This window comes from Nelumbo lutea, chromosome 3, assembly GCF_056320005.1.
Source record: "Nelumbo lutea isolate HS-2025 chromosome 3, American lotus-T2T, whole genome shotgun sequence".
In the NCBI taxonomy this organism is placed as follows: Eukaryota; Viridiplantae; Streptophyta; class Magnoliopsida; order Proteales; family Nelumbonaceae; genus Nelumbo; species Nelumbo lutea.
In genome coordinates, this window is record NC_142686.1 from 40,090,977 (window position 1) to 40,158,529 (window position 67,553).

The 67,553-nt window shown below is 36.4% G+C and overlaps 3 protein-coding genes and 1 long non-coding RNA gene across 19 annotated transcripts in view; 2 read left to right on the top strand and 2 right to left on the bottom strand.

The window, feature by feature from the left end:
• The window catches only part of LOC148864409 (uncharacterized), a 9,321-nt gene extending 5,744 nt beyond the window's left edge, over positions 1–3,577 (top strand). Inside the window, exons 7-11 of the mRNA XM_088978827.1 lie at positions 1,228–1,376; positions 1,464–1,581; positions 2,631–2,718; positions 2,819–3,024; positions 3,142–3,577. Coding sequence (XP_088834953.1) covers positions 1,228–1,376; positions 1,464–1,581; positions 2,631–2,718; positions 2,819–3,021 — 558 coding nt within the window. The 3' untranslated portion in view covers positions 3,022–3,024; positions 3,142–3,577. The remainder of the gene's footprint in view (positions 1–1,227; positions 1,377–1,463; positions 1,582–2,630; positions 2,719–2,818; positions 3,025–3,141) is intronic.
• Positions 2,060–6,126, bottom strand: LOC148864410 (uncharacterized). Its single transcript, XR_016110066.1, has 2 exons — positions 5,981–6,126; positions 2,060–2,585 (listed from the first exon to the last, which is right to left on the bottom strand). It is a non-coding gene; the product is annotated as an uncharacterized LOC148864410 (long non-coding RNA).
• A 27,518-nt stretch (positions 6,127–33,644) lies between these two features.
• Positions 33,645–45,904, top strand: LOC148864411 (uncharacterized). 14 transcript variants are annotated; one of them, XR_016108979.1, is made up of 7 exons: positions 33,645–33,788; positions 34,521–34,679; positions 36,575–36,642; positions 36,762–36,848; positions 40,413–40,485; positions 40,651–40,706; positions 45,564–45,904. XR_016108979.1 is itself a non-coding variant. In XM_088974466.1 (5 exons), the coding sequence occupies exons 1-5, from the start codon at positions 33,661–33,663 to the stop codon at positions 45,676–45,678; spliced, it is 420 nt and encodes a 139-aa protein (XP_088830592.1). In that variant the 5' UTR covers positions 33,646–33,660; the 3' UTR covers positions 45,679–45,904. The 14 variants fall into 14 exon arrangements, 2 of the variants coding, with proteins under 2 accessions (XP_088830592.1, XP_088830593.1); XR_016108977.1 differs by having other exon boundaries at positions 36,575–36,848; XR_016108975.1 differs by lacking the exon at positions 33,645–33,788 and having other exon boundaries at positions 33,795–35,788.
• A 5,525-nt stretch (positions 45,905–51,429) lies between these two features.
• On the bottom strand, positions 51,430–57,487 carry ABIL3 (ABL interactor-like protein 3). 3 transcript variants are annotated; one of them, XM_088978315.1, is made up of 14 exons: positions 57,166–57,487; positions 56,980–57,041; positions 56,447–56,819; positions 55,546–55,726; positions 55,277–55,453; positions 54,903–55,162; positions 54,031–54,113; positions 53,751–53,901; positions 52,773–52,872; positions 52,572–52,664; positions 52,430–52,472; positions 52,250–52,314; positions 51,946–52,073; positions 51,430–51,850 (listed from the first exon to the last, which is right to left on the bottom strand). In XM_088978315.1, the coding sequence occupies exons 6-14, from the start codon at positions 55,011–55,013 to the stop codon at positions 51,680–51,682; spliced, it is 945 nt and encodes a 314-aa protein (XP_088834441.1). In that variant the 5' UTR covers positions 55,014–55,162; positions 55,277–55,453; positions 55,546–55,726; positions 56,447–56,819; positions 56,980–57,041; positions 57,166–57,487; the 3' UTR covers positions 51,430–51,679. The 3 variants fall into 3 exon arrangements, with proteins under 3 accessions (XP_088834441.1, XP_088834442.1, XP_088834443.1); XM_088978316.1 differs by having other exon boundaries at positions 56,447–56,909; positions 57,166–57,318; XM_088978317.1 differs by lacking the exons at positions 56,447–56,819; positions 56,980–57,041; positions 57,166–57,487 and having other exon boundaries at positions 52,250–52,311; positions 55,546–55,962.
• Between the last annotated feature and the right edge of the window lie 10,066 nt (positions 57,488–67,553).

Consider the following 67,553-nt stretch of genomic DNA (forward strand, 5'->3'; position numbering starts at 1 on the left):
AAGGATCAGTGCACTTCAAAGTTGACATTTTGCATTATAACTTGAAGATTCAACATAACATTTACTTCTTTATTAAGGCCCCGAATTTGTATTTCAACAACCATATGTTAATCAAGCTTACTAGTTTTTCTTGGGCTGCTCTTGGTGCATTCTATACTTTTTCTGTTCCTGTTGTCTTGTTGGAAATGCATAATAATGATAAAGAACTTGATAATAAGAAGGAGAAGAAAAGTTTCTCAGTAGGCATTACAAACAAAGCACTAGCAGAAATCAGTGTTACATCTTACATGGATGCAAACATGGGAATCAAAATGTGATGTTTGTTCAGGAGTCTGACTTGGAAAGACAAAAAAGGGACTCGTGGACATGTTGATATAAGCATATGACATTATAAATCCGTAGGAATAGGTCCAAAAGATCATTTTTATTACTTAATAACATTACATAGGAAAAATGTCGGTTGATCTCTATTGGTCAATAGTGTCCAATTAAAATTTGTAGGTTTGTCATCTACAAGGTTCATGTATGTGAAATAGATCATGAAAGCCAACAAGCTACTACTTGAGGGGGGAAATTAGTCAAATGAGTTATACTGCACTTGAATTTCCAGGTCTCAACATCCTAGTTCCTACCTGTTTACTACATTGCCTCAATTCTACTGCAATAGTTCTGTACAGTGTAAGCCTAGTTTCATCTTGGTTATTTACTACTCAAATTTCATGTAAAATTTAATGCATTGATCCATATATCAGAATTTTAGGTTATTTGACCTTGAATAAAATCCAGTATGAATTGCCTATTGATTATTCATGAGATTTTTACTGTGTAAATTTGGCAAAAAGTATTTTTTAGAAGGTAGATAAAAGTTGCCTCAGTTCCGACAATTGTTTGTTCATGAGATTTTACAGTGTCTAAATTTGGCAAAAGAGTTTTATTGGAAGATAAACAAGAATTTCTTTACCTCTGATTCAAGAATCATACATCGAATATTTCAACTCGCATATGTGTGAAGATCACTTTAGCATTACGGGTGTACCACCTATACAACTTTTCTAATTTATACTAGTGCTTATACATGAAAGGCAGTGGTGCCATGCATAAATTAGAAGCAAATCCTATCTTGTGCTTCCATTGTAGTCGTACTTTAATTTTGATATGGAGTTTTCTTTTCAAGAATTCCACATTATGTGTTTGCACTGACTCAAGATAAAACTCCATATTTTGCAGGAATATGTTAGAGGGATCTCATCAACTGGGATGCAATCTAACTATGGTTTTGAGGGTCAAGTTAATGCATGCTGGACCCACAAAATGACATCAAAAGAACTTGAGGTGATCCGAACTGCTGGATTCCTTATTTCTGTCATTCATGGCAGGTTGATGCTTGAACTTCAAAAATTTGGTAGCCTGTCCTCTCCCTGAGAATTATTCCATCTAATATGTATGTTTTCCCATTTTAATAGGCATGACATCATTGCTCAAATATACTATGCAAGGAAACTTGCAGAGATGCTGCAACCTATGGCTAGAATGGTAGATCTCCATGGGGGACATCTAGTAAGCCATGAAAGGCCCGAAGAGGTATTTATTCTATTTGCAATGGAACTAGGATATAGATACTTAGTCATTTCATATACATGGAAAACAATTCTCTTATTATTCAGGGGTGGAGACAGGTACAGGACTCTGTTTTCCTTTTGCCATTTTGCATGTTGATTTTCTGATGTAGACCTAAACTCAGATTAAGAACCTGATGTCAGGGTCCTTTTTTTTCAAGTTTTTTTTGTTTCCTTTCCTTGATCTGGGACTTTCACGATGGCATATGTATATGAGTTTCAACTTTAAAATGTCAGACCTATTATTTACACCTTTTATTGTTTGAATTCAGTTAAATGTTCAAAATACCTTAGGTTTGCATTGCAGTACAAGTAGAAAGTAGAAACGAAAGAAAAACTACATAACTTGCAATATAAATTGGTGCGGCAAAGGCAGAACTGGATCACGATAATTTAGGAGCAATACAAGTTCAAGGAACAGGAATGAAATTTAAAGCTTGAGATACTGAGAAGAATTACCCTGTATTTAAAGTTAGGGATAAGATTTTCCCTAATTGAGAATCCCCCCACCACTTACACACACACAAAAAAAATAAAAAGAAGAAAAAAGGAAAAAAAAAAAAGACGAAGAAAGTGAGAGGCTTAAAGTAAGAGATTCAAGAAACTGGACCCAGATGTGGAAGTGGACAATACAGCCAGACATACTGCATGATAACTTACATGCCATGTTGATTGGCACATTTGGAGAGAGAAATCTGTGTAACAAATACAATTATGTTTCAGAGAAAAATATGGTTAAACGTAACACCAGACTACTCAATTGTGATTATTTAAGACTCCATTAATTTTGTTATGTTCAAACAAATCCCTCAAATTCTTGCTTCGTGAACTGTTTTCAGTGTTGATTTCCTCTATTTTCACTTCTTTGCGCAATTAAGGCTAATGCGATATTTTGATTTAGAATGGCAGGAGCCTCGTGCACTGGGATGCCCTTTTAATGGTTTTGCATATTGTATAATAAATCTGTTCCTGGAAATGAAACCCAAACTCTGATTAAAAAAATAATCTTTTCAGGTCAATCAAGCTCTTATAGAATTGATCAAGGCATCAGAATCAAAGTTGAGTCCGCATGATTGGACAAACTTACCCAAGAAAGAAACTGGTACTTTTTTGACAGACTGAAGCAGATATCAGATCAGCAATAATAACAGCCAATGAAAATAACGAATAATCTCTTTGCTAATTTAACTGTTCTCTCTCAGGGTGGCGTGAGATGGAGACTCAGGTATCATTAAGAAGAAGAAATACTGAAGACAGAAGGTGTTTACACTTCACGCATGACATTCTAACAAAGTTTCATCTTAGCCTTTTGTATTTCTTTGGTCTCTTTGTGATGGCATTTGAATATGGAAAGAAAGCTTTCAGAAGTTTAAAGCCAGTTCGAGTTGGGGCCTCCCTCTCATAGAAGGTATTTGATTAAAGCCTCCTCTCTAGTAGTGGTTGACCAAATATCTTGGGGTATCCAGGATAGGGTTCTCTTTATAATAATGAAAGAGCTAAAACAAAGTTTCTTCTGTTGTTTCAGGCTGGGATTAATCCATCATGTCAACATTGTGGCACTTCCAATAAGTAATCAGCTTAAGTATATAACCGCCAAAGTACCAAATGTATAGCAAAGAGATACATACACAAGACTGCAACTAACTTCCTTAATCAAGACAATAATCGTGTGCGTGTGCTTTGTGGAGCTGATCAGACAGGATTGCAGTAGCATGATCAGATGTAAAGATCAAAGAGGCTTTAAACGTTAAAACTAGGTTATGGTATTTGGTCCTACTAGTTTTTAAACTCACACTGAAGGGGGATATGATCAGGGAGTTGAATGCTTCTCCTGGCTAATCCCAGTAGGTCTTGTTAAACTAGATATTGAAACTTGAAGTTGTGTATCAACAGTGAAAAGTTTGTACTGCATACACATTCGGAATAAAAAGGCTAAAAACTTGCCTTTGTTTTATAAATTATGTGGAATTACTTCAGTGTTCTGTGAATCTAATAAACTATCAAAATCTAATATATATATATATATATATATATATTGGAAGGTTTTCAGGCTACAACCCACCATTCAGACATGTGGCTTTTTTAAATTTAGACATATGGTATTTTCTAAGAAGTTGCTGTTAAATCCCACAGCCCATTATCACAATTTACACAAATGGCCTTCTCAATTTCTAGAAAGCTAGACACGTGATGATTTCTAAGAAATTTCTGTTAAAACCCACAACCCACTATCGGGCTATAGCCCCCATCATTCAGACACATGGTCTTCTCATTTTTCTAGAAAACTAGACACGTGGCATTTTCTAAGAAGTTGCTATTAAAGCTCATAATCCACTACCACCATTTTCAATCCATTCCTAAAAAATGCAGAAAATGTAAAAGTGGTTATTCACAACCATTTTTGCCTATATTCTATCAATCTTAGTTAATCATTAACCCTCTACCTATCATAACAAAAAAAAAACTACCCATATTCTAATAATTATTGAAAAGTTATTTTTTGAAATAAATATTTCTTGAAATTTTAATAATTATTTAAAATATTAATAAATATAAATTTAACATTATTGATTCCATAATGTAAATTTAACATTACTAATTCCCCGTACTTAGTACGGGGTCATTCACTAGTATATATATTAAAGGAAGGTCTTCAAGCTACATCCCTCACCATTCAGACCTGTAGCATTCTCATTTTTTTTGAAAATCTAGACACGTGGCATTTTTCGAGAACTTGTTTTTAAAATCCACAACCCACCACCACCATTCAGACAAGTGGCATTCTCGTTTTCTGAAAAGCTAGACATGTGGTAATTTTTGAGAAGTTCTTGCTAAAGCTAACAATCCACTACCAAGTTACAGTCCCCCACCATTTAGACATGTGGCCTTCCCATTTTTCTGGAAAGCTAGACACATAGCATTTTCTGAAAAGCTATTGTTAAATCTCACAGCCCACTACCACTATTCAAACACGTGACCTCATTTTTTTGGATTACCCGCACAACTCCCATCAAAGTTCAACTTCTTCCAGCCATCTGTTGGAGGAGGCCATGCCTCAAAACTGTTGTCTCGTAGACGAGGAGGTAACAATAAGTCCCCAAACCCTAAAATCTTCAACGTTAAAAGCTGAAAACAACTTCAAGCTTTTTAACCAATGTGCCACCCTCAATGTTATTGTTTCGACTAATGCTTCCAGCTTCCTAACATTTTTCTTTTCCTTCAAATATTCTTGCATTTTTTTCCTCCCAAACAGTCCAAAATAGTATTGCTCTAGTACACCTCCATAGAATCCTACCCCTCCTTTTCATGCCACTAATACCATTAGGCTGGAATAAACGTTTCATCTGATAGACTTCACTAGCAGCCCAAGCCTTTCTACACAACCTAGTTCGGCATACCCATCTATATCTCGGGGTTGCAAAATTGATTTTCTTCTCTGCCCCATGTACAGTCTTCCATTCTTGACCCATCTTTGCTTTTTATATGCCAACAAGAGTCTTGCAATGATTCCTGCATCTCTATATCAATTAACTTCACTCATGACCCCCATTCATAGGGCCATAATGATGCCCTCCAACAATCCTAATTGCTAAAGCTTCCGTGACCACTGCAGGAAGAGGATCAAATGACCCATAATAGATAAGAAACTCTCTAATATATGCTATTCGGTCCACTAGACTACTAGATGTTAATGATTCTAATCCACCAATCAACAATTTTGTTATCCTCTTGTCCAGGGCCTGTATTTCAGGAAAACGTGGCCTTCATCCTCCAATTAATGGGGGTACTAAAGCTGTAGTTGCAGTGATGAAGCCTCCAAAAAATTTAGCTAGCTATAGCTTTGGGATGGACTAGAATGATCAATTGGTACACAAAATGAAACGGGCATCATTCACAATTGGCAGTCCAAGATTGCAGGAATATGCAAACTCTGGTTTTGAATTGTAACTTGTAAGAGCAGGGTTTAAAACTCGAACTCGACTAGTAACAATTGATCTGAGATTCTGACATTAAATTATGTCATCGACTCGGGAAGACATAATTAATGGCAAACATTTACAGGGAGCAGACTTCAGGATTTGACCAACCCCTAAAGATTATAACCTAAATAACCTCGGTTATTCTTGTTTTCATGAAAACCCCGTCCATGCGACAAACCTTGAAAGTTGTAACTAAACAAATCCATGTTCTTCCTTCTTTTGTGCCTGCCTGTTTATTAGTTTTTTCCCTTAAAATAAACAAAGTTCAGTATGTAGTAGATGTTTGTAACAGAGTAAATTGATATACGTAAGTGAAACTGCTGTAACACCATAAATATTTTCGAGAAAACTGAACTGATATGAGAGAGAAAGAGAGGCGCTTACCAGTTTGAGAGAGGAATAGACAGAGCGCTGCAGTTGACTGTTTTCCGTTGCATTTATATTCCCCTAGTTCTATTTAGTTCGTGAAGAAGAGTTGTGAGAGAAGGGAAGCAAAGTAAGCTTCGGAGACGAAAGATTCTATGCGGGATTGAAGATTCTCTACCGGTCTAAGTCTATAATATGCCATCGAATATTCACTCTTCTAGGACCTGACGTCACAAATTAGCTTACTTGGAGTTGGGGGTTATTTCTAGACTCCACAAGGTTATTTTCGCCATTTAAAAACAACCGATTTTAATTTGTTGATGGAGCCTCAGCCTTCGCTGACAATTTTAAGAGACGTTCCTAAAAACATATGTTAATTACAATAAATATGAGTTTTATATCATCATAAATAAACTATTTAAACATAAAAATCCATATTTCAATGATTTAAAAAAAGTGTAAAATATTGAGACATAATTGAAAATTATTGAAAAATGATCAAAGAATTAAAATGTTTGTGTATGCATATATACCATAGAATTTAAATAATCAATATAATTTGTATTAATATTTACATTTTTAGAAAATAGGACCGATTGGCCTATTGTACCGATTGGACCATGACTAAATTGGGTTAAAAATTTGCCTAAATTGCCAACCCGACTAATCAAACTCGAAAACTAGTGAATTAGTCTTGGGTTTAGACAAACAACTGATTTTTAAATTGTTTTAGCACATTAATGCAAATTTCTAAAGGCCATAACTTTTTGCTCAAATGTCCTAATGTGATGACATTTGTTTTTATTTTGGGTAACTCTTCAACATTGGTGACTTATAAAAAATTGAAATTAAAATAAACAATATATGTTATAAAAGAATATAATTATATAATTTGAATATATTAGAATCCAATATAATATAATATATATATATATATATAATATTACATTATCACAATTTGACCTCGTTTGAAACTCTAACTTATGAACCTCTCCCTTTTTTGGGTTGATGTCCAGCCCAGTTCTCTAAACATTGATATTTGTTATATATATTTTAATGATGAATTTTAGCTTTTATTGGTAGTCATCCACTAACATACGAATTTAATTAAGAATTAAAATATAAATTTATATGACAAATATTTGTGGTATGGCATAGTGGTGGTAGTCATTATAAGCAAATGACTTGGGTTCAAATCCCTTTGTCCCCCATTTGTGCTTTTTAATAGACAAGCTAGTGGCATGCCAAATTCAAACTCAAATTTTAACATTGCCTTAAATGCACTATTCAATATGCTTTTAATAGCATGCTGTTATTTTGAGTTGTATCAGTCGATACATGTATCGGACTATATCGGGATTGTATCGACCGATACAAACCCGGACGAAACAGATATAGGCCCGTGGGAGTTCGGAACAGATTGATTAGTGGTGTGGCTGGTGACAAAACTCTAGCTTCCCAATGTGGGAGTCCGGATCTCCGGTGTGGGCAGAAGTGCACTTTGAACCGAACATGTTAGAGTTTACATGCAAAGTTAAAAAGTATTTTAAGAAAGGATGTGTCTTGAATACGTATACGTATAGGAGAAAAATTAAGATACATGGATATATACATGGAAATATAAAATATTTTGATAAATTTATACTACTTTAAAAACATGAATTGCCTCAAGAATATTTTTGTAATTTTCTGAGGATAAAATTTATCCCTTCATATTTAATTTTTTTGATAAAAAAATGAGGGCAAATATGGTAATTGGTTATTGATATTAAATGAGTTGAAATGAGGTAATTTTAAATATTTAATGAATTAAATTCTCTCTCAATAAATCCAACATTTAAGTTATTAATTTGAATTCATCTTCATTGAATCATATATTTAATACATTTTTGTTTATTCTCATCATTAAATTCTATTAATTAAATATATACATAATAAATTGATAATTTCAATAACCTAAAAACTTATACTTTTAAAATCTACCTTAAAAATAGTATTTTTCATCTAAGTGGTGGTAAGCACAAATAGCTTCGGAATATTTTTGAAAATTTTTGAAGACAAAATTTATCCCTCCATAGTTCATATTTAATTTTATAGATAAAAAATGAGGGCAAATAGGGTAATTGGTTATTGATATTGAATGAGTTGAAAAGAGGCAATTTTAAGAAATTTAACGCATTCAATTCTCTCTCATGAAATCCAACATATAAGGTATTAACTTGAATTCGTCTTCATTGAATCATATATTTAAGACATTTTTGTTTTTTCTCATCATTAAATTCTATTAATTAAATGCATACATAATAAATTAATAATTCCAATAATATAAAAAACTTATACTTTTAAAATCTACCTAGAAAAAAAATAGTATTTTCATCTAGGTGGTGGTAAGAAATTAAACCATTTTGGGTCAAATGGGTCAATCCATATTGCCACAATTAAATAATAAAGTTCAAAAATAGATAAAATGCAAAAAAAAAGAAAAAAAATGAGAACATTTTTTACACCATATATTCTACATATAGAACAATAATAAGTATGATAAATACCAAATGGTTTTATTAATGATGGAAATGAGTGCAAAATTTAAATCATATATTTAAGATATATTTTTTAACATTAAATTTTACTAATTAAATCCACAACATTAATTTTAATAATATAAAAATAAATATTTTGAAAAGTTATTTGAAAATAAAACCATTTTCTCCCTCTTAGTGGTAAGTAAGCAATTCAATCATTTGGGGTCAAATGGGTTAACATATAATGCCATAATTAAATAATAAAAATTAAATTTAATAAGATATGTAATACAAAAAATAAAAATAATTAGGCATATCTCTAATATTTTATATTCATTATACTAAACAAATATAATTATGAAATGTAAGAAGTATTTTTATTAATGATGAAAATGGAATGCCAAATTTAAAATCTACCTAAAAATGAAATGGTGTCATAGTCAAATAATAAAATTTTAAAAAACAGAAAATACAAAAAATCACAAAAATAAATAAATAAAGAAAAATTATTTGGGCACATATCTAATGCTATATATTTTTAAAAATTAAAAATATATTGATAAAATATATAATTTTATCAATGATGGAAATGGATACATCAAACTATTTTTTCTTTTTGGGTGGTGGGTTAGTGGTTTGAGTCAATTGGATTAATTGATTATATGATCGTTAAATAATAATTTAAAAAAAATAAAAAAGTACAAGTAATCAAAAGAATATATATATATATATATATATATATATATATATAATATTAATTATGTCAAACAAAATTAGGTGTGATAAGTAAAAAGTATTTATATAATATAGATGTTATATATAACTTAAATAATTCAAAAGCTAAGATATTATCTTATCTAGATGGTGAGTCAATGATCAACTTTTCCAAGAAACTCATGATGTAATAATCAAACAATAAATATTTAAAAAGGATAGAACACAAAAGATGAGAAGGTACAAGATTTTGTTGAAATCATTTAGGAACATTTCTAATGTTTTGTATTCATCATATTAAATAAAAATACTTGTCAAAATAAAAATTCATGTCATCACAATTAAATAATAAAATTCAAAAATAGACAAATGCAAAAAATATAGAAATTTAAAAAAAATGGAAACTTTTTTAACGTCATAAATTTGACATGTTAAAGAATAATAAGTATAATAAATAATAAATATTTTATTAATGATGAAAATGGAATGTAAAAGTTGGAATCAATTGGAAATAAAATTATTTTCTTATTCTCTCTCATTAAATCTCATATTTAAGATATATTTTTTATCATTAAATTCTAATAGTTAAATTCATAACATTAATTTTAATAATATAAAATAGATATTTTGAAAAGTAATTTGAAATCAAAACCATTTTTTCCCTCCAGTGGTGGGTAAGCAATTCAACCATTTGGAGTCAAATGGATTATAATAAAAAATTAAAATAATTAAAATATATAATACAAAATAAATAGAAAATAGGGCATATCTCTGATATTGTATATTCATTAAACTAAACAAAAACAAGTATCAAATGTAAGAAGTATTCTTAATAATGATGAAAATGAAATGCCAAATTTAAAATCTACCTATAAATGAAATGATGTTATAGTCAAATAATAATTGTAATTATCATTGTAACTTAAAATTTTCACGTGCAATGCATGTGCACATTTACTACAAGCATTTAAGTTTATTTTTAATCATATTGTTACTTTTATTAATTTTCAAATTCTATCTTAACTATGATATATCTAAAATTTAAGTAATTAATATGAAGAAAAATTTATCACGTGCAACGTACGTGCTTAATTAATAGTCATAAAAATACATTAATAACACTAAATATAAGGCCTTAATGAAGTGTACATACATTAAATTAATATAAACTAATGATTTTGTGAATAAATATATAGTCAATTATAATTTTATTAAAAAAACCCAATGCTTAACTATAATTTATAAATTATAATTATTAAGTTTTAAGGGATGGAAAAACCCAACTATCCTATCCAACCACAAAACATGCATCGACACACACTGTAATGAAAAAATAATTAATAATTATGTCTTATTTAAATAATTATTATTTAATTTTTATTTTTAAAATTATAAAAATAAAAAATAAATAAACTTTGTATAATATATTCAAAAAATAATTATTAAAGAAGAAATTTTCAATTGCTTTATAGATATGATATATTATCTATAGATTTATAATATATTCAATCCTTGTGATTAGATAATAAAAATTAATTAACTGTTATTTATTTTTTAATTCTAAAAATATAAAAAATAAAAAAATATATTGAAGAAGAAATTTCAATTGCTCTATGGATATGATTAGGGGTGCAAGTTGAGTGGGTTGGGTCGGGTTTATGGTCAACCCAAGGCCAACCCTAAAATTTGGGCTTAAGGCCCGAGCCTAGACTGAGCTCGAGGTCAAACCCAATTTTCCCAACCCAAGCCTAGCCTAGACTGTAATTTGATGCACTCGGGTTAGGCTCGGGCCCAGGGTGGGGTCAGGTTGGTCAATGAACTCACTCTAAAATTAATGTATGCATTTATGCAAATATATAATATATATGTAAATATGTATAAAAATGTGTGTGTGTGTGTGTATGTATGTATATATAGTTGGGTTGGGCTCGGGCCGAGTTCTAGGCTTCAAGTTACCTAAGGGCTAGGCCTAGGCCTGGTTCGAAAAAAAAAAAAAGAAAAACTAAAATTTTGACTCTGAGTCCAACCCGAGGATTGAAAATCCAAACCCAACCCGTGTAAAATTTTGGATTGGGCCAGTTCAGGCTTGGGTTGGGATTGCCTAAGTTGCACCCTTGGTATGATATTCATAAATCTAAAACATATATACCAAGTCTTTATATGCAAATAAAAAATACATTTTCATTTTTTTTGTTATTTTATATTTTTCTCAAATCTCTTCATAAAACTTCCATATATATATATATATATTCATAACACAAAAAAAAAATGATTTTGAACATAAGAAATGTAGATCAACATAGATTTAAACATTTTCAAGCATTCGAGCAAAAAAAAAATCACAAGATAATATGAAAATTGAAAAGCTTATCTAATTTTGCAATATTTTTCAAAACTGAAAAAACATCAAAAATATTGATGATTCACACTTGTTTCTTGTTTCTTGTGTTTTTATTTTTTTTTTTTTGTATATATAACACTCTATAAATGAGGTTTGGAGTTTTTTGAGTCATTAAAAGTGAAAAGAAGGCTTATTTCAGTGTTCTTTCCCCTTTCATTTTTTTTTCATTTTTTGTTTGTATCTTTTTTGTAGTATATCAATCAATATGCCTGATATACCCCCCGATACACCCCTGGTATGGCCCGGTACGATCTGATATAGTGGAAAAAAATGATATCATTGATTTTCCACCGTATCTCGTATAAGATACGCCTTGTATCAAGTGTATTGTGTCAAAACTTGAAACCTTGTTTATATGACACCCTGCCTACATGTGCATGGAGGAGACTAAACGGTAAAGCTCCCTTTAGGTTAACTGTTTTTATTTTTGAAACTAAAAAAATGGCAATGGGGCGGGTTTGGGGCACCCCCTCCCCTTCCCCACCCCGAAGTCACAATACTTTGCCCCGTACCCGCCCTCTCCTCAGTGGTGGGGCGGGTTTGGGGGGCATCCATTTTTATCGGGGATAGGGAATTTTCAAATTTTCTTTGTTTTAAAGTAATTACTTAAAAATTATATATTTTATGGATAATTTATACATAGGATATAGGAATTTGGGGGATAAAAATAAAATTATGGAATCTTAGGATTTTAAAAATGTAGTGAAAACTTAGAGATATTTTAAATATCAATGTTAAACCTAGAGATATTTTACTAATTTACTTTCGGGTTTGGAGAATTATATACAAAACTCATCCCCGCCTCATACCCAATTCAAGGAAAATTATTTTCCCGTCCCCACAGGACGGGGAAACCTGCCCCGTTTGGGGCAGGTGGGGTGGGGCCCTGATTTTACGGGGGAAATTGCCATCCCTAGTAGAGGCTGAGGCTCCATCAACGAACTGAATTTTGACCCCCTATTTTCCGTCAACGAACGAGCCCGTTTGGGTGGGGTAAATGGATAATCATCAAAAACCGAAAAATCGAATTGATGGTTAACCGAACCGATAGATTCGGTTTTAGTTAATCAATATAAAAAACCCGATGGTTAATCGATATCTATCTATCTATCTATCTATCTATCTATCTATCTATCTATCTATATATATATTATATTATATATTATCTATATAATGTATTATTTATTATTTATAATATAGTATAATATAGTATATGTATTTCTAGTACTTTTATTATATATTTATATATGGGAAATTGTCTAAAACTCACCGTGACTTTTCAACATTTCTCTTAAACTCGTTATAACTTTTCAAAACGTTCAGGAAGCCCATGTCTGTAAAGTTGATGTTAAATAGACTAATGGATGTTGGTAAATTACTATTTTACCTTTCTTAAATGTAAAATAAAGCAAAACTTTGATTAAAAAACAATAAAAATATATCTCAAAAATTTTGGTCTAAAAAAATATATGCCCATTTTACATATTTAAGTAAAAAAGGGAACTTCAATTAATAATAATTGAGGGGTAGCCTAGCTAGTTGGTGCGCTGAATGAATTGTCCCAATGGTGGTGCGATTTCAAATCCTGCTACTATCATCTTTGTAAGAAATGAGTTGTGGATGTGATATTGCACTCATCACTTAAAAGCATAACGACCCCTAAGGGGTGTTAGGCAATGATTATAATAATAATAATAATAATAATAATAATAATAATAATAATAATAATAATAAAAGAAGAAGAAGAAGAAGAAGAAGAAGAAGAATGATTTTGATTCAAATCAAATTCAATTGTGTATTGAATAAAAATTAGGTTGACATAAAAATATGTTTAATAAGTTGACATGCCATTCAGGGGCAGTTTGGTGACATGGGGCTCCCTGGACACCAATGAACAAAACCATAGTGAATTTTAGACAATTTCCCTTTATATATTTATGTATACTATAAATATCAAAAAACTTAAAAACCGACGAACAAAACCAATTGGAAACTGAATTGATTAACCGATTAACCAATGGGCTTTGGTTCGATTTTGGTTTCTAGTTTTCCAAAAAGCAGTAATACCAATTCAGTTTAGAAAATAGTAGTTAACCAAATTGTTAGCACCCCTACATTTAGGAGTGCTTCATCTAGATCTCTCGCACTCGTTGGGGTGCAACACCATTCACCTTATTACGTGTTAGCCATACACAAAATTCTAGGTTCGCTTGTACGAGCTCAATAAATAGAGTATTTATTGATGTTCAGCCAACCAAACTGTGGAAAGAATTAGAAAGGGAGATGTTAACATGTCAAAGGTTCAACTGGAGTCAAAGAAGAGGTCAAATTGTGATGATGTTGTATATACATATACTAATGGAGACTTGTGTGATGCACGGGCTTTGTTAAAAGAACTTGAGGCAAAAGGAGTTAGGGGTGTAGCTTGAGTAGGCCTAACCAAGCCGACCCAACTCAACTAAAGATTTTACATAGGTTAGGCTTGAATTTTCGAACTTCAAGCTACGCTTAGGGCCTGTTCGTTTGCTCTAAAGTCTGACATCTGAAAGTGCAATAACTACATTATGATGTATATTGGTATTGATGAAATTTTCTTTTCTATGAACTCTGAATGCAAAGAATGTTGTTTTAAATTCTGAAATTGATCAAATATCCATTTTGACCCCATATATGAGAGTTTTTGTTTATCTTTTTTGGGTTATCACTGGAAAACAAAAAGTTGCATGATTACACTTTAAGAGATAAAGATAAGAGGAGACAAACAGGCCGTTAGTCCAAAAAAACATAAGCCTAACCAAAATTCAGGTTGGACTTGGGTAGCCCGAGCCTAATTTGATCAATTTGTGATATACATATCTGCATATTATCATCAATATATTTTACCTAGAAATTGGAGTACAAAGCTCAACAAGTCTAATCCCAAGCCTAACCCAAGGGGTTGGCTTAAAGCATCAGTTAGGGTTAGGTTGATAAGAGAAAAATTACTGATAATTTAGTAATATATAACAAAAATAGAATGACAACAATTGTTGATAATTTATTAACGTAGGCCTGACTTTACCAACTCAGGCCCAATTCGAGCTTAACCAACACCTTGGGTTGGACTTGGGCTTGGGTGTATTGAGCTTTATAACCCAATTTCCAAGTAGAACATATTGATAATATGTAGATATGTATATCATAAAATGTTGGCATGGGCTTAAATTGGGTTTGGTCGATCTCAAACTACCCAAGGCCTCAACCCAAGCCCAACTTGAGTTTAGGTTAGCCTTAAGTTTTTCGGCCTAAACCTAACTTGAAGTTCAAAAACTTAAGCCCAATTTATGCAAAAGCTTGGGTTGAATAGGGTCAAGTTCGAGTTAGGCCCACAACCCAAGGTACACCCCTATCTCCTTTTGCCTCAAATTTTTTTAACAAAGTTGTACATCGCAGGGCCCCCACTAGTAATTAATAGCACTAATTTTAATTTATAGTTATTAGTAGTAATATTAGTAATATTTATGGTATTTTTAATTATTCACAAAAATAGTTAATAATTATTTTTAAATTTTATATAATTAATATTTAAAAATATTATAGTTAATAATTTTTAATTATGAACTAATAAATTTTATAATTCTTAATTTATAAAAAAATATCACTGTTATTAATAATTAATATAATAATTAATTAATTATTAATTATTATTGGTAATTAGTTAATTTGTTGGTAATATATCATTAATTAATTAATCATGAATTATTAATTAATTAATTATATTATATCATTATAATAATTTTCTCCTCATTGTCTACAAAAAACTTTATTGATGTTCTTTGTCCTCCTTTGAAACTCCAAGACATCCTCTTGCACATCACTCACAGCAATGGATCGCAGTTGTTGGCATGTTGATGAAGCTCTTGTCTTCAAGGTTAATTTGTTAGCCCCTACTTCAAACAATTTCACCCTTGGGATTGCTGTCATGCTCCTAATCTGGGTTTCTCTAGCTATGATTGGTCAATTGTTATTTCTAAGATTCATAGTGTGGACTGTGGAGAATCCCAATATATATGTATGGTTAGAGGTGAGAAGGAAGAGGGTGGAATTGTGATTAGGGAGCACGTTCTCAAGCTTTTGTTGATAGTAAATCACTATGCAACAGATAGTGACCAAGCACGAGATGGAATTGAATTCGGTTGTGGTCTTGGTCTCTCTAGTCCTTGAAAATTTGATGAACGATCTATTTGTAAAACGATCGATTTCTTGCAAATCGCTTAATGGCATCCTCCCATTTAGGGTTTGTCAAGCATTCCCTTAGTTTGAGTTTCCTGTTTATTTTGTTAACTAGTGAATGATCCCGTATTAAGTACAGGGAATGGGGGAAGTTAATTATATATATATTGCAATTCAATGCAAAATTCTGATTTAAAACGGATAATTTCAGCAAATAATTTTAATATTATTTGCTGCCAATAGAAATAGTAATTATTAACTTCCCCGTACTAACTAATGTTTAATTATGATTAACTTTGCTTGTATAATTAAGAATTGATTATTATGAATATAAAAGAATTATTATTATTTTTGTTATTTATTATCAATATTTAATTTAATCAGGTTTGACAATAATAGGTAAATATCATTAATTTATTTTTATCTTTTGGAAAACTGAACAAGAGAAAATAAAATGGTTAGTATTGAAAATGAAAAATTATTTCGATTTTTGCAAAGAACATAAAAAACCAATTATTCAAAGATAAGGTCGTTAACCAAAGAGTAATTGAAAATATTGAATAAATAATAATTTTAAGAAATTAAATTTATTAATTAATAATTAGTTTGAATTAAAATGTATAATTTCAGCAAAGATTTTTAAGTAATTAAAATTTGCTATTAAATTATTATTATTATTATTATTATTATTATTATTATTATTATTATTATTATTATTATTATTATTATTATTATCATCATTATTATTAAGTAAATATTTTGTTATAATTAAGATTTTTAGTTAATTTATGAAAAAATAATTACTGTAATAATTCTTTTAGTTTAACAATATTGAAGAATTCACAGTTTTATAACTTAATTACTTAAATTATACCGGGAGGATCCAGTCCAACAACATGTGCTCAACCCAACATAAAGGTCTGTTGATGATGCAAACAAACACAGTGCAAGGAATTTTTCTAAGCAGTCACTTTGCATATGTACTATTAAGCGTTGCTTGTCTAGATCAGCCAATATAATCCAAATATAATCAAATGCAAAGGAACAAAGAATGCCGAATATTAGCATGACAAATGGGCCAAATCATCATAGTCCGAAATCATGGAGGATATACTATAGAAAAAGGGAAAAGAAAACACAAGTTCATCATTCCATTTGACAAACTTTAAATAATTGAAAGCAAAGCTGTGCTTCAGATGTCATCAAAACTATATATTTTTTATTCCATTTCCATTTTCATTCGATTATAGTTGGGTCTTATGTTATAATTCATCAAGCCTGACAATGAAACACCTTAAAAAGGAAACAGTCTGAAATTTTCAAATTTTGCATAAAAATAACATCTAATTGGTTAGGATCCAAAGATTTTTGCGTTCCTTAAAAAAACGATGGGACAATTGAAAAATCTGCCCCATGTGTCCGGTCGAAATTAGGGGAATTTCATCATACGGAATTCTGAAAATTAGGCTAATAGAATGTGTTAAAATTGCCGTCAATATTCAATATTCGTAGTTAAGGAAAAAGGAGGAAGAAAGTACCTCTCATATACTTTCTCCAAATGTACCACCCCAAAGCCGCTTTCTGAACAACCCATCAGCGCACTGGTGCCCTTCCCAAAGCTCGGGGCCACCGGTAATGATCCCAGGAACGAAGACCACCGGGTGCTTCGCCCTCAACCCCTCTTTCTGCAATTTCACGCCAGGTGGATCGGGAAGTGGCCTGGTAATGGCTTCGGTGACATATTGAGGAATCGATGTCGGCATGGCATTACAGAGAAATTGTAGAAACCACCGAATCGAGCAGATACAGCCAATAAACCAACAGCAGCTATGAATGCAAGACCATTTCTTCTTTTTCTTTTTCACCTTCTCTTTCTCCTTCTCCTTCTTTTCATTACCGTCGAATTTGCTTTCGATCTCTTTACGATCATCCAAATTGGAAGTTTGCTCGATTTCGGAGGCTTTTCTACGCCGCAACATCGACATATTCGTCTGTTCCTTCCCTTCTTACGTTGTTAACGTTGCTGCTCCTATTGGTGGGAATTGGGAAACCAGACGAATCTTTCTTGGGTAAATGATTGATAGAGTCTAAGCTGCACTGTCGAATCTTCTTCGCCTGGTTTCTTTCTACATCTATAAACTTCTCAAACCCTAACCTACACTGGTGTTGTAGTCGCCATCGTTCAGAAATATAGACACCGTTTGCTATTGCAGCAGCAACCTGAAGTCACGTATTAGAGTTTTCTTGCTAGGAAAGAGTGGTAGTTTGTCATTGGAGCCGCCGAAGTCCTGGAAGGCTCCGCCTCACAAAGCACATTCGTTGAGAGTTGGGCAGAGACAGTTGAATGTGCAGAAAATTTCAATTACAGTGAATGTGTAGAAAGATTGTAAATTGTTTTGATATTTTTAGGAAGAGATTGAGAGCGGGAACTTCCCATTTCTCACGTATGAAGAGTTATACTATCACACTTATGTGAAAGTTAAGAGAAAATAAAATCAGAGGTGGCCATGTGTCTACATGGTAATTGGCTTAGAGTAGTTGGCTTCGGGCTTTATTAGTCTGCAAGTGAGTGGTCTTTCTTCTTGCAAAGACTGGTGGCTGAATGTAAATAGGCCACATGTCTGAGTGGGGGTGGGGGGGGGGGGAGATTTTGGCCTGATTTGGTTACTTTAATATATATAATTTGGTGGTTTATTCTACAATTTTATTTCCTGATTTTGTTTTTCAAATTCTATAGTTTTTATAATTTGAAAATAATTTTTTATTTTGTGTACAATTTCAATTATATTTGTTTAATTATAAGTAAATTATTTTTAAATGGTAAGTAGTAGTAATTATAATTATAGTAATTTAAAGTGTAATTAACGGTATTTTGATAAGTACAATAATTTATTTTATAATTACAATATTTTAATACATTACTATAAATACATGAAAAATAATGTAGTTATTAATTAACAGTGATGATGCGCAATCCGGTCGATCCTAGCTGTCGGTTACCTCGCCTTTGATGGAATTGGAGGTGCCTGAAACAAGGAAGAACTTGGAGACTTCCGGGGAGGAACCCAGTTGGAACACTCCGAAGCTCAAGTTAGTGCTCTTGAGAAGGCAAGGGAAAACAATGGATTTCAAGACCAGAAAGCACAAAATATCACATACCTCCTTCTTTGAGAGATGGGGGCCTTTTATAATCACCATGTACACTTACTTCCATACCTCTACCAGATTGGGTGTCATAACCTCCACTGTCAGTTGCCAGTCGTCAGTTCGGGTGTCAAAACCTCCACTGCTAGTTGCCAGTTCGGGTGTCATAACCTCCACTATTCCGTGTTAGGTCCGTCTCTGCCACGTCTGAGATGGCGGTGGCAGGTGGCCATTGGAGGGCGGTTGTCATGTGTCGGACCCCTAATTAGTCAGGTGCGCCGCCTCCGTGTACGGGCTTCCTGGGTGTTAGGTATGGTTGTTCAGTCAGGCAACTTGGAGCCGAAGTGGTGTGCGAGGTGGTTGGTTCCTTTTTTGCCTTTTGTGCTCCTTGTAAGGCTTACGACCTCGAAGGGAGAGCTCGGGTTCCTCCTTGGGGAGCTCGGCTTGTGGGTTCCATTTTTGGGGGAGCTCGGGACTCTTTAGCTCGGGGCGAGGGCTATGGGCCCATTGCCATGCCAAGCTGGCGCTTCTGCCAGGTCACTCTCAGTTGCTTCCACGTGTCGCATGGCCAAGGGGTCGGGTCAAATCTCCCTCCATCAATGGCCCCCCATCCCCATGCTCGAGGTCCTGACCCGACGTGGGGAGTTCACGGGATGACGGGTGGATTTGCCTCGGGACACTTTGGCCTTGGTTTCGAACTTCTTCGGTCTGACCTGCTTGTGTTCTTGGCTCAACCAGGGTCAACTTGGTTCGACCAGGGGTCAATCTCAGGCTGCGTGTAGCTCACTTGCGTAAACGATTTCAAATTTTTGAACGTCAAAAATGCGCGCCAAACTGGCTTTTCCTCGGGGGGTGCACAGCCGGTTTCGAGGGGAGCCGTTGGATGGTTTCGATCTTGGCCGTTGATGCGCGAGTACAGTGGCTATAAATAGTGGGGGCCTCTGGTCACTTTCCTTCTCCATCCTTCAACATTCGTTTCTTGAGCTCGCGTCCAAGGCTATTAGCTCGCGTCACTTTTTCGTAGTTCGGTAGCTTTTCCCGGTGAGTCCTCAGCCTTCTCTTTGTTTTGATGTCTAGCTCGAGTAGTTCTGATAGTCCTCTGGGGGGGCAGATGAACCGAGCTGCTGCCCCTGACAGCTTTAGTGAGTCCGAGGCGGGGCCCGAGGTAGAGCTCGAGTTCGAGCCTGTAGGTCAAGTCACTTCGGGTAGCTTGGCATCCACCTTCTGCCGAGGTCGGGTGCCCGATAAGTTCAGGCCTTCCACTATAACGCCTAAGAGGCTTTGGTCCCTTATCGCTCAGTACAAACTGCCCGGGGAATATACTTATATTTTACCCTCGGGCGACTTTTCTTGGGAGCACGATCCAAACGAGATCGTGATATTCCGGGAGCATCTTGTTGTCGGACTGCGCCTTCCCTTCCATCCCCTTATCGTCGAGGTCATGAACCACTTCGGCGTCACTATAGGTCAGCTTCACCCGAATTCCATCCATAACTTTGTCGGAACCATCTCCCTGTGCTGTGAACAGTGCCTTCCCTTTGACCTAGAAGTTTTTTCTGCTATTCTCATGCTTAAGAAACAAGCAGGTCCCCTGCCCGGGCGTAGGAGAGCGTATTACTTGTCACCTCGCCCGAGCTTCAAGCTCTTACACGATCTTCCAAATAAGGTCCCGACATGGAAGCGGGACTACTTCGTGGTTCGAAGTGCTATGGGGTGGCCGTTTCCTACTGAGTGGGGGTTGGCCGCTCCCGAATCCGGTGTTGCTTTAGACGAAGATACAGTGAAGTACCTCTAGGACTGGGCCTAGCTTGGGCTAAAATGCGAAGTCTACCTAACGGACGACAAGCTTATTCAGGCCAGTCTGAGTTTGGGTAGGTTTCTTGCTCTAATAAAGATACTTTTGCTTGTTTTTTTGTTCTCTTCTTTTGACGCCGAGCTCCTTTTAGCAGGTGTTATGGAGGCAGAGAAGACTCGAGGTGCGAGTCTATTCAATGGTATGAAAAGGAGGAAGCAAGCTGCTAAGCGGGTCCGCATCGATCCTTCCTTGGTTGTGGAGCCCGAGGCACTGAGCATGGAGCCTCCTAGGGAGCCCAAGGTGGCCCCTCTAGTTCAGGAAGCGGTAGGGCCCCCCTATGCCGACACTGCTTATACCTGGGCTGTGCCTTCAGGCTCGGGAAGTCACGATGAGGTTGAGAGTGTGCTGACGCTGAGCTACGCTCTCCGAAAAAGCAAGAAGGCCATTTGCCCTGAGGAGGTCGCACAGTGAGCCGATCTTCCTACAAATCTCATAGGCGTTCGGGCTGCCTCTCACGCTATGGTAGTAAGTCGGAGTAGTGTTTTTTTTTTTTTTTTTACCGAGCTGATTTGTCCTTGTTCTGGCAGGTGAACTCCTCTATCCACGCTTTGCCAATCCAGGTGATGTGTGGCTCATTGTAACACTAGCAAGTGCACTAGCCGCTCAAGTAATAGAGTAGTGAGTAGAGTATCGTTCCCACGAGGACTTATGTAGCAACTACTAGTAATAAATCAGTCTACTGTTATCTGATCAACTGAAATGTAAAACTAATGAAAAACTGAAATTAAAACTACAAAGTTATTTCTAACACATTGGACCAAACACCTTGTATGCAAGTGAGGAGACAGGCTAAAGATGCATAGAAAAATAAATTCAGCAGCTAGTTTTCTAAGCAATTCAAGTAGAATAGGATTCAGCCTTGGTTTGGTGAAATCCCAAAGCAATGAACAACCTCTCTCGAGCACATGTTCAATCTATACATGAGTGATGGTTCTTCTATCTCCAGCAAAAATCTAATCCCCATGCATGCATTCAAATCTAGCAATTCTAGGGCTTCATTTTAGCTGGATGATCATCAACTCAGCTAAATGAACACCAATTCGGCTCTTGATTGGCAGATCTGAATTCTTAGAGTCTTTCTCAAGCACTCTAGAAATTCCAAGAAAGATGAACAATTCGGCCAGACTAAATTAAAACTACCAGAATTCTTTCTCAAGTAATTCAGGTATTACAAGTTCATGATCTGAAATCACAGATCTGATTTTAAAGAATAGTAGTTCGGATCTCACTATTTCATGATATGAATTTATAGATATGAGATTGGAAAATAGCAATTCAGACCTTGTAAATTCATGATCTGAAATTTCAGATCTGAGATTTCAGACTAGCAGTTCGGCCAACAATCTACAATTAAAATTCCAAACAAGAAACTTCAAGATTGAATCTACTTTACTGGAATGAACTTAAAAAACAAATTACAGAATTGAATTTATATAAGACAAACTTTGATTACAGCAAGAAAGGAAATTTTGATGGAGAAATTACATGTCTTAACTGAATTCGATTACCAAATGGTGTAGAAATCAAGTGATGATGAAACCCTTGATCTCCAATTGCTTTCTCCCCCTTCGAATTCAGCTTCTTCTTCTCTTGAAGTTGTTTGTTCCTCCTCTCTTCTCCTCTCTTGCGCCTATCTCTCTCTTTTTCTCTCTTAGAACAAAAGCTCAAGGAGAGTTTGAAATCAGATGTTGGACCCCTTTTCCCTTGGCTCTCTTATCCTTTTATAGCCTTCTCCTCAGCCCCTTTCCTCCTCTAGAAAGTTCTCCCATCTAGAAAGTTCTACAGTGCGGTTCTAGATAATTCGAGCTCGATTTTGACCCCCGATTCATTCCGTTTCTATCAAAACTCAAATCATGAAAGTTCTAGAAATTTGCTTTATCTTTCCAACTCATCTTGAATCATCTCAATCGGAGTCCGGATGAGAGAGTTATGCCCAAATTACTATTCGGTGCTGAAATTGTCTGGAATTACCCAATTAGCCTTGTTATTCACTTAACGCCTCCTTTCTCTCTTCTAAAAAGTTTCCCGCCTTTAGGATCCTTGGGCTGTACTTTGGGCTGCTCTTGAGCTGCTCTTGATCTGCAAATGGACCTCCTCATTGCTGGGCCAATAGGCTCCATTGGAGAGCTTCGGTTGTGCTCTCTCTTTGGGCTTTCCCAAAGAGTGCAGCATGGGTTGCATGGGCCGAATGGCCCTCCTTTGACCTCTCGGCTGAGCCTTGCTCCCATATGAGTTGTATCATCTTCTATTTGGCCTCCTTTAACATGATTTTATGATCTTTTTCCTTAGACTTGTCCCCTTTGACAATTTCTTGAAATCAAGCAAAATTGGGGTAAGAATTCATACAAATCAGCATGAAAACCATGCATAAACACCATAATTTATATGTAAATTGTGCACACATCACCAGGCGGAGAGGGGCTTGAAGCAAGCACAAGCTGTCAAAGCGGCTTCCCGTGCTACGTGGGTCGAGCTATCGAGGTCTTGGAGGGACAAAGAGGCCTTAGGAATGGTGGTGAAACATATGGCAGACCTGAAGTTGGACCTGGAGCATCAGGTCGAGTACCTTTAGGATGATATCAGGGAGAAGACTCAGATATTTTCTCAAACTGTCGAGGAGGCAAAGGTGAGAGCCATCGAGGATTACATTGCTTCACCGCGCTTTGACGATATGATGGTGGGCTTGTACAGAAGGGGTTTCAAGTTGAGCCGATGGATGATAAGGAGCACGTACCCCGAGCTCAACATTAGTGCCATAACCACTTTGAGCATCACTTAGGAGATGGCTGACGTAGCTGATGATGACCCAGATTCCGAAGACAAAGCGGGACCTTCGGGATTTATCGAATTCCCTTCTAAAGGCGAGGAAGATGTACCTCCGGGCTTGTGAGCTTGTTTGTTCTTTTGTTTTCTATTTTTTGGATGTGTAAACAAGTTTGTTTTGCAATGAATACTTCCCCTTTTTTGGCAAAGTGTTGTAGTTATTTTCTTTTTTCTCCGAGCTGACCATGTTGCTGAACTGCTAGACTCAGGCCCCAAGATGAGTTAACATAGTAAGGCTATGTGCCTGATCTGTTCTCCGCCCGGGTTAGTTAACATAGGCTGAATTGGGCCATGGGCTATGCACCTCGGGGTCCATACTTGTGCAAACCGCTTTTGTTGATGAGGTGTCGAGGTCCTCTTTAGCTCGGTACTCTGGCCCTTATGGTGCCGATGTCCTCTTTGTTAGCTCGGCATTCTGGCCCTTAGGCTCTGGTAGTGGCTCATGGCCTGCTTAGTTTGATCATTTATAGGTAAAATTGTCTTAAGTTGACGATGTTCCATGCCTGGGGTATCTGTTTACCCTCCAGGGTCTCGAGCTCGTATGCTCCCCCGAGTACTCTCTTTACTCGGTAGGGTCCTTCCTAGTTCGGCCCGAGTTTGCCAACGCCGGGCTCAGGTACCATGACCTTGCGAAGAATCAGATCGCCGACGCGGAAGTTTCATTTTTTTAACTCTGGCGTTGTAGTATCGAGCTACCTTTTGCTAGTACGCCGCGGTCCTGATGTATGCGAGGTCCCTTACCTCGTCAAGTAGGTCGAGGTTGGTACGTAGCTCATCGTTATTAGTATTGTCACTGTATGCTTCCAACCGAAGTGAGGGAATTTTGATTTCGGTTGGGATGGATGCCTCCGTGCCATAGGTGAGGTTGAAGGGAGTCTCTCCGGTGATGGTCTTTTCTGTAGTTCGGTATGCCCATAGGACGCTGGGTAGCTTGTCTGCCCATAACCCCTTAGCTCAGTCTAGCATGGCTTTCAGTCCGTGGAGGATAGCTCTGTTTGTGACTTCTGCGTGACCGTTTGCTTGTGGATGCGCAATCGACGTGAAGTTTTTCCGGATCCCCATGTCTTCGCACCACTCTTGGAATTTGATGTCCTCGATCTACTTGTCATTGTCGAATATCAGCACCCGAGGTAGCCCGAAGCAGCACACTATGTTCTTCCAAAAGAAGTTCTGGACGTTTCGAGATGTGATGGTTACCAGAGTTTCAACTTCAACCCACTTGGTGAAGTAGTCTACTACCACTACTAGGAACTTCCTTCCTCTTGTTGCTGGCGGGAAAGGCCCGAGTAGGTCGGTACCCCATTGTGCGAAGGGCCACGGGCTGGTGAGGTACTTGAGGTCGGCGGTGGGCTTGTGGCAAATATTGGCGTACTTTTGGCACTTCTCGCACTTCCTGACTAGCCCGACGGCATTTGCTTTCATTGTTGGACAATAGTACCCCTGTCGTAGTGCTTTCTGGGCGACGACCCTGCCCCCCATGTGTTTACCACATAGGTCTTCATGAATGTCGCAGATTACGAGCTCAGCTTCGGGAGGTCGCAAGCAGCGCAGGTAGGGGAGCGTGTAGGATCTTCAGTACAGCCGTCCATCTATCATGATGTACTTGGCTGCCTGGTGCTTTACCCTCCTGGCAGTGTTGCATTCTGCAGGGAGGATTCCATGTAGCAGGAAGCTCATGAGTGGATCCATCTGGCTCGGTTCTGCCTGGGCAACAGGAGCGACCTCTTCTGCCCTAGAGAATGCTAGGCCAAGGTAAGTCCTCTATGTACACAGTTCTCATGGTGTTGTCACTGGTGTTGGCTAGCCAGGACAAGGCGTCGGCCTTAGCGTTCTTTGACCTCGGGATTTGCTTGATGAAGTGTGACTGTAAGCTAAGCAGAGCCTCTTTTACCTTTGCCAAGTAGGCGATCATAGTTAGCTCGTGGGCTTCGTATTCCCTTGTAACTTGGTTGACCACGAGCTGGGAATCACTGCAGATAACTATGTGTTTTGCCTTTACCTCTTACGCCCAAGTTAGCCCTGCTATCAACGCCTCGTGTTCTGCCTCATTGTTGGATGCCGCAAACTCGAAGCGTAGCGCGTACTCTAGTTTTGTGCCACTCGCACCGCAAAGAACTACACCGGCTCCGCTGCCCTATTGATTTGAGGAGCCTTGTACGTGAAGGATCCAGGGCTCTTCATCCCAATTTGCGCTCGGCCTAACCAGCAGAGATACCAAACTGGGTGTGACCTCACGGGGCTCGGAGTCAACCAGCCTAGGAGCATCGAGCTCACCCAAACTGGGGGCCTCGTGCTCAACCGGGCTAAGGACCTTGGAGCTGAATGTGCATTCTGCAACGAAATCCGCCAAGGCTTGGGCTTTGATAGCAGTTTGGGGCTTGTACTGGAGACCGTACTCACTGAGTTCGATGGCCCACTTCGTCAATCGTTCAAAGACCTCGGGCCTGAGTAATACTTGCCTCAAGGGTTTGTCGGTGAGGACGATGATGGTATAGGCTTGGAAATACAAACGGAGTTTGCGGGTTGCAATGACCAGTGCATAGGCTAGCTTTTCTATCTCCGGATATCTTGTTTCTACTCCCTGCAATATTTTACTAACATAGTAGATGGGTCGTTGGACCCGATCTTCTTTTCTTATCAGTACCGAACTGACCACTTCGTCGCTTGTCGAGAGGTACAGTTTTAAAACATTGCCCTCTTTGAGCCGGGTCAACACCAGGATACTGGCGAGGTATTTCTTGAGCTCATCAAATGCGAGCTAGCAGTTCGGGTTCCACTCGAACCCTTTGCCTTTTATTGCCATGAAGAAGGGTAGGCAACGGTCTGCTGACTTAGACATAAAACGACTCAGAGCGACTATTCTGCCATTTAACCTCTGAATCTCTTTTACCTTTCGAGGTGATCTCATATCTAGAATGACCTTTATTTTGTCCGGGTTGGCATCGATACCGTGCCAGTTGACGATGTACCCTAGGAACTTACACGAGGTGACACCGAAGACACACTTGTTTGGGTTTAGTTTCATGCAAAATTGACGCAAAATTTGAAAGACAGAATGCAAGTCTTGTATTAATTCATGCGAAAATTGTGTCTTGACGACCATGTTGTCTACATAACATTCTATCTTTGTGCCAATTAAGGGCTGAAACAGTTTATTCACAAAGCCTTTGGAAGGTCGCCCCAGCATTTTTCAGTCCAAAGGGCATAACCTTGTAGCAGTACAGGCCGAATTCAGTTATGAAGGTGGTTTTTTCCTTGTCGGACGGGTCCATCCTGATTTGGTTGTAGCTTGAGTAAGCATCCAGGAAGCTTAGCAACTCGTGTCCTGAGGTCGCGTCCACTAGGCGGTCGATCCTAGGGAGGGGGAAGCAATCTTTTGGGCAAGCTCGGTTCAAGTCGGTGTAGTCAACGCACATGCACCACTTGCCGTTTTTCTTTTTTACCAGAACTGGGTTGGCTACCCAGCTCGGGAAATGAACTTCCCTTATGAAGTCTGCTGCGAGGAGCTTCTCGGCCTCCTCATCGACCGCCCTCCAGCGTTTTGGGGCTAAGTTGTGTTTCTTCTGTCTAATGGGTCTGACTACAGGGTTAGTATTGAGCTTGAGTTATGAGCATAGGGTCTATGCCGGGCATTTCTGCCGCAGACCAAGCGAAAACATCTAAGTTACTGAGTAAGAAGTATATTGGTTCAGATCGCAGGAGCTCTGCTAGGGATGCTCCGACCTGAAGTAATCTGGCGGGGTCTTTTGCCGAGACAGAGATGGGAACAATTTCCTCTGTTGGTGCAGCTCGCTCCTCGTTCTGTTCCATAGGTCGCTCCAGTTCGAGGTCACTGGTTACCTTGGTCTTTCCCTTGAGGGCGGCAATGTAGCACTTACGGGACTCGAGCTAGTCGCCCCGCATTACCCCGATGTCGAAGTTCGTTGGAAACTTCATGGCCAAATAGTAAGTGGACACCATGGCTTTTAAAGCGTGGGTGATCGGCCGACCTACTATGGCATTGTAAGGGGAGGGGGTCGTGACCACCAAGAAATCGTGACTGAGTCTTACCGTGCTAAGCCACGTGCCGACTTCCACAGGTACTATGACCTTTCCCAGGGGTTTGACATCTTCTCCGCTGAAGCTGACCAGCGGGGTGTTCGCGGGATTCAAGTCACTCTCTCAGAACTGGAGCTTGTCGAAGGCCACTTTAAAAAGGATGTCTACCGAACTGCCTGAGTCAATGAGTACCCACTAGACTTCGAAGTCGTTGATCTTCATCTTTATGACAAGTGCATCGTCGTGGAGGTAGTGGACCCCGCGCACATCATCTTCGGTGAAGAATATGGGGTCTTCCGTCCTAGGCCACTTTGGGGGATTTTGTTCTTCTCTAGCGGCCTCCTAGGTTGATGCCTGAGTTGCTGCCGAGGTGCATCCTGCTACGATTGATCCTCCAACGATCACGTGGATTGTTCCTCAAACTGGTCTTTCCTCCAAGGGTTGCTTCTGCAGTTCGACTGGTTGGCTGCTGGACTCAAGAGCATCTCTGATGTACTCTCCCTGTCGATCTGTCTTATTACTATTATTATTATTATTATTATTATTATTATTATTATTATTATTATTATTATTATTATTATTATTATTATTATTATTATTATTATTATTATTATTATTATTATTATGTTGTACAAAATTTCGTAGGTACTCGCGACAAATAAGCTCCTCTATCTCATCTTGGAGATTATTACAATGCTTGGTGCTATGACCGTGGTCCCTAGGAAGCTGCAGTACAAGTTTTTATTCCTCTTGTTCGGGTTTTCCTTCAGGCGAGGTGGCCACTTCACATACGGGGCGTCTTTGATCGTCATTAAGATCTTGGCCTGCTTTGCATTTAAGGGCGTGTAGTTCGCCCGACCTGCTAAGGGAGCTCGGAACGACTGGCTTGGCTTCGGCTCTCGAGCTGTGTCTCTCTTTCTCCTGTCATCTGAGTTGGAGGGCTCGGCTTCCCTCTTCCCTTTTTCGATCCCGCCTTCAGTCCTTTGGTTGATCTCCTCCTCTGTTCTTATGAATTTGTCCGCGAGCTTGAGGAACTCAGCCATGGTTGCGGGCTGGTTAACTACCATGTGTCACTTGAACTCCTTGTGTGTCACTACTCTAATGGAGTTCATATAGCCTCGGATGGACTCTCCTTCCCTCTGGACTATTCCGAGGAGGCTCTCCTCAGTGCGGGGGCACCGCTTGCTAATAACAAAGTGCGTGGTGAAGACCTGCACAAACTGGGTCCAGCTTCTTATCGACCCGGGGGCTAGGTTCCTGTACCAGGTGCGGGCTACTCCCCTGAAGGTTGTAGTGAATGCTATACACATACAAGACTCACTGGCCCTTGCCAAGTGCATTTGGTACTGGAAAGCATTGACATGGTCATTGGTGTCAAAAGACCCATCATACTTGTCTAGAGGAGGGAGTTTGAAATCCTTGGGCATGGGGACTACAAGGAGTTCTGATGACAGGGAGGAAGGAACTGAAAGAATAGGGGTAACTTTTACCTCGTTCGAGCTTGTTTCTTTACCTCGGAGCTCGGGCAGGACGTGGGTAGTAGTTCGGCGACTTCACCAGCATCTTCGTTGCTGAGGCCTGGTATTGGCTCTACTTGCCTCAGTGTTGCCGAGCTCGATCGGCCCAGACGGTTGGTAGTTCGTAGCCAGGATGCCAAATTGGTTCTATGCGGCCAGTCCGAGGTGATGACTTGACTGGAAAGGAGGTTCCTGATCCGCCGATGAGCTGCGAGGCGGGGGTGATTAGTCTTTCCCTCCTGCCTGGGGATGAGGCCTGGCTCTTGGAGGGGTTCTGAAGTTGGGAGGCTTCTCCTCAGTGAAGGCGCCCACCCTGAGGGGAGGGCTTGACCGGCTTCGGAGCAGGGTGCCGAGGTGGGAGCTGTGGTTGGTTCAGAGGCAGTTGGGGGAACTGCTATTGATAGTGATACTGAGAAATGTGGTGCAATACTTGCTGTTGATGGAGCTGATGTTGCTGGAACTGTTGCATTTGGGCTTGCATTGCCCGCATGCACTGCATCAAGTCATCAACTGGTTTTGGCTAGTTGCCAGAGAGACAACAGTTGGTTCGACGAAAGTTGTCTCGATAGGGAGGGGAAGGGGAACATTCAAAGGTGCCACCGCACTCGGTGCATTGAGGCTAGGGATTCCATCCGTCGAGAGGGGGACAGTGAACTGTCCAATACATACAGTGGCGGGCTGAGGGTGTTTCCCTACCACATTCAAGTCGGCATTGTGCTTGTTGCTGCTGGAGGAAGCCATGGAAGTTAAGGTTTCTTTGAGAGAGAGAGTTTGAGGTTAGGGGAGGCTTTTTGAAGTCTTCCCATAGACGGCGCTAAATGATGATGTGCAATCCGGTCGATCCTAGCTGTCGGTTACCTCACCTCTGATGGAATTGGAGGTGCCTGAAACAAGGAAGAACTTGGAGACTTCCAAGGAGGAACCCGGTTGGAACACTCCGAAGCTCAAGTTAGTGCTCTTGAGAAGGCAAGGGGAAACAATGGATTTCAAGACCAGAAAGCACAAAATATCACATACCTCCTTCTTTGAGAGATGGGGGCCTTTTATAATCACCCTGTACACTTACTTCCACACCTCTGCCAGTTCGGGTATCATTACCTCCGCCAGATCGGGTGTCATTTCCTCTGCTTCCTCTGCCAGATCGGGTGTCATAACCTCCACTGTCAGTTGCCAATCGCCAGTTTAGGTTTCATAACCTCCACTGCCAGTTGCCAGTTCGGGTGTCATAACCTCCACTGTTCCATGTCAGGGCCATCTCTGCCACGTCTGAGATGGTGGTGGCAGGTGGCCGTTGGAGGGTGGTTGTCATGTGTCGGACCCCTAATCAGTCAGGTGCGCCACCTCCGTGTATGGGCTTCCTGGGCGTCAGGTACGTTTGTTCAGTCAGGCGACTTGGAGCCAAAGTGGTGTGCGAGGTGGTCTTGAGTTCAGATAGAAGTATCGCTCGAACTACCCCTGGGTGGGCAGTTCGAGTTTTTTGCCTTTTGTGCTCCTTGTAAGGCTCAGAACCTCGAAGGGAGAGCTCGGGTTCCTCCTTGGGGAGCTCGGGTTGCGGGTTCCTTTTTTGGGGGAGCTCGGGCACTCTCGGTTGTGGGCCCGCTGTTGTGCCGAGCTGACGCTTCTGCCAGGTCACTCTCGGTTGATTCCACGTGTCGCATGGCCAAGGGGTCGGGTCAAATCTCCCTCCAAACAGTATTAACAGTAATGTATTTATTAATTAACATTATTATAAATAATTATAATATTATTAAAAAATAGTATTATGTAACAATGCATCATACAGAAAATAACAATAATCATTATTTAATTAGTAGAAAATTTTATTTAATTAAAAAATTAACAATGCATCATACAACAATTATTTCATTTTAGCATAAATAACAATTTTTGTGACCAAATCGTCATTGAATGGCTAGTTAGAGGAAAATGGTCCTTTTCATTTTTCAATTATATTTTTGCTTTTTATATTTTTAGTGTGGCGGAAATCCCAATATGGAATATGATGACAAAGGGATTTAATGGAAAAGTAAACCCTTGTATCATTTGTTGAAGGATAAAATTTCAACAAAATTTATAATATTACAGACTTATAAGACTTATTACTGAAAGTTTAGACATATTTTCAGAACTATTATTGAAAAGTAATAATATTTTCAGTAATTCAAACTTTTAATAATTATATCGAATTTTTAGATTTTGATATTAGTTATAATAAATTATAATAAATATATTCAGTAATTATTTTGATTTCTTATATTTTGTTATTATTATTATTATTTTCAATTATTTCAGATTTCAAAACAATATTTAAAACCAATTATCATCAGAATTTTGAGAACTTAAAACTACTAATTTCACCAATTATCAAAACTATTATAACCAATTCTCACAATAATTATTTAAAATTTGTGTTGTTTGATATTAATATTTTTTATTTTCAATCATTTCAGATTTCAAAACAATATTTAAAATCAACCTATTCTGTTTTATTAATTGGTAATTAATTAATTACATTAATTTCTAAAAACGTTAAAACATGAAAATAATAATTACTCATGACAATATATAAAATAAGTAAGTAATTTTCAATAATTATTTTGTAATTTCAGGTTTCAAAATAATTAGTTATCATTTTTCAGTTTTTAACTTTTTCCCTGAAAATATACAATAATTACTAACATAATAATTAACTTTTACAGTAATTACATTAATTTATAAAAAATGTCAAAATTTGAAAAGTCAGACTTATTGTAGGTAATTATTTTTCTAAATACTGAAAATTTTTACTAACATAATATTTTAAATTAAGTAACTATTAAATTAATTAATAATATTTTATTATTGAAAATAATAATACTTTCAGTAATATTATAAATTCAGAATTATTGTAACAAATATTCAGTATTATAATATTATAATATTTAATTATTTAATATAATAATTAATATTATTATTACTGAAAATAAGTATAAAAAGTAAATATTCAAAAATCATTACTTATTTTAAATGTTTATAAATTGAAAATTTGGTTATTATTATTAATGAGTGATGATTATTTATTAAGTAATGTAAATAATAGTTATTTAGTTATTAATTAATAATTAATTATTAGTTAAGTTAGTTTAATACGTTAATTAATTGTTAGTGTAATTAATAAATTCTAATTAGCGTAATTAATTTATTAACAATTAATAAAACTAATGTAGATCGGTTTTAAATATTATGAATTAATACAAATATTTAACGAATAAATTCGAAATAGTTATTGGTCGGAATTAATAAGTACCAATATTATCAGTAATTAATTATTAATAGTTAGTAATTAGTATCAGTAATTAATTATAAGTAATTATTATCAGTAAATAAATATTTTTAGTAATTAATTATCGCTGTTGATCAATAGTTTGTAATTAGCATTAATTAATTAAGTAGCAGTAATTAAGTATTGGCAATAATTATTATAAGAAATTGTTATCAGTAATTAATTCAGTGAGTAATTATTATTAGTAATTAATAGACGAAATTAATTAATTAGAAAGCATTAATAATAATAATATAAATAAATGATAATTACAGTATTTAAATAAATTAATGTAAATACATTAAAAATAAAGTATTTATTAATTCATAGTAATATAATAACAGCTATTAATTATGAATTGTAATAAATTACATTTAACAACATTTATTAACAGAAATGTATTTATTATTTAACATTATTTTAATAATTATATTATTTTAAATAATTAACAATATTTATTAAAAAACAATATTATGTAACATTGCATCATACAGTATGAAATATTTATTAATTAAATAACAGTGCATCATACAACAATTAAGAGTAATTATTTATTAATTAAAAGGAAATTGCATTTAATTATAAATAATTAACAGTAATTAAATTGTAGCAAAATATTATGTAAAGAATAAAACTGATATTGGTCTTGATAATTAATTATTAATGGTATGTTAAAATGTAAATATCAGTATTTTGATAATTATTAATGCTTTTAATGGTGCATGCCCGAATACCGTTGTATTAATTATTAATGCTTTTAATGCTTTTTTTTAGAAAGAGATTGAGAGCAGGAACTTCCCACTTCTCAGGTATGAAGAGTTATAATATCACACATATTTGAAAGTTAAGAGAAAACAAAATCAAAGATGGCCATGTGTCTACATGGTGGTTGGTTTAGAGTAGTTGGCTTTGGACTTTATTAGTCTGCAAGTGAGTGGTCGTCTATCTTCTTGCAAAGACAGGTGCCTAAATGTAGATAAGCCACGTGTCTGGGGGAGACTTTGGATATATATATTAGATTTGTTTAGTGTGAAAGTCTCTCTCTCATCTGTTGAACTAAGAGTCAATTTTCCTTTTTTTTCACTTGTTTTTTTTTTTGTTTTTAATTTTCAAAAATTAAAATCTGAAGACATAATGCCCGAAACTTATTATTTAGCTTTCACGATGTGAGATGGGGAACAATGCAAAGCGTAAGGTGGCTGAATTTGATTGGAAGTACACCCCATCCCACGCCAATGCAAGTGAAGAAAATCCAAATCGATCTCTTGCACTTGAAAAGTTGAAATGGTGTGGGCAGAGGTGCTCTTCGATTCAAAAACTCAACCCAGAACCCAACCCTTGCTGACTTTGGATTCCAAACAAAAACTCCATGATGAAACCCTAAAGCTATCCATCATTAACGATTGTAGAAGACCTCTTTCTTCCTCAAACTTCAGCCAGGGGGTGGAAAATCCACTTGCAAGCACTTGTTTGGTTCCTTGAATCTCCACGGTGGAATTCTTAGAAATATGGGATTCAATCTTCTTCGAATTTTTAGTCAAAATCAGGACTCAATAAATGAGTCACTTTCTTCTTCTTCTTCTCACTTTAGACTTTGCTTCTTTTGTACTTCTATCCAAGGTGAAGCTATAGTTAGGCAAGGAAGATAAGTTTGCATCCCCTACAAAAAGAGGCAGAGTGTAAAGTGAGAAGAAGAAGAAGACCTATTACTCGTTTATTGAATCTTATTCTTGACTAAAGATTTGAAGAAGATTCATTCCCATCTTTCCAAGAATTCTGCTGTAAAATTTCAAGGACCCAAACGAGTGCTTGCAAATAAATTTTCTGCCCTGGCTAAAGCTTGAAAAAGAAGAAGGCCTTCTACAATCATTAATGATGGATAGCTCTAAGGTTTCACCACAAAGTTTTTGTTTGGGGTTCAAAGTTGTCAAGGCTTGATGAGCTCTGGGTTCCCTTTCTATTTTTTTTTTCACTTTATCCTCCTAGCCTCTACCCTCTAGCCTCCTGCTACTTAACCCTTGTTTTGAATAGGTTGCCACACTTTAGTACAAGGAGATGGATTCGGCCGTTAGTGGCGCGGTAGGTGATAAAACTCTTGCATCCCAATCCCAATGGGAGTTCAGCTGGTCTCTCTCTCTCGTTTGTTCATTCTTGAAAACCCCGTACTTTAATTTTTCTGTCTTCCATTTGGTGAGGGAACCTAACTCATCATTTACTGTATTTTTATTTCGTCTTTGGTTTTCTGCTTGTGGTTACATGGCATTTATCGACTATTTTATTCACTTGATATTCTAGTTCTTATATGGTTGTTCCTTTATTTTCTTCTCTTTATTTCACTATTATCAATTATTATTCCTAGACAGTAAAAGGTGTTTGATAAACAGGTATGTATCATTTATAAGTAGAAAATTAGAGGAAAGGCATTTGTCAATACAGTACTAGATTATATATGTCTTCACAACATCTTAACTTTGAATGAAGTCACAATTGAATGCTACTGGCTATGATTCTTTTTTTTTTTTTGTTGGTATAAAAGTGATTCATTAAACCCAAAGCAACAACCCGCCGAAGAAAGAGAAAACCAGCATACAAAAGAAACCAGGCAGCAAAAAGAAACAAAAAAAAAAATCATGATTCAGAAATGAAGTTAAATAGATGTTTCAATTTTTTTGTGATTTTATTTATTTATTTTTATTTGGGGTGGGAGTGGTAGGGTGTTGGATTAATACCAATAACTTTGTTAAAGAGCGTGGATAAAGGTGTAGAATTATCTAGTTTGCCAGATGGCAACGCGAGGCCAAACGAAACCTCATAGATGAGATTTCCGTACTAAATGGTTAATTGAAAATTTTATTTAGAAGTTCCAGAGTATCCGTCAGGCAAGGGTGAACCTTTTTTTTTGTTCAACAACCTGAAAAGAAAAAAACACTCTTTTTGTTCATTATCACACTGAAGGCTTTCAGCATATTGATGCAAAAGGCGAAGTTGGGGTGGGAGGAGAAGGTTTCATCAGGGTGACCCTCTTTACTTTTCTTTTTCTAAGCTGGTCAGCGGTTCAAAGGTTAACTTTAGTAAGTGATCTTCCTAATATTGTTGATCATATTGGGGCTTTGCATTGTGAACAAAGTATAAATCATCTCATATCTGGGTTGGTGAGTGAAAGGTGTGGAAAGAAACTGTAGGATGGAAAATCTTGCAAAGGGTGGAGCAATGCTGATTCTTGGTGCTTTAGTTGAGGTGGTATATGGATGCGTTTCCTGTTTACCAGTTAATATTGGTGCCTTGTTATTTTATGAAAGGTAAATGAGATTTGTATTAATGGAGGGAGAGATTCCCTCAACCAAAAAGACAATTACAGAATGTATACTGCAGTATGATCTGATTAGTAATATACAAGAGATGCTACACTACAAGATCCTTTTCCCATATGTTATACTTCATAAGAAAAGGATTTCGATTCTTTTTCCCCTATGCCTTTTTCTTTTCTTTTGTGGGATGGGGAATAGGGGTGTCAATTGGACCGGATTTGGTTCAATCCGATCCAGTCCAATTTGAATCCATTACAAATGGGCCAGGTCCAATCCAATCCAATGAATATTTTAGACCATTTTGGACCGGTCCAATTCAATGTCTGGACCGTCCAATCTGTTCAAATTCATTTTAATTTAGATTGGTTTCAACCTAAACCTGGTCCATTGACACCTATATTCTTATCTTATATCAATGGACCAGATATTGGCTCAATCCACCCCAATCCAATATAAATTCATTGTGGACGGACCAGGTCCAATCCATCTAATAAATATTTTGAACCATTAAGTCTGGATTGGTCCAATTCAATATGTCTTGTTGGTCCATTCAATCCGTCCAAATGGATTTTGATTTGGACAGGGTCCAATTCAAAACCTTCCATTGACACTCTTAGTGGGGATGGTTTGCCTACTTGATTCAGAGGAACTCTTTTTGTGCTTCCTAAAACTGGAGGATAGGATTAATTTGTTCATGGTAGCAATATGTTCATATTCAGCTACCTAATTTTCTACTCTATTATCTACCATTGTTATCCTTGCCTACTTCTGTTGCAGATGGACTGAACTTCCCAAGCTAGAAAGAGATTTGGTAGATCAGAAGGTGTACTGTTGCAAAGATCAAGGTTTGGAATTGGACCTTAGACCTTGGACCATGTCACCATGAACAAAACTTTGTTGGGAAAGTGGTGTGGAGATATTGGAAGGAGAAAGTTAGATTGTGGTAGTAAATTACTGTTTTCAGGTGCGAGTCAAATGGAAAGCTTTATGGATAATGGATGTTGGATTCTATGGTATGAGTGCGGGTTCATAAAAATCTTCTTTTGAAGAGGTAAGACATCAATACCAAAAAGATAAGGATATACACGGTATAGACCATATAAAAAAGCTGTTATATAATGGCGCCAACCAACTCCCAAAAGGGAATTCTATATTGCTTTCTATCTATACACAATGAATCACAAGAAAGGAAGTATTGAAACGATATGAAAATATTTGAAACATAGATTTTAATTACCTGAAGTCTTTTTTGATTGCTAACTTCTAATCAAGTGTACAGAATCACAGAGTCATCCTTTACATGCTTTCCTGCTAGTTAATCAGTTTTCAAATACTCACTCTAAACTAACTAAATGATTGCAGAAATGAGCAATCTTCAAGGGCTTAACCTCTCTTTCTAGAGCCCTTCAAATGCCAGTAAGCCACTATGCCCATATTTGTAGGGAAAACATTAAAAAAATAGGACCAAAGAGTTGACAAACAGTAATGCAGAAAAAGATGATTTTCTCCCGTTCAAACCACAAATGCAACCTTAAAAGGAACTGAAGGCACCAAATACACTAACTGGGATAAGATTTGTCTAGGTATTCTAAAGAAAGATCGGACTGAGAATGTACCAAGGCATCATTGATGCTAACTCTTTAATCATCTAGTGTGCAGTCACTAGTGGTGCAAATTTGCTAAAAATGATACCATGGAGTCTACCACTCTGCTATCCAGGTTTTACCAAAATCTTGGAGTTCAAATCATTACTTCATTCTCATTGACAGATAGGAATTAGACAGGCTGTTAACCACCCTAGCTGCTGAGCTTTGGCCTGCTTTGCTTGGACTCATTAATTAATAGTTGATATCAGGCTCATTTTTCCTAGTGACACCCAGGGTCAACTCACCTTATTTAAGTCAATGTTTTTATATTGGGTCTGATAACTAAATACCGAATACTTGACTTGAGGCACACAACTAATTCTTCATTGAAAGACAAGAATCAAATCACAAAAAATTATAATTTTTATACTTATTATGTGCTACATAATTGTTATACAAAATGTAAACTGTAGTATTCTATTAAACAGAGCCAAGCCCATCCAAGCTTGGGTCAGGCTCCTTTAGTTAAACAAGCTTAAATTGAGGCTCAAGTTAAGGTTCTCATGAATGAGCCAAGTTATGTCAGATCATATATGGCTCTGCAAGCACATAATATCAAGTTTCTGTAAGAAAGATCTAGAAAGAGCTCTATTAGTGGTCTGTCTCTTCTCTTCAAATTCAGCTGTTTTTTTTTTTTTTTGAAAGATGAAGAAGTAATTTCATTAATATAGAAAAAATGCAAAGGGAGAAGTTCCCATGCAGTACAATACATCAAGGCTGAGGAGACATCCTTAATATGCATTACAAAGCAAAATCATCATTGCACAGAATATTTCCCCAATGGTCCTAGAAACAATTGAACATAAAGCCCTGAAAGGGATTTTTTATTTGTTGCCCATTTAACAATTAATCTTTTAATCTTTGCACAAATTTTCTTAATGGGATGAGACTGGTTCTTGAGAGATCTGTTATTTCTCTCTTCCTATGGGCACCAATGGATTGCAAGAGGCAGCAGATTACCCTGTTTGCTAAAGATGTGCAGATGCTATGATGCAACAAGAGATTTAAATATCCGGAGGCTCCACCCAACTGACCCCAAATAACTTTACAGCATGAATTCAAATGTCATGAGAGAAGTTACACCTCATCAGTAGGTGTTGAATGTTTTCCTCAGCCACCCACACAAACTATAACGATTCACAATACACATTCCTTTTGATCTCAGAACATCTATGGTTTAGATTCTGCCTTTAATTGCTGCCTACAAGAAGAAAATTACTTTGACGCGAAACCTTCTGTTTCCAAATCCAACCCCATGGAACCTTCTCCTCATCCAATTGAGACGAGTTTGAAAAGATATATTTTACTGTGAAGTCACCTGATTTATTACTTGGCCACCACAGGCGATCCTCCAAAAGTGGCTGAGGCTTTTAACCTGCTCCAGATTTTTTATGTGGATCATGTTAGTTTGTTGGATGGTGTATAGTGTGCCAAGACTCCATCTAAAGTGACTTTTCCCTCTTTTTCTTGTTGGAGTTCAAGGGGAGCAAACAAGATAATAGTAGATTTGGTGGATTGGGACCTGGCTTCCTAGTCTCTGAAGGAACATTAATGAATTGGAAATGGATTTTTCGTATGGATATATATACTAATATTGACCAATCTACAGTGCCCAGATATGGATATGGGCACAGCCACATAGACATTGATAAATGAAATGGAATACAACTCTTACATTTCCTGTGATACAGTGCGTGGATACAAAGTACTAATGCCCCATTTAATATGCTTAAACTGTGCTTTTATATCTAACCTTTGGAGGCCTTTTATCATTTATCATTTATCATTTCTCAATACTTATATTTTGCCAAATTTAACTAAGCTTCTGATTATATAGGCTTTTATGGTATGATTTGTTAAAACATACCATTCACATTTTAAAACTATTAGTGCTATAAAATATACTCTAGGAGTGTCCATGCATTATGTGGTATCATATTAGGTATGTGTTGTGGCTGACACTGGATTAGGCAGGTGCAGCTATCTGGGTGTCATAGAAAGGTGGCTTTTTTTCCAAATCAGGATTGTTTTTGCACAATATTCTTAGCATTGAAATAATAAAAAATTGTTTAAAGTTGATAGATGATATGGTGCCTACTAGAGTAGAATTGTGAAGAAGCAGGATTCATTTCAGGACTTTTTCATCTGGAACATGTTTTTTTTTCTTCCCTTCTATGCAAGGGGAACTGTGAATCGATTTGTAACCTTCTATACCCTTTTCCTTTTACATTGAGGCTCTCAATCTTTTCCATACTTAATTTTTGCATGGTCAATAAGGGGGTTGAGTGCTAGGGTCCAATCTTTTGGAACTTATTTTTTGTGTTATTCTGGTCCTTTTAGAAAGAATGTAGTTGACACATTTTATGAAGATTGAATACCAGGTTGAAGAAATAGTGGGCAATATCTATACTTTTGGTCATAGATTATGGTGGATATCCAAGGATTACTTTGCTGTGTTGATCCCCGTCATTTGATGTTTAGATTTTTGATTTTTTGTACAGACAATTCTACAGTAGATTGCTGTATATGGAGAGTAACCCCTTTCTTGTCACTATATATATGGAAATGGATGATCTTGCAGATCATGCAGGTTTCTTATCTAGAGCAGTCTTACTATTCGAGGCAATAGTTGGCATATAAACAAGATCTGGTCATCTGTCATGGTTGCTAAATTTTGGGACCCTTAACTTCTATTTGTCCAACTAGGAAGAGGCCTTACTTCAGAAAGCAATATGATCATGATAATAACCACAAATTTATGGGATGCAAAAACTCCAGACCATTTTTAGATGACTTAATTTGAAAATATGTTTGCTGTATGTCTAGGTGGAATGGTGCATATAAATGTTTGCACTTTGCATCTATATTTCAAATCTTCTGCTGCATGCCCATATCGCAAGAACTAGTCTATTCTTTGCTTGTATCTCATCTCATCTCATCTCTCTCTCTCTCTCTCTCTCTTCCTGCAGTGACTTGCAAGTGGGTTATGAGTCTGAGGAGAATGCATCCATGGTCTATGCAGCATTAGCTGTTGATAAGGAGGTGAGCTTACAATTCTTGCAATTTTCCCCTGGTCATCTAATAGTTGTTGTAATGATCTAGTGGCCAATAATTAGTTTTGAAAAGAACAGCACTATTCCTTGAATTATTGTTTTCCTTTTTCTCCCCTTTTTTTGGTTTTAATTAGATTTTGATTTCCAATTCCAGTTGCAGCCAGACAAAGTAAGGAGGCAGATGTCTGTGGGTGATGGAAAGCTCTCAGTGTGAGTTTCTGTTCTATTGGCAGCTATTGCCTTGTTTCTTCTCCCCTTCTGGAAAGGTTGGGGACTATGCTTTTATATTTTAGCAGAACTTTTGAGGTTTTCAAGATACCATTTCAACCTAAAAGTTATTTTCAATTTTTAAATTTCATATGGGTCTTACTTCCAATATCATCATCATCATCATTGTAAAGAAAGTTAATAAGAACATAACCATTATCCGTTTCTCTCCCTCTCAAGTCGTGAGGTCATCAGGCTATTTTTATCTACTATAAGTCAACATCATTTTCATCTTCCATACCAGGGTAGTATATGGCTTTCTATACACATGACTCATCTATCTTATTGCCTATTGACTAGACATCGTACAGAATTGTCTTTATCACATTTTCTTTCGTTTTTTTTTTTTTTTGAATAAGAGATCACATTTTCTTAATAGATGTATCAGGACAATATACATATAATCAGTTTGATTGTAAAGTCAAAAGCTTCCTGCTATTTTACTTAGTACTTTTAGGGGAAATGTCTATGAAGAATTATATTGGAAATACTCAATAATGGAGAGGATGTTAACCACCTTTTTGTCTCATGCTCCTTGTGTCATTTGGAACCATTTTCCCCCTTTCTTTGGGATTTCTTGTATAATACCAGAGGATATCATTTTTTTATAGTCAATATTAAATTCATTAAAAAACCAGCATGCTCAAAGTATAAGCAGCTGGTAGATAGTACAAAGCTTGCTCCAAGGCTTGGAGCACAAATTACAAGCCAACAACAGTACAAACAAACAAAAAAACTCGTGTAAGATTATTACAGATTGAGTCCCGGCCCTAGACATCTCCATTGTAAATGGCTTCTTCCCACCCCTGCTCTTGTAAGTGAGTTTGCTACATTGGCACACCTAGGCACCCAGTTGATTGAGCAATTCAAATTGGTGACATAACTTGTGTCTGTCTCACCATTAACACCCATGGGATTAGTTCTTGGTGACTCATCCAGCAAATAGCATTTCAACAATCTCCTACCTCCACTTCTTTCAGTCCCTGCATAGTTATCAAGTTTAACCCCTGAAGTGAAGCCAACAACCTAGCTCTTAGAGAGTTCCCAAAGCCAATCAGGCCAGAAAAACTTTAGCAGAATCTGTTCATTATGGTCCCTAATTACACCCCCAATACCTGAGTCCCGGATTCATGAGGCAACATCCATCAAAATTAAACTTGATTTTGCTCACAGATGGTGCACTCCACTCTGCCAATGTTTCAAGTCTCCTAACCTTGAAATCAGCCACAACTTTCTATCCTCTTAACAGATCATTTATGGTAATGCCTTGGAAGTGATGCGAAAGCATTTGGTGGGCTGAAGGTTACAGCTGGAAAGAAGAATAAAAAACTCAAACTAAGACCAAACCCATAACTAGACCCATACCCATGTCAAAACCCATGTCTTTTACCCATTCCCATTATCCATATCTACATTCCTATTTCTAGCCCATATCTGTACCCAAAATCCCGTCCGTGGCCAGTGGCCAGCCAACCCATTAATTTGGAGCATGAATTGGGAATTGATGCATGTTTAGTGAACCCTGATGTTGGAGTTTCTTGGAATTAAAGAAACATATAGAAGGTCAACAACCATCTTGAAGTCTTAGTCACTAAGAAATGTATGGCAAGTTAAAGTTGCAGTCTTTTAGGGGAATTAATTAGAGTGTAGTAATTAAAATTTAATGCTAGTTTCAAAAAACTTCCCTCCCTAGGATGTGCTAAGAAACTGGCAGCCTGGAAAAGAAATTATGTGACCCTGGGGGGTCGAATTACTTTAATTCAATCCACCTTAGCGAATCTCCCAATTTACTTCCTTTTAGTATTTAGGATGCCGCAAAGGGAGGTAATGAAAGTAGAGAAATTGATGAGGGACTTTTTGTGGGAGCTTGAAGAGGGAAGGAAAGATCATTTGGTAAGATGGGAATTAGTATGCAAGAAAAGGGAGCAAGGGTGTCTGGGATTGGGTAACCTAGGTAAGAAAAACTCAGCCCTTTTGGGGTAAGTGGCTTTGGAGATGGCCTTTGGAGGAGGAAAGACTTTGGCACAAAGTTGTAGAGAGTATTCATGAAGCAGAAGGCAATGGTTGGGATGCTGGAATTTCTCGGAGGGCCACGTTGAACTCTCCTTGGAAGGCAATCTATGGCGTTCTTCCACAATTCCTAAACTTAATCAGGTACAATGTATGTACTGGGGATAGGATTCTTTTTGGGAGGACTTACGGATTGGAAATTCAACCCTCAAGGATCTTTTTCCACCTTTGTATTCCCTTTCTCGCTTTAAAAATTAACCTGTTCAAAGATTTGTCTCATTTTCCTCTTCTTATTGTTTCAGTTCGGATTTGGGTTTCAGGAGAGACTTAAGAGATTCTGAGCTTGACCAGACAACACAGTTACTTTGCTTGCTTGATTCTATCTGTCTGGACCCTTCTAAACCTGATGCTCGTATTTGGTCCCCCAACCCTTTGGGCTCTTTCTCTTGCATCTCCCTCTCCTTTTTCTCTTCCTTATGCTCTGTCCCTAGCTCTCAGCCTTTCCCTTGTAAAGAGGTCTGGTCTAAACCTGTTCTCCCTGAAGTGGGAGCCCTTTGTTGGGAGGCCTCTCTTGAAAAACTAAACACATTGGACAACCTACAAAAAAGACCTTGTCTGAGTATTTCCCCCAACTGGTGCGTCATTTGGGCCCGGGCCCAAGCTCATGGGCCTAAAATTATGACCAAGCCTGACTTAGAACGGGATGGGCCAGGCCAGCCTGTCGGGCTACCCGGCCCATGAACAGGTCTAGGTGCAATGCAAGAGGAGATGTTTGGTACTTTCCCAACTCCTGAAAAAAGGATACATGCATGAGGCGAAAGACATCAACTTTTTAAGAATGCTCGTCTCCTTTTGAGAACCCTAAGATTCTGCTTGGTTTGTAAGATGGGAAGGGAAAAATGGAATGTTCTTCCCTTTACATGTTTGTTTGTGGGATCTCATGAGATGGAGTGGGAAAAAATGGATTACAATTCTTAAATCTTGGGAAGTGGAATCACACCATTTTAGTGTGACAATGGGAAAGGAGGGGGAAATGTGTTTAACAGAAAAGAAGACACCTTCCTTGTAGTAATTTTTAGAGTTAATATTAGACCTGTGACCCATTAATAAATTATTAATGAAATAATATAATTAATAGTTACTAATGATATAAAATATTAATAATAAATATAAATTAAGAAAATTTAAGATATTAATTAATGTTTACAATAGAAATAACAGAATCTTTAATGACAAACTGCTTCCAGCTAGCTGCTCTATTGAGGACCAATAATTCCATTTTGGGTTGGGGCAGAACTTGAGCTAGGTTAGCCTGACCTAACCTTGAAAAAGTTGGGCCACACCACTCTTTGATCCAATACACCCATACAGGACATTCTTTAATTATGTGGTGAGTTCTGGAACACACCACACCACAGCATGCAGAACACCACCAAGGGTGTGGTGAGTTTCAGAACCATGATTTTAAATACACTATGGTGGGGCCCAGTTCTATGGAGCACACCACACTTTTTTGTGACAACAGTCCCCCTTAGATTTGGTTAAGGTTAACCTCAAACCAGCCCAAGTTGCACCAGTTTGGGGAACAATTAAATTAATTGATGGTTGCACTTTAGGAAACTGGCTTCTTAAGGTGTTGGAGGAGTATACTCATAAAAAAAGAAAAAAAAAAGAAAAAAAAAGAGGGGTTGGAGTATGTAGAGATCATGAAGGCACTATTCTTTTGAGTTTTCCAGGCCTGGTGTGTGAAGGTAACTCAATTAGGGCAGAGCTGCTAACCCTTTTGCAAGGTCTAAAATTTGCAGAGCAGCAATGTTGGATAGGTTTGGTGTTAAGAGATAGCAGAGTGGTAATGGGTTGGGTTAAGCCATCAGTCTGGTCCCAGGCTTCTAAGGTTTTCTTATGGAAGCTAGGGCCTTAGAGACCAACCTCATTCAGGTGGATTCCTATGTCTGCTAATGCACTAGCTAATTTCCTTTCTAGAGATGAGGTTGAAAGATCTGCTCACATTGGGAAACTCTAGGCCTAGGGTTGCAGCATTTAATCTAAAGCTGTTCAAACTTCTGTGCATCTGTCAGCTTTAAGCTGTACTATATGAAGTGTAATGGTGATAGAGTTAAGATATTTGTACTTCTTTTTCTTTCTTCTTTGGTGGATAAATTGTATTGTTCCTTGCTATTAGCTTCTGGCAGCAAGGGTGCCATTTTATACCTTTATAAAATTCCTGATTTGTGTTGCTGATCAAGGAAAAAGAACTCTAGTGGATACCAACTGGAATCAAATGACTCCATTATGGGTTTCTATTTTCATTTAGGGCAGATTTTTTCCTGGTTAATTAAGAGGACAAGTTGAACATCTAAAATGAAGCCAATTTCTATTTGCATTTAGGAGAAGGGATCTTTTTTCTTTTCCTGGTTGATTAAGAGGACAAGTTAAACATCCAAAATGGAACCAGTTTTGATTGTTTAGAAAAGATAAAATGATCCTTTTTGGGATTTCAAGGACTTATTTTGTTTTGTTTTTCATAACTAATTAGAAATAACTCCATGGAGGATACTTACCAAAAAATGCTATGAACTTAAATGAAATTATTTACTTTCACATAGCATCTGAGCCCCCTGCGAATGGTTTATAAATAAGCTGAGCAATTGCACTTGTTGCCCAAGGTTTTGACATATTTAGAATGTGTTCTGGGAACATGAAATAGATGATCATTCATGCCATGGCAGTTTAGAAATGTAATGCAAATTCTCATTTTCCTCGGGTTATTTTAATGGTCTTTTGTTTCAGACATTTTGAGGCAGTGGAAGCTAGATTTCTCCGTGCCTCATTCAGTGCATTTGTGGACATTCTGACACTTGCAACCAAAACAATCGAAGAATTTGGATCAGGAATGGAATTATAGCATCTATTAATTAGCTTCTGATCAGAATTGATTTCTTGAAATGACCAGTGTAATTTCATTTGAGACCCCCAACATTCATGAGATATCAGAGCTTGAGTTGTAATTGCATTTCTTCATTCATGGTCATTTACAGAGTACGGTTTCACTTTCAGTTTTATCTGTAATGTATTTTTATCGTTTAGCATCTTATTGATGTGATCATGGAAGAAAGAATCTCGACTCCTGATGTGTAGTGCCACCTCTTTAACAACTGTATACCATTTTAAGCAAATTCTAGGGTTAAAAAGGAACACATGTATATGCATATGCAACTTTTGTTCCAACTCAAGGTGGGATATGGTGTTAAAAGAACATTAAATTAAATCCAAAAAAGGAAGACCCTTGTTAAATCAAAATTTTCGCATTTATATTTTTCCAGATGATTAGGTACAATGATGGTATAAGCGATAATCAATCAACTACCGTTCAGAATAATAAAAGCCAACCCGTCGGAGAATTAACCCTGTCTGGTTGACTGTGGTTTGTTTAGGTGATGATACACCATTATGCCAATGACTAGCTCCCCGGTCCCCACAGCGGTGCCGGTGGTGTAAGCCTCCCACTGGATTTCTGAAAATAAAAATCGATGGTACGACCTCCTCATCCAAGTCAGGGATTGAAATAGTCACAAGAGATGAAAGCGGAGCTTTGGTTTTTGCCCGTGCAACCCCGCTGGAAGCTTAAGTCCGCACTTTTTACCGGAGCCATTATTGAAGCCTTTGAAGGAGATGCATAGTACGTCATCAAACTCTTGTTGGAGGACAACCCTCACCTTCCATGGAATATTCTCAAACTCATAACCAACTGCAAGAGTTACTGAAGTAGCTCATCTTCCTAATACTCACCTTCCATGGAGGATTCTCAAGCTCATAACCAACTTCCAGAGTTACTGAAGTAGCTCATCTTCCTAATTATCACCTTCCATGGAGGATTCTCAAGCTCATAACCAACTTCCAGAGTTACTGAAGTAGCTCATCTTCCTACTATCTCAGTTAGGACTCCCTCACCCTCCATGGAGCATTCTCACGCTTATAGCCAACTGCATAAGTTATTCAGCTCATCTTCCTAATATCTCAGTTACCTTTACTCTTAGGTCCTATGATGCTGCTGTTCACGGATTGGCTAAATTTGCTCTTTCTTCTCATAACACAAGGACTTGGTTCATATTATCCGATTTCCTTTGTCCAGTTTGGATGCTGATGTAACCGAGATTTCTTGATTAAATAGTTTAAAAAAGGGCTTTTTCAAAAAAACAATGTCTGATTGAGTTTGTATAATTGGTCAATGTCTTCAATGTCCCCTAAAAATGGTTAATGTCTGATGAGTACACTCATTGCCGCTAGGTGTCAAAATAATGATGATGACGATGACGACTCTGATGATAACGATAATGATGTCTACTCATTATATGTTCAACTTTAGAGTTTTAGCACATTAATTAATATTCGCTGCACGTGGAAAGTTTGTTTAATTTTCATTGGTTTATGTTTTGCAAGATATATTTTCAAAATGTAATTACTATCATGTTCAACTATGACATCTTTTACCATTATATTCATGGTTTTAAACGATCCAGAAATGGAATTATTCTATCCATCGGTTTTTGGGTTGACGGTTCCACTGTTTGGTTCAAACAAATGGTTTATTTTAATAATAAAAATAATAAAAATTGTTGAACAGGTTGATGGTTTGATCGTCTGAGTCAACGGGTTGTTAATCGATTCAACGGTTTTTTTTACTTGGGACCAGGTTTAGGGAAAAATGGAACTGGTTGCTTAGACTATAGGGGTGTAAACTGATCGAATTCGAATTGGATCAGACAATATCCAAATTCAAATCCGATTAGAAAATCTTATGTTCAAATTTGATTAATTAATTATTTTAGATAATTAATAAATATATAAAATAAATATTTTATTGATATAAAGTATATAAATATATAAATTATTTATATAACTTAATTATTATATATAAATTATATAAAATATTTTATATTATATATAAGAATTAAATAATCGGTCGAATTTGGATATTTATCAGATCGAATCAGGTTATATCTGAATTTGAATTTGATTAATTATTCGGTAAAAATAGGATATCCAAATTCAACCAATTAAATATTCAAATTATCTGAATTCGATTCAATTATGTTGAATATCAAATTCAAAATCAGATTTTCAAATACCGTTAGCACCCCTACTGAACGGTTCCCGAACTGAACTATCCGACCATTTGAGTCAACGGTGGTTCAAAAACCATGGATGGACCATAGATTTTGTCTCAACTTTAGTTTTGGTTGTTTTGAGAAAACAGTTTGTAAGAGCCTCCAAGGTCCAAGCAGACATGCTATCATGAGGGTGGATAAAAGAATAATTATAAATTAATATTTTTTTAATTTAAAATACAACTAAGGACATGAATTAGCCAATTAGGTAAAGGTTTTCCAAACAGCCAAAGGTTTTTCGAATGTATCGAGAATATCTCCTCATGAATAATAAATATAAGTGCGGTAGATATTCCCAATGTGTGGCCATGATATGCTGTGAGATTGGTGTGAGGAGCATATCTGAATTTCAATCTTACATGTTCATTTTTTATAGATATTCAGTAACTAATTCGTACCATCCATCAATTTTTAGGTTATCCGTATTTGTTTTAATACTATTGGATGACTTTTATTTTGTTAATAAGGATTTCATTACTTTAATTTGAGGGGGATAGTAAGCATCATGGTTTTCAAAACTGGACCGGATCGGACGGTTGGACCGGAAAATTTTGGATTTCTCCCCAAAACTGTTGATTATGGTCAGCGAACCGTTGAACCGGACAGTTAATTGTTCGAACGGTTTTGACCATTTTTTTTATTTTTTTATTTTATTTTTTGTCAAAGTAGGCCAAGCATTCGATTCGAACGATCAGACCGTTTGACCTGGTAACTAGACCCTGACCGGTTCGATCACCGGGTCAGCTTTAAAAACCATGGTAAGAATAATGGTCGCCCTCAACATAGGCTTTAATCCAGGGATGATTTCTCCAAAAAAAGGGGGAAATTGTCTAAAATCACCATGAATTTTCAGTATTTCTCTTTAACACCATGAATTTTCAAAACGTCCAGGGAACCCCATGTTCAGTAACTTGACGTTAAATAGACTAACGGGTTTTAGTAGATTACCATATTATTCTTTTTTATATTTAACCCATTTTTGAATATTTCAGAAATACCCTTGTTATTATTTGACCCAAAAACCATTTTTCAACTTCCTTGAAATACTTTCAAGCATCACAATGAGAGCATAACGTCTCTCAACAAGTAGAAATCTTATATATAAGATAGTTGGGCACTTAAGGGCATTTTAGTCATAAAATATATTTAATAAGGCTGACTTGACATTTTGGGCAGTTTGGTCATAAAAAAATTGCAATTATGGTGACATGGGCAACTTATGTCCAATGTACACTAACGGTGCTCTAAGAGAATTTAAGAGAAATGTACACTTTGGTCATAAAAACTAACATAGGGTTCCGTGGACGTTAAAAGTTATAGTGAATTTAATGCCCCACTTGCATTTCGGTAAGTTACTTACCCAAGTATAGGGAGCGGAGCTAGGAAATTTTCATGAGGGGGATCAAAACCTAAGATGGATTGGGGGGAGGGGGGAGGGGGGAGGGGGAAATTCACATGAAATAGTGGGGATATTTGGGCCATGGGGGGGCTATGGCTCCCCTAGGTCCCCGGCTCCACCCCTGCCCTGCCCAGGTAAATGCACTTACCTAGGTAATTGTTTTCCAAGAAAGATTTACTCGGGTAAGTGCATTTACCCATGTTTCTTTATTTTTTATATAAAAAAGGCAATGACCATTTTGTCCATAAAGGTCTATTATTATAAGGGACATTTTTGTCCCTTTCAAGTATTGACAACTTTCCCCAAGGTGAAAAAGTTATATATCCACGTAGGAAATGGGTATCATTTACCCAGGAAAAAAAAAGATGGAATTTTCCATTGACCAACTTTCCTATCTCTCAAAATCCCAAAAAAATAACACCCCCTGGCAGAAATGCTGAAAAGTCAAAGCCTTGATCCCCCCTGCTGAAAAGCCATCGACGTTTTGAAGAGAGCATGCACAACAAAGGTGTCTCACATTTTTGACATGTCATCTGGTGCTAACTGTTAAGTTCAGCTAAATTTTCAACTGGCTGTAAAAGTTTTTTTTTTTTTTTTTTTTTTTTTTGTTAAAACTTCTTCAGTTCTAAAACCTGCCGCCCCACCCTCTTCCAAAACCCTTTTGCCTCCAACAACAGCAAACAAAACCCTTGAAACTCAATTTTGGTTGTGGGCATTTTCTCCATGTGGTGCCTTGTGGTCTCCAATGGGCATTTTCCAATGCATAAACCTGGTACAACACCATGATGAATTGGAATTTGTAGAGATTCCTTGTATGCAGCTGAGATATAATAGAGTAATACACTGATAAACTGAGCTGGCCCAAGCTTCATGGCTTTGAGTTCCGCAGACATAATAGTCACATCCAACCTTAGTACTCTTTGTCAATCCATATATAAGCATGATAAAACGTTACAAGGGCTTATAAGAATTTGTACTTTACATCACCAATATTTCTAATATGCGGTTAAATGAGCATGGCCAACAATGTATTGTACTTAGCAAATCTGGATTCATTGGAGAAGCGTAGAAAGTCTAATGAATACTTTGTCTGAACTCTCTATAACTTCTACCTTAAACTATCACTTCAATTAATCGTTTTACATTCTTGCAGCCCATTCTCTAAGCTAAGTTTGGGAGTGCTAAAAAATGAGTGTTTATTCTAATAACAACTTATTTTGGGCCGGGATCATACCAATAAGTATTTATTTGAAAAGCCCAAATTTTGGATTTATTTTTAAGTGCTTATTTTCCTTTCTTACCTTGGCCCACTATGTCATTTTAAAAATACTTATATTACCCCTGTTTAAAATATTTGCTTTTTCACCAAACGGTCATAAATACTTGTTCTAATAAACACTTATTTTTAAAATAAATACTCCCAAACTTGGTCTAAGCCTCTTGAAACTCATAGGAATTTGCTCTTGATGTTATTTTTTAGGGATTTTTGAACTGCAATCCCCCTCAAAAATCTGAATTGCAGCCCACTCCTAGTCTACTAGTAACCCTGCCCGAGGCCTGGTAAACCACATCCTGGAAATCCTAACTCCACCCTAGAGGTGGACTGATCGGTTAAAACCCCCTTTTTTTTTAAGACCCACCAATCCTACAAAGTAGGAAGTAGGAACCAAGCAGTCTTACCAGCTTGGCATGCTCATTTCATCTCATTCGGCTGTGTTTGGTTGCAAAGCAAACAAATTTGTACTGATGCAAAACTATGGCAGTGCAAATGATTTGAGTGTAAATTCTGACCTATTTTTCTTTTAAATTTTAGCTTACAGTACAAATGAAGTAAATTAAGATATGAAGCAGAATGAAGTAAAACCCAAAGCAAAGTTAAACCAGAATTTGCATTTTTTCATTTGCACTCCCGTGCATTTATAATGCATGAAAATAAAATTGCACTGCAACCAAACGCATAGAACAATTCACCAATTCCACTAATCACTAAACCCATGCATCCCTTCTTCAACTAGGAAAGGCCTACAAAGCGAATAAATTTTTCATCAGATGAAAATGAACCAAAATATGGGTCATAAATACACCATTGTTAGATGAATGAAAATTGTAGGATTTAGGTAGTATGAGCAATTTAATATATACTTGCAAGTTGCAACTGGAAAATACATTCAATGGGATAGAAAAACAAGCATCGAGGTAAATGAAAACATTATCCACCTGTAAAACAGAGATAGGTACAACCACAAATTGGAGTGAAAAACAAATGATGAGGAAAATAGGAAAGCATATCATTGAGCATTTCTCTGCTCCCCTCCCTCTCTTGTTTGTGAATCTGCTTCTTAGTACTCATCCAGGTAAGTATACAATGTATCATCTTTCTTTGATTTGCGCCTGCTGAGCAATGCTTTAAGTAGACGTTTACTTTTGCTGGGATACTGTTCTGCGTCTTTTGGATTTTCCTTTTCAGAATGGAGACGCAATGAAGCAGATTTCTGAGGCTCTGTAGGGTACTATAACAAAACAAAGAAAAAACTCCAAGATCAGGCTTTAATAACCAAAAGAACTGAAAACATTGAACTTCAATTTTTTTTCCTACTCTATTTACCCGCCGTCTTGCACTAGAAGGGTTCGGAGTGGTCGGCCTATGTGAGACTGGTGTACCAGGCCTACTTGAGACAGATTCAGAACGTAAAAGTGGAAATGAAGAACGATATGGGGAGACTGTCCTTTTTTCTGATTTACCAGTACACAATCATGAGTACAACATTCCAAGAAGAAATGCTCTAATAAAATCATAAATAACATGTATCAAGTATAACACCATGCTGAAAGTAGTTCACTTTAAGGGGAGCTAGAAAAGAAACAAAGAAAAAGGGTTGTAAGAAACAATTCCCTGAGGATAAAACTACCTGTAAAGGAAAACATTCCAGGTCGCAAGGAAGGCCGTGGAGAAGGTGACGGAGAACGCCCTCTTCTATATGGAAAAATCAATAGATTAAATCATGATATTGGTGAAGAAATGAAAACATACAAGTGAATAAATTTTGATTTCATAATCTTTCAGAAATATAATATTAATCCTTACATACCTAATAGAAGATTTTGAGGTTTCTCTAATGGATGTTCGTACAGCTTTTGCAAAACACAAATAAAACAAAGTACAGATTATCTTGGATGAACATATAAGCAGTTGCAACATCAGAAATAAAATAGAAAAGATGATAAAATTACCATTCTTAAATTGATGCCAACCATCTTCATTTTCTAGATTGTACCCTTGATATTTCGTTACAGGGTGGCCTAAGCCACGCATGGTCTCCCCAACTACACAAAATTAAATGAAAAAAGTAATCAATTTTCATCAGTAATTCTTTGCAAAACAAACTTTTAAGTTCAATAAAATAGAAAAAGAAGTAAGTACAGAATATTTGCCTGGCAGGATGTACCGCTTATGGTACTTTGGAGTTGTTATCACCAATGATTGTTGTGCCAGCCCCTGATGGTCAATATATGCTTGGCACGACCTTAGTCGCTAAAATACAAGTTAAAAAGAATCTTTTTCAACACAATTGTTGTAGATTTGTCTTCCGTGGAAAATGAAGCAAGGCAGACCAGGTAACTAATCATTTGTAAGCATAACAGGCTTTTCAGTGTGCAATCTTACATTAACAATATAGATGTTTGTGTTGGGCTGATTATCCACTAGTCCAACTAAACCATATACCATAGATTCACCACCATTATTGGAGGCCTACTCCACCAAGTTAATGAACAGTGAATGGCATAGGATGACAGGACAGACTGTCAATCCTCCATTCCTGATCCATGCACTCGGATAATCTTTCACATTCAACCAAATATGGAAGATAGTTTAGGGTTTGTAGATACTCTCATGGCTGAAAATCATTTCCTCTTATTTTTGGTGAACAATGAGAAATAACAATGCCTTTATTTGGGGGGTTGGGTTATATTTCCTCATCAAAGGCTATACCGCTAACCAAGACTAACCACCATGATAGTATCTTTTGAATTATGCTCAGGCTACAAGATTGTATTTTTTAATCAACAACTGGTTGTTACCAATGTTGATCCTGGCTATACAGAGACTTGGGAGGGGTAGACTGGATATAGACATAACCTACTTGTTTTTAGCGAAGTGGCCTCTCTCAGACTCAAACCTATTTTGAACAAGCCAATTCAAATAAATCATCTTTTCAAGAAAGTTAATCACATTTTAGATCTATGGCACAGCCTAAGAAGAAGAGAAGAAGATTCCATAGCAGATCCAACTTGCAGAACTCCAAGACTTGCATGGGAATACTGAAGGTCCAAAGTCAAGATTAGTTTCGTTTCTCTTTTCCTATGAAAATCAGATTGAGAGATTAAAAAGGATGCTATTTTAAAGAGTACCTGTTCTATACAAGATACCCGAAGTTCTGTTCCCGAAACTTCCTCAACCTTCTCATCCAAGAGACCATTAACTTTATATGTCATAGAACCCAAATGGTCTACAGTATTGACGAGAGCTTTAATAGCATAATCTTTCAAGGTTTCCACCACTCTAAATATTTAAAATATCAAAACTTGAATCAGAAAAATAAAAAACGGAACAAGGAATAAAGAATATAGAAAATAAAATCCTCTCCTAACATATCAAACCACTTACTAGGAGGAACTAGAGAAAACTTACATCTGTTTTTGGTCATCATTTGTATAAGATAACTCGAAATACTCTGCTGCAGAGTACAACTGTGCTCTGAGATTCTTCAAATCCTGGAAAATCCAAATGCAATAAATAGATGGAAATTCCAGAACCATAGCGAATTGCCTTCTTTCAATAATCATCAATGCTTCTGGATACTACAATTATAAGCACAACAAATTTTACACCCATGCTTTCCTATCCCACATCTGGCGGTGGGGATCTATGTGCTGAAACAAAAGATAGAAGAGCAAATCAGATTTGGTTTAGGAGGGTGTATCTAATATCAAAGAGGCGGCACTCATCATAAAGCGCTCTGTGATTGGAAAATGCAATTTGCAGAGGTCCTCGAGGCTATCAATATCATGCCTGCTAAAGGAGATGAAATTGACTTCAGAGTCGTGCACTACCAAGATGAGATAGATTTCATGAGAGCTCATTGATTTAGCTGATGACTTGGCGAAATTGGGGGTTGTAAGAAATGGGATATATAGCAATCCTCACAATCATAGTGAAGGTAACGCTGATGTAGCTAGAGATGGACGCAAATTAATCTTTTGATCAATGTCCTATATCATTTTTATTTTAGCCATACACTTAACAAAATTCTTCTTAATTGCTATCATTTAGAGAGAGGTAGAGAACACTAAAAAAATTGGCCATTTATGTCATACTTTAATCTTCAAATTTTGTTTCCATACTATAACCTCCTATTTTGAATTTTGAGTTTCATCAATCTGATGCGCATTCGACGGATCAAGGTAAAATTCCCCTGGTTTCTGACAAATAACAGATACCCAATTCGGTTTTGCCAAAAATAAATAAATAAATAAACTAAGAAAGAGAATACAAAAAAGTACCTTGAGACTGTCTGAGAAAAGCAAGCTCTGCTGCATGGACAGTTCATCATAAGTGGAGGCCTCTTGAGGTTGAGGGACAGAGAGTGGAGAAAAGGAAGGCATGGTTTCCATGGTGGAGAACGGGAACTTGGTCTCCTACTACTGCACTACAGCAAGAATCAAAATCTACTTCACATTCGAAACAACTCTGTTCTTGAATCTCAGAAACAATGGCAATAAGTGCAAAAACCCATAATTATATTGAAAATTCGAGTTCCCCTCTGCAAACAGAACAGAAAGTACGTGAAACCCAATTCTTACTGAAAACATCGATCCGTTAATCCACAATGACAAAGGAAAAATAAGACGAATTACATCATTCTGGCTGCACTTACAAGTTACAACCATATTGCAGGGAGCTCCTCTTTTCTGGGAGGCAAATAGACTCAACACCGCTAAAAATGAAAGGAAGCCCAACAAGAGGAGGAGAAGAAGATGAACGCAAAGTGATCTCTTTTTCTCGAACCATTCCAATAAAGCCGATTTACTTTTATTGATTCTCCCAATACATTCTACAAAGCTCCAAAAAGAAAAGGAGGTGAGAAGAGGCAGCAAAACAAAGAGGATACACACATAAGAGGCAGAGAGAATATGAGGGACTAACCTGCTCTCTCTTCTTCAGCCACAATGCAAACGTTCACTTGGGAATCAAAAACCACGCCTCAAAGGTGAAAGACCCAAAGGATTTTTCAGAAGAAAAGAAGGAAACCAAAAAAGGAAAGAAAGAAAGCGTTCTCCTTCTGTCTGCCTGTCTGACTTTGTCTCCTCTGGTTTGGAATTGGGAGCTGGGAGGATGATAGGTCAGGTGTTTTATCTGAGTTGAGAGTTGAAGACAGGTAAAGAAGAGACACAGAAACAGTATTAAGGTCATGGGCACGTCGGTGGACTGGAATGAATCCGAAGCCGGACCAGTCTCAGAGGAATAACATTTCAAAGAAAAAAAAAAGCGAAACTGTAGCGAGCCCGGATCTCCTGAGAGCAAAAAACCATACGAATACCTTAGAACAGGGCATCTATCCTTAAATGAGGAATATCTCCCGTGATTTTAATATATATTTCCGATGTGCGGCTGGATTTCGTGGTCTCAAGATATTCGTACGGTTTTTGTCTTTAAGAAATCTCGTCTGAGCAGTAGCAATAGCCGAATCCAACCACCGTAATCAACATCCGGTGGGTCCCATGACCCAGTAAGGCACAAAATCTACCAAACGTTTTAGATTTCTCGTTGTCCAAGTTTGAAGTTTGAAGCTTTTAATATTATATATATATATATATATATATTATATTGAAGGCGAACCTTTTAACATTTAAATATACTAAAAGAAGAACCATGTGTAAATATTGGCAAATTTTTTAAATTATCTCTACTATTTAGCTTTAACTATTGTGTTAAAGAATGGAGAACGGAGAAACAACTCTTTTAACAACCGCGACATCTTATAACATCGCCTACAATAAGAAGATAATCATCGTTGGAAAAGAAATGGAAGGATGATCTAGCCAACCTCTTGCGGCAGAACAGCAATCACATCGTTAATGTCAGCTCTAAGTCCGGCGATGATCCTTGCTGTGATCGCTCTCATAACTTCGTTCTTTCTCCTCTTTTGGCCGACACCGTCGAATTTGTTGTTGTTGAAACCGATTTGTTCTGTTTGGTTCAATTCCTTCACGTTCACCCGCAATGGCAATGGTGCTGTTCATCGTCTTCCTCTTCCTCTATATTTATCTGAATACACTGGACTGAGACAAAGTGAATCATGCCAGACTGAGACAAAGCCACTAATGGTGGTATTGCCCCTTCATGGCTTAGCATGGTTCGGTAAACCAAGTTATCCTCACAGATTTGCAAAATAACAGCCACCGTGACTCCTGCTTGTTCTGCAAAAGAACAATTAAATACACTAGACTAAGACAAAACATATCCTGCTTGTTCTTGGCGAGAAGTCTAAGCTCCATGGCCGCCTGCCTCTGCAGTCCCACGAAAACCTTTGTTTAATATGGACCAAAGATTATATGAGATGAGGGGATTGAGACCCACCATGGATGTTTCACTGTCAATTCTCGGAGCTCCTTCATGGCCTCTGGTTCTCTGGGTACACACTGGTTTCAAGTATGTATTGCAGAACAAAGGTAGATTTATCAAGAAAAAGAACTTGAATTAAAAGGAGAACGAGTATGGAGAGAGAAGAAAGAATAAATTTAGATAAGAAGAGAAGCTGCTTACTTGGTAGAGAGCATCACTTTAGAGGAGACTCTTGTGGCGGACCTCCTGATGTCTTCTGGCCTGGTTGTTTCGTTGCTCTTCTTACTTGGTTGCCATTGATAGTGTCTCTTTGGGGCTCTTCCTCTGTTTCTTTCTCTCATAAAGCGTAACCCTCTCTCAACTGGTCATAGGGTAGAGGAAGGGAGTAGTATTTATTAAGCAGTGTTGTCGTCGGAGCTAGTGGAGGAAGGTTCTACTGACCGACTGACCGCCCGCCAGCCAAATGGGAGATTGTAGTTTGGGAATTGGTGAGCTCCCTCCAGCCTAGTGCCTGGTGCGGCCCACAAAACCCCACTGATCAAATCCTTTTAACTACATTAATGTGGGCCGGCCCACCCACTCTTTTACTGGTCGTAGGTATGAACAGTATTATTATCCTTCTTTTATATTTTTCATAAAAGTTATCCTATTTTTGTTATTTTATAAAAATATTATCTTTTATTGATATTCGGGACAAAAAATTGCCCTTATCTGCTAAAAACCCTCATCTTATCGGCTGGAAAACCATATCCCGATTTATTTGTGCCATCCGCATAGAATGTCTTGAAAATCTGAGTGGCTTTGCAGCTTTTCTTTCCAGTTTTTATGGTGAATACTTCATTTAATACATTGCTCTTTGTAAATATTTAGGTTTTCCCCTTGAATCAGAATTTATAGAATCCTTAAAGACCTCCCTTTATGAAATCTTTCAACCTAGTTTCCACTTTTCCATGGGCTGCATTTGGAAACGATGCAAATAAGTGTGAATGAAAATATGTAGAGTATAAAACCATCCATATAAAGTGCAAAGTTGGGTTAGTTTTACACTAACAAATTTATCTTCTCACCAAATGAATGCAAAAACGAATTCCAATAAAACATATGTCTTTTTTTATCAAAAGTCCACTTGGATGCAAATTTACTTTTTTTTATTGATGTTATTATCAATGTAAGCATATATTGAAAAATATATTTTCTGTCATTTGTCAATGCATAAATATAATATTGCAAAACACATACAAAAGTGAACTAGAGTGCAAATTTACCCTGAACCTAGATTTACACTCCATTTGCATTGTTTCCAAACGTAGTCATAGGTACGAACACTTACAGTAGAGTTCACCTAACAAAATTTCACATTTCTTAAACAAAATCAGATTTTCCTCGAACCCGATGTGGCTCTCCAAGAAGAAGATAGCCTTGTCCCTCTAACCTTATGTAAGTTTTAGGCTTCTCTATGTCTCTCTCTCTCTCCATTTCTGTATGTGGAATCTCTTCCATCCGAAGTCATCATTTGGGCCTTATTTTTAAAATTTGAAAAACAATGAAGGATAAATTTGATATTTTATTATTTTATTAATATTTAATTATGATGACAATTATTAAAACACTTGGAATAATTTAAGACAATAATTAACAGTAAGTTACAGTTTATCAATTAACTAAATAGTAAGGATACTTTAAAACATTTGTCCTAAAAAATGTGTTGATCGATGGTTTACCACTAAACGACAAACAAATGCATTTTTTTGTCTCTCTTTCTTCAAACAAGTTTTCTGTTTCACTCCTTTTGTTTATTCTTTTGTTGCTAGAGGATCTTTGTTATTCGTTTGCATCTAAAAATGTGATATGGGATTAATTGGGAATGGAGATCATGGTTAACCAGATGTATAGGTATACGTGTATGTGCTCGCTGACTCAGGGAGTTAACTCAGTTCAGAGACCTATCGTGCTGATCGAGTCCATCAATAGCGATAGAGCCTAGAGGGAGGTATAGTTCATATTGTCGAGCACCGCTGATTGGTCAGATTGCGATTTTTGCCACTGGTGGTTCAGCTGGTAAGGTAGAGAGAGAGAGAGAGAGAGAGAGAGAGAGAGAGAGAGAGAGAGAGAGAGAGAGAGAGGGAGGGAGGGGGAGAGGGAGAGGGAGAACTCTTTCCAAGTAGAGGACAGAACATAGGCTGTTAGTTGTAACCATCAAAGTTAAAAGTTCAAACAACAACCGTCTGATCAACTTGAGCTTAGAGAATTTGGTGTTGGATGGGCCCAACTGATAATATAGTTGGTGGATTATTAATATAGCGTTATCAGGACGGTGTTGATGTGAATGAAGACAAATGCTGCTAGTTTTGCAGTGATGATGATCTTCTGACTCCTTCCAGTAATCGTCTTGGTCTTGCTGTGCTGTGATGTCAAGTTGATAATGGTTAAATAATTAAAAGAAATCCGGGTCGCGCCATTCAATTTTCATTAACGGATTATTTAATTTGTTAATTAATCAATCAAACGGCGTGATGGTGCAGAGTGCTGACGGGACTCTGGAACTGCAAGTCTCGGAACGTTACACGCAAGAACAGAACAAACCCATAGGCCATAAGGCCCATAACAGCATTCTTCATTCTCCATCGTTTAGCTCGGCCGGCCTTCTAATTTCAAAATGGGCCCATTAATGATCTCATCTAATCGGTGCCTTTGGCTTTTGGTTTAGACTTTAGACTTCTAAGTTTTAGGGAGAGGGGAAGATGGGACCCGCGATAACTACTGCTACTAGTGGAGAAGACTCGTAAAAACTGTGAGATTTTTAAGAGAAGACAAAAAGTTTAGAAAGCCTATCTCTATCTGATAATAGTATGCTGCTCTGCAAACAAACATTGGCCTTAACTCAACAATGGTAAATGACCAAAAAGGAAATCTTAATTACCTTATCAGACGTCCACTTGGACCATCTTGGGTGTGGGGCGTGAGCATCGGCGGTCGGCACACCCGGAGAGTATTGCTTTGCTGTGCTATGTACAAAGATTGCACAAATCTGATAAGTGGAGAGAGAGAAGACCTCGTAACTTGCCACTAATCATTATGAAGAGAAATCCATCACCACCATCCAATTAAATGCAAGCTTGCGGAGCGGAGAAGGGGGAAAAACTTGGGACAGGTGGCAAATTAGGTGCCAAGACAGGAAACCCCATCTTCTGCCTGTCCGTAGTAACTAGTAATTGCGCTACATCATCTATCTCACCTGTTGGGATTTCTCATATCTGACTTCTGAGAGATGGGCTCAAGGCGGAGGCCTCCATCATCTACCGAGTACTGACAGCCTATTGTTTCGACTTCAGAATCATTAAATGCAATATTAATAAAGCAATACATGAACGTTCTGCGTTGTTTGAAGTTGGAACTTAAATTGAGAGAGCAAATAATCTATGATACCGAAAAGGCATAGTACCCGATGAGTTTTGACTTTTGGCCAATCAAAGCAAATTTTGAGCAAATATGTTGGCGAATGGGGGTGGATGATACACAGTCAAGCGATAGCAGCAGATCCTGAGCAAATAGATTCAGGACGCTCTATGGTCTTGGTGAATGGTGAGGTCGCCATTTACCAGTCTATCTTTAGAGAGTGCAGACAGAGAGAAAGGCCTCCTTCCAATCCGATCAAAGTAGGAAGTTTCCTCTCATCACCCCATTCTCCGTCGGTCTCTGTCACTGTCACTAGAGGAATCTTGTGGTTCCTAAATTCAAACCCTCAATCAAAGTTTAAACACAAAAAGGATGCACTCAATCGATTGACCACTTTATCAATCCCCCCATTTCATATCAATCATATACCCACCTTTGTATTGAGTTTTACGCAATCATGCTTTTTAATTTTTTTAGGTACAAATTGAGTGGTACGTTATCACATGAATTATGGTCATTGATCAAACAAATGAATTATTTATAATATATATAGAGAGAGATAGAGAGGCCATTAAACAGATGTTTAATTCATGTAGACCCATATGATTGGGATAAGGCTTTTGATGATAATGATGCATCTGTGTAAAAGAAATCATTAAGAGAGAGACGAGAGACACGAGACAGTGATTAAGGATAAAATTGAAAATTGAATAGGATAGAAAACTAGAGATTCATGGGTTGCAACTTGGGCGGATGTAAGTAACTTGAGTCTGACCCAACCCAACTGCAGATTCATAGATTGGGCCTAAGTTTTCGAGCTGCAGATTGGATATAGGCTAGAATATTCGGGCCTGACCCGAACTTTGCTTGGGCTTCGGCTAAGGTCTTAAGTAGTTCAGGCCCAATTCAAACCCAACCCAAGTATACCTAACAAATACATACGCATATGCATTATATTCATATAAGAACATTTTTTTTAATTATACATACTTTTATATATGTACAAAATATGCGTAGCAGTGCATGTACATATGTGAATAAAATATATGCATACTTTACATCAATTTTACTCTGCATTAGGCAGTAAGGCCCAAGCTTGGCCTGACCTAACTTGATCCTCAGCCCAGCCCAAGCTGAGTTGGGTTAAGCTCGGGCTGACCTTGGCTTAGGTCAGGGTCGAGTGTCCTCAATAGATTACGTACATAATGTTGGCTGGAAACCCGTGTAATTTGATGGACCGAAACCCCATCGTTCAGAAACGTTGAGCCTCCATCGCCATGTAATTTGCCTGGTTGGCTAGTTGCACTTCCCTGTAGAGTTTGAAGTTGTTATTGTTAATCCAATGAACTTAAGGCTGTGTTTGATTGCAGTGCAATTATATTTGTATTAGTGCAAATGGAAAATACAAATTGTCCTTCAATTATGTGTTGGGTTTTACTTTATTTGGCTTCATGTCTTAATATACTTCATTTGTACTGCAATCAAGCAAAATAAGCTACAATTTAAAACAAAAATGGGTCAGAATTTCCACTCAAATCATTTGTACTATCATAGTTTTGCATCAATGCAAATTTATTTGCATTACAACCAAACACAGCCTAAAGCTCTCAAAGGCAACAATCCACATATGTCCAATGAGTTATTATGCTCTAGAATGTTACTTGAGGTTTATCCATTTTCAATTTTTCTTTTCCGAACAATCTGGGAATGGATCTATATGCCCTTACCACCCCAAGGAATGAGTTACTCTGAATGGAAGTTGGTGCAGGAAACAGAACTTAGGCTTATAGATTGGAAAGGAAAGTACAATCAAGACATGCATTTCCTTCTTGAGAAAGAGACAAAGGCGTGCACATGTTGGATGTTCCTAGGGACATTTCCTGCAAAATAAAGATAGGAATATTGGAAGTGCACAGTATTACATCCGAGGCAAAAATACATAAACCAAATGTAAATTTGATTAGAATACGCTAATTACTTCTTTTTGGTTTTGATTACAAGGGGTTTTGACGATTAAACAATGAAGCAGGGGAAAGTTAAGCTTGCTTACATAAAGTGTAAAGCTTGGAGACCCTTTGGTAATTTAGAAATAAGGTTCATAGATAAAAGAACCAATGTGATTAGTGCGCAGACCACTATTTTCAGAAATAGATACGTCGCACTGTTCATTTTGAGGGTCACCGAAAGTTGACATTTATGTAGATTCAGACTTGTTAGATGAGACGCAAAAAGTAAAATGAGGACAAAGATGAAGCTTTTAGAAATTTGTAGGGGAAAAAAACAACTTTTGATATAAGAATGGATAGTCTAATTAAGCTAGAAATCACCTAAGAGAGTTCTTATTATTCACAAGGGTCTTAACAATTATAAGAATGGATAATTTTTGTAATTGTGTATTTATTCGAATGCACATGTGTATGCCACAAATGTTCCAACAGATCGTTTTCTAGGAACAATTGGAACGATTATCCATGCAGGTAAGAAAAGAGTAGAGATGGTAATGGAGTAGTTTGGGGAGGGTTTTGTAAATTCTAGATTTTATCTGCCTTTCTAAATCTCTCAACTCGTACACGGCCCAAAATCCGTAGTAGGTTAGATTTTGAGAATCCAAATCCACCCCGCACATGAAAGTGCAAAACCCTCGATCTTAGACCCTACCCTCCCCACATTCAAGGGTAGGGACGGGTTAGGTTTAAAACCTGGATCTAATTTCCTATTATTTATTATCATATAAGCAATAAATAAGTAAAATAACATAAATAAATATCAATATTTCTAATTATTTGATTAAAACATGTAAAAAGCACATAAACCATCAATTATACTTCACATAAAACTCAAAATATTAAAGTTTATATGCTTTCCAATCCATAGTGGGTTGAATTTTGAGAATGCAAATCCTCCCCGCACATGAAAGTGCAAAACCCTCGACCCCAGATCCTACCCTCCCCACATTCAAGGATAGGGACGGGTTGGGTTTAAAATTTGCATCTAATTTCTTATTATTTCTTGTCATATAAGCAATAAATTAAGTAATAACACAAATAAACATCAAGATTTCTAATTATTTGATTAAAACATGTAAAAAACACATAAACTATCAATTATCCTTCATATAAAATTCAAAATATTATTAAATTCAACACTTAGTACATAAAGTTTATATGCTTTTCAACAATATGCGAGTTGGGGAGGGTCGGATTTAGCCTAATACCATACACATACCTATATGGGTTATAGAATCCCAAAATCCATACCTGCCCCCAAACCCATCATTTAAGCAAAAAAACACGCCCCATGGAAGAAAGTGGTGTGAGTACCCACCAAGTAGGGTTGTAATTGCCATCCCTAGAAAATAGAGAGGTGTTGTCTTACATATTGTTTTTTCGGTAACCAGCATTGCCAAAGCCACACTATATTTCTATAAAAAGAAAAAGGGAAATTGTCTAAAACTCACCATGAGTTTTCATCATTTCTCTTAAACTCACCACAATTTTTTAAAATGTTTAAAACTCACCATGTCAGTAAGTTTTTATTTTCCAAAACGTACCTTCTGTTAGTGCACCGTTAATGCTTCTTAACAGAGGTGTCCACATCAGCATAAATAACAATTTTCATAACCAAATTACCCTTGGATGGCGAGTTAGAGGAAAAGGGTCTTTTTCAATTTTCAATTTTCATGTTTTTTTGCATTCTTAGTGTTTTGTTATAATTTCCAATGTTTTTTATAATTTTTTTTATTTTCTACAATCTATATATTTTCTTGTATTTTTTGTTATTTATTTGCAATTTCTGTGTTTTTCTATAATGTTTGGTGTTTTTTCTACAATTTTCATTTTCTGATTTTGTTTTTCAATTTCTATAATTTGAAAATAATTTTTTATTTTTTTCAATTTCTATTTTTTATATTTTTTGAAGTTTTTGTGTTTTTATGTATTTTATATTTGAAAATATTTTTTTGAACTTTTTCCTTTTTTCATGTCTAATTATTAAAATATATGTATATATTTTATATTTTTCTATAAAGGTTAACATGGTAATATATTAACATCCATTAGTTTGTTTAACATCAAGTTAATGACACGGTGAGTTTTAGGCATTTTGAAAAGTTGTAGTGAGTTTAAAAGAAATGCTGAAAACTCAGGGTGAGTTTTAGGCATTAATGTGCTTGTGACATCAATGCACATTAATGATGCATTCGGACTTGGGTGAATAATGCGTAGATGGGTTGGTAGTAGATTTAGGTGAAAAGGCATTGAACAAGAATAATCTTAAATGGGCCACAAGAATTATATAGCAAGGTTCAAAGTATGGAAAGGTATTGGCCCGTATCAACTGATATGTATTGTGTCAATGGCTTATCGATATGCCCTTCAAGGGGTTGTATCGGGTCAGAAACTGGTTCAGAGGGTAGCCAGGCCTTAAACCGACCACTCTTAACCAGTTTCAAAAAATAAATAAAACTTAAAAAAAAAGAAGTATCAATACGAGCCCATACATTCTACCGGCATATCAGCTTGTATTGATACTTTGAACTTTTCTATATAGGGGCATGATTCTTAAAATAAGTCCTAATAAATTAGAGGCAAAATCATGTACACTGAGCTGGGCTATCTATCATGAGTTTTTTAATACAGATAAGACCTACAGTGAATATTGGGTGTGCTCAATCTAATAAGTAACAACTTAGCCCGGTATACATAATTTTGTCTCCAGCCATTAATAAATCCTTCTAAATGCTAACAAACTTGAATTCAATTATTTATACATTTGGATTTATTCCTTAGTCCGTCTCATATCAACCACTCATTAGGTACACGGTGTCCCCAAACTCCCCTTGAAGTTTTTGACAATCATAAAAACTTTCCCTCTAGTTTGATTTTAACAAATACCTCCCCTGAACTTTTGAGAAATTCAACAAAAACCTCCCTTACGTCACCTTCGCAGATGGAAAACGTTAGTCTAATGTAGTAGTTTCTTCCAAATACCCATTCTACCTTTTTATAAATTATTTTACATACAAAATTACTAAGCAACCATGTTTTAATTCGACAAAAACATTAGAAGATGATTGTTAAAAGGAGATTTTTGTCAAGTAAAAAATGGGGTTATTTCAATAATTTTGTATGTAAAATAATTTATAAAAGGGTAGAATGGGTATTTAGAAGAGATTGGTGCATCAATCTAACATTTTCTGTCTAAGAAAGTGACAGAAGGGAGGTTTTTGTCAAATTTCTCAAAAGTTCAGGGAGGTATTTGTGAAAATTAAACTAAGTGGGAGGTTTTTATGATTGTCAAAAACCTTAGGGGAGGTTTTTGTATTTTACCCTTAAATATACAATATTATTTATGTTATATATATATATATATATATATATATATATATATATATATATATATATAAATATAATATATTTAAAATATAATTTGCATTTTAGCTTTTTCCTCTATTTTAAATAAATGTTTTTCTAAAAACAAACTTTTAAATAAAAAATTCAAGGATTCGGGTCCCCAATGGGGAACCTGCCTCCATCGAGTACTAAGGGTGGAGGCTAAAATTTTTCCTTGATGTAAATCAGGCTCGAGGATGGGTATTAATTTAAAACTTGGGGTTGGGGTCGAGGAGTATGATTCCCACCTTGAACCCTCTCATTGCAATTCCTATAGGGGGGTCATCCCCCGAACCCATAAAATAGTTCCAATAATCATGGCAATTTAAATGTAGTATCAAATAATTATGGAAATTATTAAAATTTTCTAGTTATTTATTTAATAATTGGAAATTTTACGGTTTAACTTTCACTAAATTAAATTGCCATAATCAATAATAGTTAGTAATTAAATTACCAAAAGCATTAATTATTGCTCAAAAATTATAGTAAATATCAAAATTACAGAAAATGTAAAAAATAAATTGATATTTATTGAAATTAATTTTCCACTAAAAAAATATTGAAAATTTTTAATTATTATTTGATAATATCATTAAATATTAATAGAATAACCAAATTATTGAAAATGTAAAACAAAATTTATATTTATTTAAATAAATTTTCCAATGAAAGTTACTCATAATTTTTAATTATTGAATGATATTTATTAATATTTTAATTAATTATTCATTTTTCAGTAATTATTTATATCAATAATTAAATTTCAAAAAAAAATCATGAAATTAAATTCCAAAATATTTGAAATTAAATTACCAAAACCAGCAACTTTCAACAAGTAACCATCCGTAATTAAATTTTCCAATTGCCAAAATTATTGAAAACTATCATTTAAGTGTTGATATTTACTAAATAATAATCGACAATATCAGTAATTATTGGAAATATCAAAAATATTTCACAAATGAATTTAATTACCCAAATTAATTTAACTAATTAATAAATTAGAAAATTTAACTAATTTAAAGATTACTAAAATTGTTTTGTAAAAATTACCAAAAATTACAAATATTTAAGCATAGTTATTATTAATAAATAATAATAGTTTAAAAATAAATAATAAAATTTTGTATTGATAATTAATAATTTATATAAATTTATACAGTATTTTTCAGTAAATTACAATAATTCGGTTAACTATTTAACGTTAACAGTAATTTCCAATTCATTTTTAGTTAATTCATCTACCAAAATTTAATGAGTAATAATCCTATTATTTAGTAATTTATATAGTAATTAATTATTGACATTTTAGGACTTGGGTGTTAGATGGGTGAGGGTTGAATCTGGTTTGGATCTAAGCCTCTGGTTGAATCTGGTTTGGATCTAAGCCTCTAGTATCATCTTCTTAATCATCAATAATTGTGCTACCGTCTCAGGAACTGGATCAAGATAATTGAAAACGATCCTCTACTGCTGGGGTGAGTCAAATCATGGGATCCCAGTTGCAAATCACCATCAACACAAAATATTCATTAACCCAACGATAGAAATATAATACCAAAATTTTAGTACTATAAATTTATGACTAATTTGTTTTCCTTAATCTTTCATTTAATAGTTTTTATAAACTAAAATGCCAGGTCGATAGGCCATTCAAAAAAAAGTAACAGTTAGGACTTCAATAGGCTATTAAAAAAAACAGTTCGGGTTGCAACTTAACCCGACTTGGTATAACCATTTACATCATCTTCTCACCAACAGATTAGAACCAAAGATATGAATTGCTAGTATGCTTCCCAA

What these genes read in the sequence shown, in the direction of transcription:
- ABIL3 (XM_088978315.1), bottom strand. Translation starts at nt 55,013, where the DNA reads ATGGAAACCATGCCTTCCTTTTCTCCACTCTCTGTCCCTCAACCTCAA. An exon ending in TGGAATGTTTTCCTTTACAG is followed by an intron (nt 52,074 to 52,249) that starts GTAGTTTTATCC and finishes CTGGTAAATCAG; the next exon opens with AAAAAAGGACAGTCTCCCCA. An exon ending in CTTCTAGTGCAAGACGGCGG is followed by an intron (nt 51,851 to 51,945) that starts GTAAATAGAGTA and finishes GTTTTGTTATAG; the next exon opens with TACCCTACAGAGCCTCAGAA.
- LOC148864411 (XM_088974466.1), top strand. Translation starts at nt 33,661, where the DNA reads ATGGGGAACAATGCAAAGCGTAAGGTGGCTGAATTTGATTGGAAGTAC. An exon ending in TTGAAATGGTGTGGGCAGAG is followed by an intron (nt 33,789 to 34,520) that starts GTGCTCTTCGAT and finishes TGTTTTGAATAG; the next exon opens with GTTGCCACACTTTAGTACAA. An exon ending in ATTCGGCCGTTAGTGGCGCG is followed by an intron (nt 34,569 to 40,412) that starts GTAGGTGATAAA and finishes CTCTTCCTGCAG; the next exon opens with TGACTTGCAAGTGGGTTATG.